The sequence below is a fragment of the Pristiophorus japonicus genome, chromosome 1 (assembly GCF_044704955.1).
Source record: "Pristiophorus japonicus isolate sPriJap1 chromosome 1, sPriJap1.hap1, whole genome shotgun sequence".
Classification (NCBI taxonomy): Eukaryota; Metazoa; Chordata; class Chondrichthyes; family Pristiophoridae; genus Pristiophorus; species Pristiophorus japonicus.
The window spans coordinates 532,933,353-532,995,411 of NC_091977.1; the positions used below are offsets into that span (position 1 = coordinate 532,933,353).

General features: G+C 46.6%; 1 protein-coding gene across 3 annotated transcripts; it reads left to right on the forward strand.

The window, feature by feature from the left end:
* Nucleotides 1–24,985: 24,985 nt before the first annotated feature.
* On the forward strand, nt 24,986–59,478 carry LOC139277990 (sterile alpha motif domain-containing protein 9-like). 3 transcript variants are annotated; one of them, XM_070896639.1, is made up of 4 exons: nt 24,986–25,246; nt 44,706–44,802; nt 46,252–46,311; nt 54,136–59,478. In XM_070896639.1, exons 3-4 carry the CDS (start codon nt 46,308–46,310, stop codon nt 58,818–58,820), a joined length of 4,689 nt encoding a protein of 1,562 aa, XP_070752740.1. In that variant the 5' UTR covers nt 24,986–25,246; nt 44,706–44,802; nt 46,252–46,307; the 3' UTR covers nt 58,821–59,478. The 3 variants fall into 3 exon arrangements, with proteins under 3 accessions (XP_070752740.1, XP_070752756.1, XP_070752748.1); XM_070896647.1 differs by lacking the exon at nt 24,986–25,246 and adding an exon at nt 29,233–29,304; XM_070896655.1 differs by lacking the exon at nt 44,706–44,802.
* The last annotated feature ends 2,581 nt before the right edge of the window (nt 59,479–62,059 follow it).

The following is a 62,059-nucleotide window of genomic DNA, read 5'->3' on the forward strand; positions in this document are numbered from 1 at the left end:
TCAGTCTGGTGAACCTTCGCTGCACTCCCTCAATAGCAAGAATGTCCTTCCTCAGGTTAGGAGACCAAAACTGTACACAATACTCCAGGTGTGGCCTCACCAAGGCCCTGTACAACTGTAGTAACACCTCCCTGCCCCTGTACTCAAATCCCCTCGCTATGAAGGCCAACATGCCATTTGCTTTCTTAACCGCCTGCTGTACCTGCATGCCTACCTTCAATGACTGATTCATCCAATTCCTGTTTGAAAGTAACTTTTGAATCTGCTCCCAGCGTCCTTTCAGGCAGCGCGTTCCAGATCACAACATAGAAACATAGAAACATAGAAAATAGGTGCAGGAGTAGGCCATTCGGCCCTTCTAGCCTGCACCGCCATTCAATGAGTTCATGGCTGAACATTCAACTTCAGTACCCCATTCCTGCTTTCTCGCCATACCCCTTGATCCCCCTAGCAGTAAGGACCTCATCTAACTCCTTTTTGAATATATTTAGTGAATTGGCCTCAACAACTTTCTGTGGTAGAGAATTCCACAGGTTCACCACTCTCTGGGTGAAGAAGTTCCTCCGCATCTCGGTCCTAAATGGCTTACCCCTTATCCTTAGACTGTGACCCCTGGTTCTGGACTTCCCCAACATTGGGAACATTCTTCCTGCATCTAACCTGTCTAACCCCGTCAGAATTTTATATGTTTCTATGAGGTCCCCTCTCATTCTTCTGAACTCCAGTGAATACAAGCCCAGTTGATCCAGTCTTTCTTGATAGGTCAGTCCCGCCATCCCGGGAATCAGTCTGGTGAACCTTCGCTGCACTCCCTCAATAGCAAGAATGTCCTTCCTCAGGTTAGGAGACCAAAACTGTACACAATACTCCAGGTGTGGCCTCACCAATGCCCTGTACAACTGTAGCAACACCTCCCTGCCCCTGTACTCAAATCCCCTTGCTATGAAGGCCAACATGCCATTTGCTTTCTTAACCGCCTGCTGCACCTGCATGCCAACCTTCAATGACTGATGTACCATGACACCCAGGTCTCTTTGCACCTCCCCTTTTCCTAATCTGTCACCATTCAGATAATAGTCTGTCTCTCTGTTTTTACCACCAAAGTGGATAACCTCACATTTATCCACATTATACTTCATCTGCCATGCATTTGCCCACTCACCTAACCTATCCAAGTCGCTCTGCAGCCTCACAGCATCCTCCTCGCAGCTCACACTGCCACCCAACTTAGTGTCATCCGCAAATTTGGAGATACTACATTTAATCCCCTCATCTAAATCATTAATGTACAGTGTAAACAGCTGGGGCCCCAGCACAGAACCTTGCGGTACCCCACTAGTCACTGCCTGCCATTCTGAAAAGTACCCATTTACTCCTACTCTTTGCTTCCTGTCTGACAACCAGTTCTCAATCCATGTCAGTACACTACCCCCAATCCCATGTGCTCTAACTTTGCACATCAATCTCTTGTGTGGGACCTTGTCGAACGCCTTCTGAAAGTCCAAATATACCACATCAACTGGTTCTCCCTTGTCCACTCTACTGGAAACATCCTCAAAAAATTCCAGAAGATTTGTCAAGCATGATTTCCCTTTCACAAATCCATGCTGACTTGGACCGATCATGTCACCTCTTTCCAAATGCACTGCTATGACATCCTTAATAATTGATTCCATCATTTTACCCACAACAACTCGCTGCGTAAATATTTTATTACTCATCTCACCTCTGGTTCTTTTGCTAGTCACCTTAAATCTGTGTGATCTGGTTACCAACCCTTCTGTCACTGCAAACAGTCTCTTTACTTACTCTACCCCTCATGATTTTGAACACCTCGATCAAAACTCCCCTTAACCTTATCTGCTCTAAGGACAATAAACCCAGCTTCCCCAATCTCTGCACATAACTGAAGTCTCTCATGCCTGGTACCATTCCAGTGAAGCTCTTCTGCACCCTCTCTAAAGCCTTTGACACCTTTCCTAAAGTGTGATGGTCAGAATTGAACACATCGTCATCATCACAGGCAGTCCCTCGGAATCGAGGAAGACTTGCTTCCACTCCTAAAGTGAGTTCTTTGGTGGCTGAACAGTCCGATACGAGAGCCACAGACCCTGTTACAGGTGGGACAGACATTCGTCGGGGGAAGGGGTGGGTGGGACTGGTTTGCCACACGCTCCTTCCGCTGCCTGCGCCTGACCTCTTCATGCTCGTGGCGTTGAGATTCGAAGAGCTCAACGCCCTCCCGGATGCATTTGCTCCGCCTAGGGCGGTCTTCGGCCAGGGTCTCCCAGATGTCAGTGGTGATGTCGCACTTTATCAGGGAGGCTTTGAGGGTGTCCTTGTAACGTTTCCGCTGCCTACCTTTGGCTCGTTTGCCGTGAAGGAGCTCCGCCTAGAGCAATTGCTCAGGGAGTCGCTTGTCCGGCATGCGACCTATGTGGCCAGCCCAGCGAAGCTGATCGAGTGTGGTCAGTGCTTCAATGCTGGGGATGTTAGCCTGGGCGAGGCCACTGATGTTGGTGCGCCTGTCCTCCCAGGGGATTTGCAGGATCTTGCGGAGACATCGTTGGTAATATATCTCCAGCGACTTGAGGTGTCTTCTGTACATCGTCCATGCCTCTGATCCATACAGGAGTGTGGGTATTACTGCAACCCTGAAGACCATGTGCTTGGTGGTGCCACAATCCAATACGGAAATTACATTCTCTGTCACAGGTGGGACAGACAGTGGTTGAAGGAAAGGGTGGGTGGGACTGGTTTGCCGCACGCTCCTTCCGCTGCCTGCGTTTGTTTTTTGCATGCTCTTGGCGAAGAGGTTCGCGGTGCTCAGTGCCCTCCTGGATGCTCTTCCTCCACTTAAGGCGGTCTTTGGCCAGGGACTCCCAGGTGTCGGTGGGGATGTTGCACTTTATCAGGGAGGCTTTGAGGGTATCCTTGAAACATTTCCTCTGCCCACCCGGAAGCAGTTCAGAGTAGGGTGCTTGCTTTGGGAGTCTCATGTCGGGCATGCGAACAATGTGGCCCGCCCAACGGAGCTGGTTGAGTGTGGTCAGTGCTGCTATGCTGGGGTTGTTGGCCTGATGGAGAACATTTACTTTGGTGCGTCTGTCCTCCCAGGGGATTTGCAGGATTTTTCAGAGACATCGTTGGTAGTATTTCTCCAGCTGAGGCCTAATCAGTATTTCATAAAGGTTCAGCATAACTTCCTTGCTTTTGTACTCTATGGCCTAGAAATACGGGTCGTTTGTGCCTCACGTTAGTGCCCCCGCGGCGCACAAACCACTTTTCACTCAGGCGCGACACCGTTAACGACTCCTACTAAATTCGGCGGGAGTTTAGCGGTGCCGATAACCCGTAGCGCCCTTCTCCGCTGCTGACATCATTACCGTCGCAGCGCCCTGTTAGTGTCCCAGACCCTAAATCGAGTAGCGCCCTGTGAAGCTGCACTGGGCGATGTCAGCCACAGCTTCACAGGACGGGAACCGGGTGGCAGGCCGCTCGCGGGGCGCAATTTAAAGGGGAGGTGAGGGCCTTGAAATAAAATTATGCCGATTTTTTTCCTGCACCCCCGTTGGCGCTTTGAATGCGGGGTCCGTGCCGTGATCGGTCAGCCCGGCACTCTGCCGGACCGTTGGCACGGCAACCCTGCTCCCCAGTGGTCCAGGTAGGACTCATTCATCCCTGCAGAGTTTGCAGCTTAAGTCCTTCCTTTTAATTATGTAAGAACGTAAGAAATAGGAGCAGGAGTAGACCATTTGACCCCTCGAGCCTGCTCCGCCATTCAATAAGATCATGTCTGATCCGATCATGGACTCAGCTCCACTTCCCTACCCACTCCCCATAACCCCTTATCCCCTTATCGTTTAAGAAACTCTCTAGTTCTGTCTTAAATTTATTCAATGACCCAGCCTCCACAGCTCTCTGAGGCAGCGAATTCCACAGATTTACAACCCTCTGAGAGAAGAAATTTCTCCTCATCTCAGTTTTAAATGGGCGGCCCCTTATTCTAAGATCATGCCCTCTAGTTCTAGTCTCCCCCATCAGTGGAAACATCCTCTCTGCATCCACCTTGTCAAGCCCCTTCATAATCTAATACGTTTCGATAAGATCACCTCTCATTCTTCTGAATTCCAATGAGTAGAGGCCCAACCTACTCAACCTTTCCTCATAAGTCAACCCCCTCATCCCCGGAATCAACCGAGTGAACCTTCTCTGAACTGCCTCCAAAGCAAGTATATCCTTCCGTAAATATGGAAACCAAAACTGCGCACTGCATTCAGGTGTGGCCTCACCAATACCCTGTATAACTGTAGCAAGACTTCCCTACTTTTATACTCCATCCCCTTTGCAATAAAGGCCAAGATACCATTGACCTTCTTGATCACTTGCCGTACCTGCATACTATCCTTTTGTGTTTCATGCACCAGGACCCCCAGGTCCCGCTGTACTGCAGCATTCTGCAATTTTTCTCCATTTAAATAATAACTTGCTCTTTGCTTTTTTTCTGCCAAAGTGCATGACCTCACACTTTCCAACATTATACTCCATCTGCCAAATTTTTGCCCACTCACTTAGCCTGTCTATGTCCTTTTGCAGATTTTTTTGTGTCCTCCTCACACATTGCTTTTCCTCCCGTCTTTGTCATCAGCAAACTTGGCTACGTTACACTCGGTCCTTATCAATCAGGGAAGAGCCCATCCTACGCGGCAGTGCTACACGGCCCGTTCCTGACGCATCCGTTATTTTACACTCCACTTTCTTTCGGGGGGCGGTAACCCCAATTTCTCACGCCTCGCGAGTGTCACTGCCCCCAAATGGGGCACAACTGAATTTTCCCCCCATGCCTCTATTGTGAAAGCCCGTGTGCATTTTTAGCAGCCTCCTCAAACTGCCCTGTTACCTTCAAAGATTTGTGTACATACACACCCAGGTCTCTCTGTTCCTGCACCCCTTTTAAAATCGTCCCATTTAGTTGTTATTACAGAAATAGGCAGCAGTGCCACCATGTAAAGGTGTCTGTGCTATAATTGTTCTCCACACAAACGACTAAAACAAGTATCTAGAAATAAAAAGCTGGGGTCAATAAAAGTGACTGTGAAGCAATTGAATTGTCGTAAAAACCCATCTGGTTCACGAATGTCCTTCAGGGAACGAAACAACAACAACAACTTGTATTTATATAGAGCCTTCAACGTAGTGAAATGTCCCACGCCGCTTCTGTTGCTAGGCCCCAAGCTCTGGAACTCCCTGCCTAAACCTCTCTGTCTCTCTTTGCTCCTTCAAGACGCTCCTTAAAACATACCATAGGAGTATGACGAGATAAAAATTTGACACTGAGCCGCATAAGTAGATATTAGCGCAGGTGACCAAAAGCTTGGTCAAAGAGGTATGTTTTAAGGAGCGTCTTGAAGGAGGAACGAGAGGCGGAGAGGTTTAGGGAGGGAGTTTCAGTGCTTGGGGCCCAGGCAACAGAGGCACGGCCACCAATGGTTGAGCGATTATAATCAGGGATGTTCAAGAGGGCAGAATTGGAAACCTGCCGTCCTTATCCGGTCTGAGCCCATATGTGACTCCACTCTCACATCAATGTCTTCTGAAGTAGCCTCACAAGCCACTCAGTTGTATCAAGTTGCCACAATGGTTCAAGAAGAAGGCAGTCTAGGGATCTAGGGCAACTAGGGATGTGTAATGCCCTTACACACTACTATAAATTCACACGAGGCATATTCTGCAGACACGATCACTCTATGACCCGAACCGTTATTCACAGGACTAAGAAGTGATGACCCTGCGTGGGACCTCCCATTATATACCTGGATGACCAGGTGAGGAGTGTCTCCCACAAGTTCACCCCCTGTGGTCACGGTGTGCATTTCTTAGGTGTATATAGTATGCAATGTTGCTACATGAAGGTTACAGTTACATGAAAGTTACATACATGACATCACTTCCCCCCCCCCCCCCGCCCCAACGTCTTATGGGGTCAAAGATTAAGTCTTTCAGGCGGTCGACGCTCTCTCGTGGAGCGCCGCAGTTGGGGCTCTGGTTGTTGAGCCTTGGTATGCGTGTCTGTCACCTATGGTGATTCCGGCCTGTCCGGGCTGGCCGCAGGGACTGTGCATGCTGCTGAATGTTCTTGTTGCTCGTTCACTGGCGGTGGTGTGAGCAACATCTCATTCTTCCTCAGTGTCCACGCTGAACCTTTTTTTTACTTGGTCCAGATGCTTGCGGCATATCTGTCCATTGTTAAGTCTGACCACTATGACCCTATTCCCCTCTTTGCCAATTACAATACCCTCAAGACACTTGGGCCCCAAAGCGTGATTAAGAACAAATACAGGGTCATCGATTTCTATACATCTCCCCTTTGAGTTACGGTCATGGCACTCATTTTGGGCCTGCACTTGCCCTCAACAATGTCTGACAGGACTGGATGAATGAAGGACAGCCGAGTTTTAAGTGTACGTTTCATGAGTAGTTCCGCGGGCGGGACTCCCATGAGCGAATGCGGTCGGGACCTATAGGCCAGCCGGAGGCGCCATAGGCGGCATTGAAGGGAGGGTCCTTGAATCCGGAGCATGCCTTGTTTTATGATTTGGACCGCACGTTCTGCCTGGCCATTGGAAGCCGGCTTGAACGGTGCCGTCCTGACATGTTTGATGCCATTACCTGACATGAACTCCCGGAATTCATAGCGAGTGAAACACGGGCCGTTGTCGCTAACCAGGATGTCCGGCAAGCCATGGGTCGCAAAGACCGCACGCAGACTCTCCACAGTGGTGGATGCCGTGCACGAATTCAATATGATGCACTCGATCCATTTCGAGTACGCATCAACAAAATGAGGAACATTTTTCCCATGAACAGGCCCGCGAAGTCGACGTGAATACGTGACCATGGCCTGGTGGGCCAGGGCCACGGGCTGGGTGGGGCCTCCCTGGGGGCATTGCCCAGCTGGGCACATGTCGTGCACTTGCGAACCCAGTGTTCCAGGTCTGAGTCAACTCTCGGCCACCATACATGTGACCGGGCAATGGCCTTCATTAACACGATGCCTAGGTACTCGCTGTGGAGTTCCCTGATGAAAGCTTCCCTGCCCCTCTGGGGCATGACTACCCGGCTGCTCCATAGTAGGCAGTTGGCTTGGATGGAGAGCTCATCCATCCGTCTGTGAAACGGTCTGACTTCCTCGGGGCATGCTCCGTGTGCGGGCGCCCAATCCCCAGTCAGGACACATTTCTTTATCAAGGATAGGAGAGGATCTCTGTTGGTCCAGATTTTGATCTGATGGGCTGTGATGGAGGAGCCTGCGCTATCAAAGGCATGACCATCTCCGCGCTTTGCTCCACTGCCCCCTCGGTGGTGGCCAGTGGAAGCCTGCTGAGCGCATCAGCGCAATTTTCGGTGCCTGGCCGGTGCCGTATGATGTAGTCATACGCAGCCAGCGTGAGAGCCCATCGCTGTGTCCGAACTGACGCATTGGCATTGACAGCTTTGCTGTCTGACAACAGGGATGTTAACGGCTTGTGGTCCGTTTCTAACTCGAACCTTCTGCCAAAAAGATACTGGTGCATCTTTTTCACCCCGTAGACACATGCGAGTGCTTCCTTTTCAACCATCCCATATCCCTGTTCTGCTTGGGAGAGCGACCTGGAGGCATAAGCCACAGTTTGGAGTTGGCCCTCATCAATACTCTGCTGCAACACACATCCAACCCCATCACATGTCAAAACCAATTTCTTACAGGGGTTGTACAGGGTCAACAGCTTAGTAGAACAAAGCAGGTTCCGCGCCCGATTGAAAGCCCGTTCCTGACAGTCCCCCCAAAACCAATTGCAACCCTTACGCAGGAGCACGTGTAGCGACTCCAACAATGTGCTTAAGTTCGGCAGAAATTTCCCGAAATAGTTCAAGAGTCCCAGAAAAGAATGCAACTCCGATGTGTTGCCGGGCCTGGGGGCACGACGAATCGCCTCCGTTTTGGATTCGGTGGGCCGGATCCCATCTGCGGCAACCCTCCTGCCCAAAAACTTGACCTCTTGGGCCAAAAACACACACTTGGACTTTTTTAGTCGCAGGCCTACCCGGTCCAGTCAGCGTAGCACCTCCTCCAGGTTGTGGAGGTATTCCTCGGTGTCTCGACCCGTGATAAGGATGTTGTCCTGAAATACGATTGTTCCGGGGGTAGATTTGAGCAGGCTTTCCATGTTCCTTTGAAAGATAGCAGCCGCTGATCGAATGCCAAACGAACACCTGTTGTAGACAAACAGCCCCTTGTGCGCGGTGATGGTGGTCAGTAGCTTGGATTCTTCGGCCAGTTCCTGGGTCATGTAGGCTGAAGTGAGGTCCAACTTGGTGAACAGCTTGCCGCCTGCCAGTGTGGCAAAAAGATCCTCCGCTCTCGGAAGCGGGTATTGGTCTTGTAGTGACACTCGGTTGATAGTGGCCTTGTCGTCGCCACAGATCCTGACCGAGCCATCCGTTTTTAGGACAGGGACAATGGGGCTTGCCCAGTCGCTGAATTCAACTGGCGAAATTATGCCCTCTCTTCGCAACCTGTCCAACTCACTCTCAATTTTCTCCCGCATCACATACGGCACAGCTCTGGCTATGTGGTGCACTGGTCTGACGCCCGGGGTGATGCGTATCACTACTTTGGTACCCTTGAAAGTCCCGACACCAGGTTGAAATAGTGACTCAAATTTCTGTAGGACCTGTGAGCATGAACTTCGCTCCACAGATGAAATGGCGTGCACATCCCCCCATTTCCAGTTCATCTCGGCTAGCCAGCTTCTCCCCAAAAGCGTGGGACCATTTCCAGGGACAATTCAGAGTGGCAGCCAGTTCTCTGATCCATTATGTGTGACCACCAACATTGCACTGCCTAGCACTGGGATGATCTCTTTGGTGTATGTCCATAATTGCATGTCAATGCGTTCTAATTTGGGTCTGCTAGCTCTGAGTGGCCATAGTTTCTTGAATTGTTGGACACGCATAAGTGACTGGCTGGCCCCTGTGTCCAGCTCCATGCGTACTGGGATGCTGTTTAATAGGACTTTCATCATCATAGGTGGCGTTTTGGTATATGAGCTGTGGATGTTTGCCACATGAACCCGCTGAACTTCAGCGTCCATTGCTTTGTCCAAGCATCAACCTGCCTTGCAGACCCCTCTTCTAGTTCATCTGCCTTGTAAATTAGCCTCGCTGCGGGCTTCCTGCACATTCTGGCTAAATGTCCACTGAAGTTACAATTTCTACAGATAAATTGTTGAAACCTACAGGTTTTTGCAGCATGTCTGCCCCCGCACCTCCAGCATGAGCTGAGATTGTTATGAACAAAAGGGCTGTTACCAGGCATTCCTCTCTGATTGTCTCTTTGATTACTCTTGAGCACTCTGTTAGTGGGTGTCAATGGCCCCATCCCGGGACGCATTGTCCACCGTGATGGCGTAAATGTCCGTTCAACCTGCCATTGTCTCTGTTGAGGACCCACTCTAGAGTCTGTTGCTGCCTTGGTGGTGTCGAATTGCCCTTGCCTGCCTGCGGGGTTCTGAGTCGCGTTTACAATGTTAACTCCCTGATCCATCACCACGTTGGAAGCAGAGTTGCGCGCGTATATTATCTTGGTTTCCTCCTCCCCCACCATGAAGATCTGAGCCATCAACGCCGCCGCTTCCAAGGTCAAGTCCTTGGTCTCAATTAGCTTTCTGAAAATCCTGGCATGACCAATGCCCTCAATAAAGAAATCCCTTAACATCTCCCCCCTGTAGGCGTCTGTGAACTTGCAGAGGCTGGCCAAGCGCCGAAGGTCCGCAACGAAGTCCAGTATGCTCTGTCCTTCCCGACTTTGGTCTGTATAGAATCGGTGTTGGGCCATGTTTATACTGCTCGCCGGATTGAGGTGCTCACCGATCAGTTTGCTGAGCTCTTCAAAGGTTTTGTCCGCCGGCTTCTCGGGTGCGAGCAGGTCTTTCGTCAGTGCAAACGTCTTAGGTCCACAGCTGGTCAGTAGATGCGCCCTTCGCTTGTCAGCCGCTGCATCTCCCAGCCAGTCCTTTGTGACAAAGCTCTGCTGAAGCCTCTCAACGAAATCGTCCCAGTCCTCACCAACACATCTGTACTATCGGTGGCCATTCTCGTGAGTCGTTGATTCCCATTTCTCGTCGCCAAATGTAATATCCTTGCACACTACTATAAATTCACACGAGGCACATTCTGCAGACAAGGTTACTCTGTGACCCGAACCTTTATTTACAGGACCAAGAAGTGATGACCCTGTGTGGGACCTCCCTTTATATACCTGGAGGACCAGGTGAGGAGTGTCTCCCACAAGTTCACCCCCTATGGTCAAGGTGTGCATTTCTTAGGTGTATACAGTATGCAGTGTTGTTACATGAATGTTACAGTTACATGAAGGTTAAATACATGACAGGATGGGCAATAAGTGCTGGTTTTGCCACATCCTGAAAATGAATTTAAGAACCGCCGTGGCTCTGAGTCATGAAAGTTGTGGGTTCAAATCCCACTCCAGAGACTTGAGTGAGTACAAAATTCTAGGCTGACACTCCCAGGGCAGTGCTCTCTCAAGTGGCTGTAAAAGATCCCATGGCACACTTTTGAAGAAGAGCAGGGAGTTATCCCCGGTATTCTGGCCAATATTTATCCTTCAATCAACTTCACTAAAAACAGATTATCTGGTCATTATTGCATTGCTGTTGGTGGGAACTTGCTGTGTGCCAATTGGCTGCCGTATTTCCCACATTGCAACAGTGATTACACTTCAAAAAGTACCTCAAGTGCTTTGGGATGTCCTGAGGTCATGAAAGGTGCTATAGAAATGAAAGTATTTCTTTATCGACATAGAGACACCCAGCTAATCTTATTAATAGCAGCAGGTAAAAATATGAGCGATGAAATGGTATGTTCCATGGGTTAATGATTGACATTGTGTTCAATTCCTGTGGGGACAACACTGGGAATGTAGTGAACACCCAAGCTGTTGTACGTAGAGCAAAAGCATTGGTGCATAGCACCCTCTAGAGAGACTAGAATAGCATTGTTTGGCCATCTAGTTTGTTCAATGTGTAATTAGTTAATACAGCACTATTAAAACAGAATCATGCCGACAATTCATCAGAACATGAGAAATTATTGGAGGAGCAAAGACTATTCAGTCATAAAGCCTGTTCCTACTTGCAGACATTCATTCACAGGCAGTCCTTCGGAATCGAGGAAGACTTGCTTCCACTCTTAAAATGAGTTCTTATGTGGCTGAACAGTCCAATATGAGAATCACAGTCCCTGTCACAGGTGGGACAGACAGTCGTTGAGGGAAAGGGTGGGTGGGACTGGTTTGCCGCACGCTCTTTCCGCTACCTGCGCTTGATTTCTGCATGCTCTCGGCGCTCTCCCGGATGCACTTCCTCCACTTAGGGCAGTCTTTGGCCAGGGACTCCCAGGTGTCAGTGGGGATGTCGCACTTTATCAGGAAGACTTTGAGGGTGTCCTTGTAACGTTTCCTCGGCCCACCTTTGGCTCGTTTGCCGTGAAGGAGTTCCGAGTAGAGCGCTTGCTTTGGGAGCCTCATATCTGGCATGCGAACTATGTGCCCTGCCCAGCGGAGCTGATCAAGTGTGGTCAGTGCTTCAATGCTGGGGATGTTGGCCTGGGCGAGGATACTAATGTTGGTGTGTCTGTCCTCCCAGGGGATTTGTAGGATCTTGCAGAGACATCGTTGGTGATATTTCTCCAACGACTTGAGGTGTCTGCTGTACATGGTCCATGTCTCTGAGCCATACAGGAGGGCGGGTATTACTACAGCCCTGTAGACCATGAGCTTGGTGGCAGAAGGCTGCACTGGCGCATTGGAATCTCGTCATCAATTTCTGCGCTTATTGATGGGAGGCTCCCAAGGTATGGGAAATGGTCCACATTGTCCAGGGCCGCGCCATGGATCTTGATGACTGGGGGGCAGTGCGGCGAGGACAGGCTGGTGGAGGATCTTTGCCTTACAGATGTTTAGCGTAAGGCCTATGCTTTCGTACGTCTCAGTAAATATGTCGACTATGTCCTGGAGTTCAGCCTCTGTATGACCATGGGGTGGATTTCACCCCTATCCACCTCCCCACCCATCCCCGAGCAGATTTGGGTGGCTGACTGACAGAATGGCGAGTTCACTTTGTGGGTTTGGATCTCATTGGCACTGGGCTGAGTAGCCTGCAGCTGGAGGTTGGGCTTCCCTGGGTCGTCGCAATATCGGGCGGCCCAACATCAACAACTTGTATTTATATAGCGCCTTTAACATAGTGAAATGTCCCAAGGTACTTCACAAGAGTATAATGAGACAAGCGGCAAGAGATTGTGGTGGAGGTGCGGTGAATGAGGGTACGGGGTCCAGAAGAGCCGAGGGCCCAGGGGCAGCACGGGCCAACCCACACTGCGATATGTGTGCGCACTAGGTCCGTGCAACAGAGTAGGTCTCCAGTCGTCCTGGTTAACCCTTGCCACTGGACCAAGGCCGAGCTCTGTCAAGCCCGTGTGGTGGCTGATGTGCGACGGTCACCACACGTTAAAAAAATCCACGCACAGGCATCTTCCACCCCCTCAATTGGAATTCAGGACTGGAACATCGGGTCCTTCATTGAAACATCTGTGAACTCTTGTGGAAACAAGTCATCCTCGTTCGAGGGACTGCCTATGATGATGCTATGAAATAAAAAATTTGACACCTAGCCGCATAAGTAGAAATTAGCGCATGTGACCAAAAGCTTGGTCAAAGAGGTATGTTTTAAGGAGCGTCTTGTCTTGAAGGAGGAAAGAGAGGTAGAGAGGCTGGGAGGTTTAGGCAGGGAGTTCCAGAGTCTGGGGCCTCGGCAACAGAAGGCATAGCCACCAATGGTTGAGCGATTATAATCAGGGATGCTCAAGAGGGTTGAATTAGAGGAGTGCAGACATCTCCGGGGGTTGTGGGGCTGGAGGAGATTCGAGATAGGGAGGGGCGAGGCCAGGGAGTTATTTTGAAGATAAGGATGAGAATTTTGAAATCGAGGTGTTGCTTAACCGGAAGCCAATGTAGGTCAGCGAGTACAGGGGGTGATGGGAGAGCGGGATTTGGTGCGAGTTTTGGATCACCTCTAGTTTACGTAGGATAGAATGTAGGAGGCCAGCCAGGCGTGCGTTGGAATAGTCAAGTCTAGAGGTAATAAAGGCATGGATGAGGGCTTCAGCAGCGGATGAGCTGAGGCAAGGTGCTTCACAGGAGCGATTATCAAACAAGGTTTGATGCCGAGACACATAAGGAGATATGAGGGCAGGTCAGAAAAAGCTTGGTCAAAGAGGTAGGTTTTAAGGAGCGTCTTAAAGGAGGAAAAAGAGATGGAGAGGTTTAGGGAGGGAATTCCAGAGCTTCGAACCAAGGCAGCTGAAGGCACGGCCACCAATGATGGGGCAAAGGAAGTCAGGGATCTGCGAGAGGCCAGAATTGGAGGAGCGCAGAGAGCTCGGAGGGGTGTGGGGCTGGAGAAGATAAGAGAGATAGGGAGGGGTGAGATTATGGAGGGATTTGGTCACAAGGATGAGAATTTTAAATTTGAGGTGTTGCCGGACCGGGAGCCAATGTAGATCAAGGAGCATAGGGGTGATGGGTGCACAGGACTTGGTGTGAGTTAGGATACGGGCAGCCAAGTTTTGGTTGAGTACAAGTTTATGGAGGGTGGAAGATGGGAGGCTGGCCAGGATGTGACAAATCTGGAGCTAACAAAAGCATAGGACACCAACTAACATTTTAAATAGGCGTATCCCCTGACACAGGGCTCCGCTCCAGTTATTTCCCACTGTCTTCACGGTCCAACTGTCCTGTTACCGCTGGTCAGGAGACCCGAAAATTCCCCCAATATTTCTATGGTTGAAATCACTGTCAGCAAAGTTACCCTTTCAATCCTTAACGTTGCTTTACCAATTTCTTCCCTCCATTATTTTACAGAGGCATTAATCTGGTCAAAATAACCTGTTTTAAATTGAACATGTTAGCGCCTCCAGTGGCAGAAAGTAGCAAATGAAATTCAATCCGGAGAAGTGTGAGGGAATGCATTTGGGGAGGGGCAACAAGGCAAGGGAATACACATTAAATGGTAGGACACTGAGAGTTGTGGAGGAATAAAGGGACCTTGGAGTGTATGTTCACAGATCCTTAAAGGTAGCAGGCCAGGTAGATAAGGTTGTTAAAAAGGCATACGGAATTCTTGCCTTTATTAGCCGAGGCATAGAATACAAGAGCAGGGAGGTTATGCTTAAACTGCATAAAACACTATTAGGCCAAAGCTTCAGTACTTCGTGCAGTTCTGGTCACACGTTACTCATCATCACAGGCAATCCCTCAAATCGAGGATGACTTGCTTCCACGTCAAAAAGTTCACAGGTGTTTCAATGAAGGACCTAATATTCCAGGTCCTGAACTACATGTTGAAGGGTGAAAGATGCCTGTGCGTGGATTTTTTAACGTGTGGTGACCGTTGCACACCAGCCACCACACGGGCTTGACAGAGCTAGGTCTTGGTCCAGTAGCAAGGATTAATCAAGATGATTGGAGACCAGCTCTGCTGCACGGACCTAGTGCGCACACATATCTGGGCCTCGAACTCACGTCCCTCTACAATCTCTCACCGCTCCTTCGCCCCGACCTCGCCGCTCCTGCTGTATCTGTCCACGTCCAATCACCGACCTGGACCTTGATGACGTCCCTTTTCACTGCCGTTGCTCTCCTGCTCCAGCACGTGCTGCTCCCTGGTGTGGTACACCGCCACGCTGCTCCTTCAGCTCTCCGGCCTGCTCCGATGATGCTCACAGGCCGGGGGCCGTGCAGACTGCGATCACTCAATTGGTCAGGTGGGCAGAACTGTGGCAAATGGAATTTAATACAGAGAAGTGTGAGGTAATGCACTTTGGGAGGGCTAATAAGGAAAGGGTATACACATTAAACGGTAGGCCACTTAGAAGTGTAGATGAACAAAGGGACCTTGGAGTGCTTGTCCACAGATTCCTGAAAGTAGCAGGCCAGGTGGATAAGGTGGTTAAGAGGGCATACAGAATGCTTACCTTTATTGGCATAGAATACAAGAGCAGGGAGGTTATGCTTAAATTGTATAACATTCTGGTTAGGCCACAGCTGGAATACTGCGTGCAATTCTGGTCACCGTATTATAGGAAGGATGTGATTGCACTAGAGAGGCTGCAAAGCAGATTCACCAGAATGCTGCCTGGAATGGAGAATCTTAGTTATGAGGAACTAACTAGCCACGTTACAGGAAAGATGTGATTGCACTAGAAAGGGTGCAGAGGAGATTTACGAGAATGTTGCCAGGTCTGGAAAACTTTAGCTATGAGGACAGATTGGATAGGCTGGGGTTGTTTTCCTTGGAACAGAGGAGGCAGAGAGGAGATTTAAGTGAGGTGTCTAAAGTTATGAGTGGCCTAGATAGAGTGGATAGGAAGGACCAATTTCCCTTCGCAAATAGGTCAATAACCAGGGGGCATAGATTTGAAGTAACTGGTAGAAGGATTAGAGGGGTGATGAGGAAAAATGTGGGTGATAGGGGTCTGGAACTCACTGACCGAAAGGGTGGTAGAGACAGAAGCCCCCTTCACATTTAAAAAGTACTTGGATGTGCACTTGAAGAGGCGTGACCTACAGGTCTACGGACCTAGTGCTGGAAAGTGGGATTAGGCTGGGTAGCTCTTTTTCGACCAGCACGGACGGCCTCCTTCTGTGTCGTAATTTTTCTATGATTTTATGATTAAAATAGTAGAGAGAGGCACTTTGTATTAAGCATTTGTATGACATCAATGCCGACAGAAATTTCCTCTATCTCGCAAGGGCGGATTCTGCAAACTTCCTCAATTCTTTCTCCTTCCCTCAAAAATTTACTCAAATGAATTTCCAAAATAACTATTTTATATCCTGCTTCAGGCATCCTAGATTAGCTGCTTTTTCTTGGCATACAATTCTCATGGCCCTAGAAGGTCAGCAACTACCATGTTCCACATAGTATTACATAGAATGTACAGCACAGAAATAGGCCACTTGGCCCAACTGGTCTAGGCCGATATAAAAACAGAAAATACTGAAAGTACTCACTCAGCAGGTCAGACGGTAGTAATTTCCTTCAACTAAATATTAGCCATTGTCTTTGGTTCCCACCACAAACTCCGTTTCCGAGCGACCAGTTCCATCAGTGATGAAGGGTCATCGACCTGAAACGTTAACTCTGTTTCTCTCTCCGCTCATGCTGCCTGACCTGCTGAGTCCTTCCAGCATTTTCTGTTTTTATTTCAGATTTCCAGCATCCGCAGTATTTTGCTTTGCATTAGTCTTGCTTGTGTTTATAGCTCCTCCCACCTTATTCCCTCCCCACCCCGCCCCCAGCGACATCATCTGAAAACATATCAGGTTCCACATGTATGCTGATGAAAACCAACTCTACCTCATCATCATCACAGGCAGTCCCTCGAAATCGAGGAAGACTTGCTTCCACTCTAAAAGTGAGTTCTCAGGTGGCTGAACAGACCAATACGGGAATTACAGTCTCTGTCACAGGTGGGACAGACAGTGGTTGAAGGAAAGGGTGGGTGGGGAGTCTGGTTTGCCGCACGCTCCTTCCGCTGCCTGCGCTTGTTTTCTGCATGCTCTCGGCGATGAGACTCGAGGTGCTGGAGGAAGATGCTCTTCCTCCACTTAGGGCGGTCTTTGGCCAGGGATTCCCAGGTGTCGGTGTGATTTTGCATTTTACCAGGGAGGCTTTGAGGCTGTCCTTGAGACGTTTCCTCTGCCCACCTGCGGCTTGCTTGCCATGTAGGAGTTCCGAGTAGAGCGCTTGCTTTGGAAGTCTTGTGTCAGGCATGCGAACAATGTGGCCTGCCCAGCAGAGCTGGTCGAGTGTGGTCAGTGTTTCGATGCTGGGGATGTTGGCCTGATCGAGGATGCTAATGTTGGTGCGTCTGTCCTCCCAGGGGATTTGCAGGATCTTGCGGAGACATCGTTGGTGGTATTTCTCCAGCGATTTGAGGTGTTTACTGTATATGGTCCAGTTGCAAGAAAAATTCAGGGAACAGCACCAACCCTTGTACATGGCCTTCCTTGACCTTACAAAGGCCTTTGACACTGTCAATCGCGAGGGACTATGGAGCGTCCTCCTTCATTTCGGCTGCCGCCAAAAGTTCGTCACTCTACCTCACCACCACCTCTCTCAACCCTTCCACTGTCTGATTTCTCACACTGCTTGTCCGACATCCAATCCTGGATGAGCAGTCATTTCCTTCAACTAAATATTTGGAACACTAAAGCCATTGGCTGGAATTTTCCCCTAAAAAAACAGGTGGGTAGGAGCAGTTAACTCAATTATAAAATTCTCATCCTTGTTTTCAAATCCATCCATGGCCTCGTCCCTCCCGATCTCTGTAACCTCCTCAAGCCTCACAATCCTCCGAAATCTCTGCACTCCTCCAATTCTGACCTCTTGCATATCTCTTATTTGAATCATCCCATCATTGACGGCCATGCTTTCAGTTGCGAGGGTTCTAGGCTCTGTAATTCCCTCCCTGAACCTCTCCACCTCTCGCCTTCTTTAAGATGCTCTTTAAAATCTATTTTTGACCAAGCTTTTGGTAACCTGTCCTAATATCTCCTTATGTGGCTCGGTGGCACATTTTGTTTTATAACACTCCTGTGAAGCGCTTTGGGAGAATTTACGATGTTAAGGGTGCTATATACAACTGTTCGCAACCTAGATGTCATATTTGCCCTGAAATGAGTTTCCAGCCACATATCCGCGACATAACTAAAACCACCTTTTTCAACCTCCGTAACATTGCCCGCCTCCGCCCCTGCCTCAGCTCTTCTGCTGCTGAAACCCTCATTCATGCCTTTGTTATCTGTAGACTTAACTACTCCAACTCACTCCTGGCCGGCCTCCCACATTCCACACTACGTAAACTTGAGGTCATCCAAAACTCAGCAGTCTGTGTCCTAACTCACGATCACCTATCACTCCCTGTGCTTTCTGACCTACATTGGCTCCCAGTTAAGTAATGCCCCGATTTCAAAATTCTCATTCTTTTTACAAATCCCTCCATGGCCTCGCCCCTCTCTATCGCTGTAATCTTTTTCAACCTCACAATCCCATAATGCTCCTCAGATTCTGCCCTCTTGAACATCCCTCACTATAACTGCTCAACCATTAGTGGCCGTGCCTTCAGCTGTTTGGGCCCTAAGCTTGGAACTCCCTCCCTAAACCTCTCCGCCTCTCTACCTCTCTTTCCTCCTTTAAGATGCTCGTTAAAACCTACCTCTTTAAACAAGCTTTTGATCATCTGCCTTAATTTCTTTTGTGGCTCGGTGTCAAATTTATCTGTTTGTCTGTAACACTGTTGTGAAGCGCCTGGGGACGTTTTACTACATATATAGGCGCTATATAAATAAAAGTTATTATTATTAAATAATTGCAATTTTGTTGTTGTTATTACTTGATCTAACCCGATCAGCATATCCTTCAGTTAGGCACTTTACAAACTTGAGTTCAACAATTTCAGATGATAACTACTGCTCCCATTTTTCCGGGCAGCAGATGGTTCCGCTGTTATCATTTCCAGCTCCTCTAGACCCACCTTTTGTTTCTATACTTGCCCCATTCCCACCCCCTTTTGCCGCCCCCCTCTCCGCTCCCTTTCCTACCTCCCTCCCCCTCCCCCAGTGGGTTGCCTCAGTGGCATCAATCAATCGTAATTTTTTTCAAAGAGCCTCCTTTTTAAATGGGCACAAACAGTAAGCACCAAATTGTACATGAAAAAACAAAGGAAACATGATCTTGTTGAATGGCGGAGCAGGCTCGAGGGGCTAGATGGCCTACTCCTGTTCCTAATTCTTATGTTCTTATGTTATTATGTGAAATTAAATATTGATATCTTAATTAATTCTCGAACACTGAATTCTCCTTGAGCCTGGGGGAACTGACTGCTTAACCTCTCAGGGTTGCCATGGTGTTTGATGGATCAGGTGACCTCAAATGAATCTCCAAAGTAACTCACCTTATATCCCGCATTAAAGAAAGACTTTCATTTATATAGCGCCTTTCACAACCTCAAAGCGCTTTACAGCCAATGAAGTACTTTTCAAGTGTAGTCACTGTTGAGCGATAAATTTTGGCAGAAACACCAAGGAGAACTCCCCTGCACTTCTTCGAAATAGTGCCATGAGATCTTTTACGTCCACCTGAGAGGGCAGATGGGACCTCGGTTTAACATCACATCCGAAAGACAGCACCTCCGACAGTGCAGCACTCCCTCAGTGCTGCACTGGAAAGTCAGCCTAGATGTTTGTGCTCAAGTCTCTGGAATGGGACTATGAACCTACAACCTTCTGACACTTGGTTGTCCCAGTGTCATCAACAAAGCCTATTTTCGGAGGGATACAACTAATAAAGAACTTAAATATAAAACCTATTTATAAAATTAAACAATAATGTTATTCCCAGTGTCCTCTATGCCCTCCAGTCCCTGTGGTGCCCACCGGTAGTGGAAGGCCTCAAGCGTACCAACGGGCACCATGTGCTCCCTCTCCAGGGGCACCAGGGCGCAGAAAAGGCAGATAGCCATGCCGAACACCCCCATGGGCCTTGTAAGGAAGGATATTAGCTTGGATGATGTGGAATTGGTATGGGTGGAGCTACGGAATACCAAAGGGTAGAAAATGCTAGTGGGAGTTGTGTACAGACCGCCAAACAGTAATAATGAGTATGGGGACAGACAGCATCAAACAAGAAATTAGGGATGCATGTAATAAAGGTACAGCTGTTATTTTGGGTGACTTTACTCTACATATTGACTGAGCTAACCAAACTGGTAGCAATGCGGTGGAGGAGGATTTCCTGGAGTGTATTAGGGATGGCTTTCTAGACCAATATTTCGAGGAACCAACTAGATGGCTGGCCATCCTAGACTGGGTGATGTGTAATGAGAAAGGACTAATTAACAATCTTGTTGTGCAAGGCCCCTTGGGGAAGAGTGACCATAATATGGTAGAATTCTTTATTAAGATGGAGAGTGACACAGTTACTTCAGAGACTAGGGTCCTGAACTTGGGGAAAGGTAACTTCGATGGTATGAGACGTGAATTGGCTAGAATAGACTTGCGAGTGATACTTAAAGGGTTGATGGTGGATAGGCAATGGCAAACATTTAAAGATCACATGGATGAACTTCAACAATTGTACATCCCTGTCTGGAGTAAAAATAAAACGGGGAAGGTGGCTCAACCGTGGCTAACAAGGGAAATTAAGGATAGTGTTAAAACCAAGGAAGAGGCATATAAATTGGCTCGAAAAAGTAATAAACCTGAGAACTGGGAGAAATTTAGAATTCAACAGAGGAGGACTAAGGGTTTAATTAAGGGGGGAAAATAGAGTACGAGAGGAAGCTTGCAGTGAACATAAAAACTGACTGCAAAAGCTTCTATAAATATGTGAAGAGAAAAAGATTAGTGAGGACAAATGTAGGTCCCTTGCAGTCGGATTCAGGTGAATTTATAATGGGAAACAAAGAAATGGTAGACCAATTGAACAAATACTTCGGTTCTGTCTTCACGAAGGAAGACACGAATAACCTTCCGAATGTACTCAGGGACAGTGGGTCTAGTGAGAAGGAGGAACTGAAGGATATCCTTATTAGGCGGGAAATTGTGTTAGGGAAATTGATGGGATTGAAGGCCGCTAAATTCCCAGGGCCTGAAGGCCGATAAATCCCCGGGGCCTGATAGCCTGCATCCCAGAGTACTTAAGGAAGTGGCCTTAGAAATAGTGGATGCATTGGTGATCATTTTCCAACAGTCTATCGACTCTGGATCAGTTCCTATGGACTGGAGGGTAGCTAATGTAACACCACTTTTTAAAAAAGGAGGGAGAGAGAAAACGGGTAATTATAGACCGGTTAGCCTGGCATCAGTGTTGGGGAAAATGTTGGAATCAATCATTAAGGATAAAATAGCAGCGCATTTGGAAGCAGTGACAGGATCGGTCCAAGTCAGCATGGATTTATGAAAGGGAAATCATTCTTGACGAATCTTCTAGAATTTTTTGAGGATGTAACTAGCAGAGTGGACAAGGGAGAAGCAGTGGATGTGGTGTATTTGGACTTTCAAAAGGCTTTTGACAAGGTCCCACACAAGAGATTGGTATGCAAAATCAAAGCGCATGGTATTGGGGATAATATACTGACATGGATAGAGAACTGGTTGGCAGACAGGAAGCAGAAGGTCAGGATAAACAGGTCCTTTTCAGAATGGCAGGCAGTGACTAGTGGAGTGCCGCAGGGCTCAGTGCTGGGACCCCAGCACTTTACAATAATCATTAACGATTTGGATGAAGGAATTGAGTGTAATATCTGCAAATTTGCAGCTGACAGTAAACTGGGTGGCGGTGTGAGCTGTGAGGAGGACGCTAAGAGGCTGCAGGGTGACTTGGACAGGTTAGGTGAGTGGGCAAATGCATGGCAGATGCAGTATAATGTGGATAAATGTGAGGTTATCCATTTTGGGAGCAAAAACACGAAGGAGAATATTATCTGAATGGCGGTAGATTAGGAAAAGGGGAGGTACAACGAGACCTGAGTGTCATGGTTCATCAATCATTGAAGGTTGGCATTCAGGTACAGCAGGCGGTGAAGAAGACAAATGGTATGTTGGCTTCCATAGCTCGGGGATTTGAGTATAGGAACAGTGAGGTCTTACTGCAATTGTATAGGGCCTTAGTGAGGCCTCAGCTGGAATATTGTGTTCAGTTTTGGTCTCCTAATCTGAGGGAGGACATTCTTGCTATTGAGGGAGTGCAGCGAAAGTTCACCAGATTAATTCCAGGGATGGCTGGACTGTCATATGAGGAGAGACTGGATTAACTGGGCCTTTATTCACTGGAGTTTAGAAGGATGAGAGGGGATCACATAGAAACGTATAAGATTCTGACGGGACTGGACAGCTTAGATGCGGGAAGAATGTTTGCAATGTTGGGGAAGTCCAGAACCGGGGACATAGTCTTAGGATAAGGGGTAGGCCATTTAGGACTGAGATGAGGAGAAACTTCTTCACTCAGAGAGTTGTTAACCTGTGGAATTCCCTGCCGCAGGGAGTTGTTGATGCCAGTTCATTGTATATATTCAAGAGGGAGGTAGATATGGCCCTTACGGCTAAGGGATCAAGGGGTATGGAGAGAAAGCAGGAAAGGGGTACTGAGGGAATGATCAGCCGTGATCTTATTGAATGGTGGTGCAGGCTCGAAAGGCCGAATGGCCTACTCCTGCACCTATTTTCTATGTTTTCTATAATATTCTGCAACTACCATGCATTCTGGTACCAAATTCAATTTTCTATTACATAGAAACATAGAAAATAGGTGCAGGAATAGGCGATTCGGCCCTTTGAGCCTGCACCGCCATTCAATGATTTCATGGCTGAACATGCAACTTCAGTACCCCATTCCTGCTTTCTCGCCATACCCCTTGATCTTCCTAGTAGTAAGGACTACATCTAACTCCTTTTTGAATTATATTTAGTGAATTGGCCTCAACAACTTTCTGTGGTAGAGAATTCCACAGGTTCGCCACTCTCTGGGTGAAGAAGTTTCTCCTCATCTCGGTCCTAAATGGCTTACCCCTTATCCTTAGACTGTGGCCCCTGTTTCTGGACTTCCCCAACATTGAGAACATTCTTCCTGCATCTAACCTGTCTAAACCCGTCTGAATTTTAAACGTTTCTATGAGATCCCCTCTCATTCTTCCGAACTCCAGTGAATACAAGCCCAGTTGAAGTCTTCCTTGATATGTCAGTCCCGCCATCCCGGGAATCAGTCTGGTGAACCTTCGCTGCACTCCCTCAATAGCAAGAATGTCCTTCCTCAAGTTAGGAGACCAAAACTTTGCACAATACTCCAGGTGTGGCCTCACCAAGGCCTTGTTCAGTTATCGTAACTCCTCCCTGCCCCTGTACTCAAATCCCCTCGCTATGAAGGCCAACATGCCATTTGCTTTCTTAACCGCCTGCTGTACCTGCATGCCAACCTTCAATGACTGATGTACCATGACACCCAAGTCTCGTTGCACCTCCCCTTTTCCTAATCTGTCACCATTCAGATAATAGTCTGTCTCTCTGTTTTTACCACCAAAGTGGATAACCTCACATTTATCCACATTATACTTCATCTGCCATGCATTTGCCCACTCACCTAACCTATCCAAGTCATTCTGCAGCCTCATAGCATCCTCCTCGCAGCTCACACTGCCACCCAACTTAGTGTCATCCGCAAATTTGGAGATACTACATTGAATCCCTTCGTCTAAATCATTAATGTGCAATGTAAACAGCTGGGGCCCCAGCACAGAACCTTGCGGTACCCCACTAGTCACTGCCTGACATTCTGAAAAGTACCCATTTACTCCTACTCTTTGCGTCCTGTCAGCACACTACCCCCAATCCCATGTGCTTTAACTTTGCACATTAATCTCTTGTGTGGGACCTTGTCGAAAGCCTTCTGAAAGTCCAAATACACCACATCAACTGGTTCTCCCTTGTCCACTCTACTGGAAACATCGTCAAAAAATTCCAGAAGATTTGTCAAGCATGATTTCCCTTTCACAAATCCATGCTGACTTGGACCTATCATGTCACCTCTTTCCAAATGCACTGCTATGACATCCTTAATAATTGATTCCATCATTTTACCCACTACCGATGTCAGGCTGACCGGTCTATAATTCCCTGTTTTCTCTCTCCCTCCTTTTTTAAAAAGTGGGGTTACATTGGCTACCCTCCACTCCATAGGAACTGATCCAGAGTCAATGGAATGTTGGAAAATGACTGTCAATGCATCCGCTATTTCCAAGGCCACCTCCTTAAGTACTCTGGGATGCAGACCATCAGGCCCTGGGAATTTATCGGCCTTCAATCCCATCAATTTCCCCAACACAATTTCCCGACTAATAAGGATTTCCCTCAGTTCTTCCTTCTTACTAGACCCCCTGACGGTTGTTTGTGTCCTCCTTAGTGAATACCGAACCAAAGTACTTGCTCAATTGGTCTGCCATTTCTTTGTTCCCTGTTATGACTCTCCCTGATTCTGACTGCAGGGGACCTACGTTTGTCTTTACTGATCTTTTTCTCTTTACATATCTATAGAAGCTTTTGCAGTCCGTCTTAATGTTCCCTGCAAACTTCCTCTCGTACTCTATTTTCCCTGCCTTATTCTTTAGTTGACAATTAGGATGACCCAGGTGTCAAAAAAGACGTGCATTTCTATAGCGTCTTTCATGGATGTCCCAAAGAGCTTTACAACCAATGAAGTACTTTTGGAGTGTAGTCACTGTTGTAATTTGGGAAACGCGGCAGCCAATTTGCGCACAGCAAGCTCCTACACACAGCAATGTGATAATGACCAGAGAAACTGTTTGTGATGTTGATTGAGGGATAAATATTGGCCAGGATACTATTATATTCTGCATCTACAACACTCTTGGCCCCAAATTCAATTCTCTATTCTTCTAATTGCCAAGTAGGTGTCATCAATCAGAAAACAATTGAATAGTGCTCACTGAACAATAAAATGCAAATTACAAATAAAAACAAAAGGAAAATTATCAAAAGCAAAAGCTCCCACTTCAATTCTCTCAGTCTGGAGTCTGGGAACTGCTGTCAGCGTTGCCATGGAGCTTGGCGGGGTCACGTGATAACATGCAACCGGCTGGGGGTCACGTGTGTGCATGCGTCTGCCCCCATGCAAATCACGTGTGCGCATGCTCGCCCCCGGTCCGCGTGGTGTGCGGCACGTGTCCCCACCCCAAGGCGACTGTGGGTCACGTTTGCGCATGCTCTGCTACTCGGGCCGGGCGGTGTGCGGCACGTGTCCCTCCCCCGCCCCCACCACACCCCAAGGCGAGTGCGGGTCACCTTTGCGCAAGCTCCTCGTCTAGCCTTGCCCTGGGAGAGGGAGTGGACCGAGACATCAGCCAGCTCTCGCGAGAGCTGGGCGCTGGAAGGCGGCGCGGCCATCTTGGTGTCGGCTGGCGGTGCGAGGAGCTCCCTCCCTCCCTGCCACACACACACACACACAGCGGCTGCCCGCCCCGACAACCCTCTCACACTTGAGCCTCCTCGTTCCAGTCGGAGAAATCAAAGCGAGACGCGGCGGGCAAGATGGTGGCGGCGGCGAAGAAGACGGTGAGGCCCGGGCCTGGGTGTGCGCGGGGAGGGAGCCGGGCCCCAGGGAGTGGATTTTACTCTCGGTTGCGCAGCGTTGATCCCGCCCCCCCGAGTGCTTGAGGGAGGAGGGGGAACCTGCTTTTACCCCGGGACCAGGCCTCCCCCGCACTCGCCCGGTGTCTCTCTCTCACTGGCACAGTGCTGCTGCTGCTGCCCGGGCCCTTGGGACACGGGGGTGGGGGGGGACATTCAGCCCATCGTGTCCGCACCGGCCGACCCAGAGCTACCCAGCCACTTTCCAGTTCTAGGTCCGTGGCCCTGCAGGTTACGTCACTTCAGGTGCACATCCAAATACTTGTTAAATACGATGAGGGTTTCTGCCTCTACCACCCTTTCAGGCAGCGAGTTCCAGACCCCCACCACCCTCTGGGTGAAGACATTTCCCCTTTAAACCTCCCCCCAATTACTTTTAATCTGTGCCCCCTGGTTGTTGACCTCTCTGCCAAGGGAAACAGCTCCGTCCTATCCACTCTATCCAGGCCCCTCATAATTTTATGCACCTCAATCAGGTCTCCACTCAGTCTCCTCTGTTCCAAAGAAAACAAACTCAGCATCACCAATCATAGAAACATAGAAAATAGGTGCAGGAGCAGGCCATTCGGCCCTTCTAGCCTGCACCGCCATTCAATGAGTTCATGGCTGAACATGAAACTTCAGTACCCCATTCCTGCTTTCTCACCATACCCTTGATTCCCCTAGTAGTAAGGACTTCATCTAACTCCTTTTTGAATATATTTAGTGAATTGGCCTCAACAACTTTCTGTGGTAGAGAATTCCACAGGTTCACCACTCTCTGGGTGAAGAAATTCCTCCTCATCTCGGTCCTAAATGGCTTCCCCCTTATCCTTAGACTGTGTCCCCTGGTTCTGGACTTCCCCAACATTGGGAACATTCTTCCTGCATCTAACCTGTCTAACCCCGTCAGAATTTTAAACGTTTCTATGAGGTCCCCTCTCATTCTTCTGAACTCCAGTGAATACAAGCCCAGTTGATCCAGTCTTTCTTGATAGGTCAGTCCCGCCATCCCGGGAATCAGTCTGGTGAACCTTCGCTGCACTCCCTCAATAGCAAGAATGTCCTTCCTCAGGTTAGGAGACCAAAACTGTACACAATACTCCAGGTGTGGCCTCACCAAGGCCCTGTACAATTGTAGCAACACCTCCCTGCCCTTGTACTCAAATCCCCTCGCTATGAAGGCCAACATGCCATTTGCTTTCTTAACCGCCTGCTGTACCTGCATGCCAACCTTCAATGACTGATGTACCATGACACCCAGGTCTCTTTGCACCTGCCCTTTTCCTAATCTGTCACCATTCAGATAATAGTCTGTCTCTCTGTTTTTACCACCAAAGTGGATAACCTCACATTTATCCACATTATACTTCATCTGCCATGCATTTGCCCACTCACCTAACCTATCCAAGTCGCTCTGCAGCCTCATAGAATCCTCCTTGCAGCTCACACTGCCACCCAACTTAGTGTCATCCGCAAATTTGGAGATACTATATTTAATCCCCTCGTCTAAATCATTAATGTACAGTGTAAACAGCTGGGGCCCCAGCACAGAACCTTGCGGTACCCCACTAGTCACTGCCTGCCATTCTGAAAAGTCCCCATTTACTCCTACTCTTTGCTTCCTGTCTGACAACCAGTTCTCAATCCATGTCAGCACACTACCCCCAATCCCATGTGCTTTAACTTTGCACATTAATCACTTGTGTGGGACCTTGTCGAAAGCCTTCTGAAAGTCCAAATATACCACATCAACTAGTTCTCCCTTGTCCACTCTACTGGAAACATCCTCAAAAAATTCCAGAAGATTTGTCAAGCATGATTTCCCTTTCACAAATCCATGCTGACTTGGACCTATCATATTACCTCTTTCCAAATGCACTGCGATGACATCCTTAATAATTGATTCCATCATTTTACCCACTACCGATGTCAGGCTGACCGGTCTGTAATTCCCTGTTTTCTCTCTCCCTCCTTTTTTAAAAAGTGGGGTTACATTGGCTACCCTCCACTCGATAGGAACTGATCCAGAGTCAATGGAATGTTGGAAAATGACTGTCAATGCATCCACTATTTCCAAGGCCACCTCCTTAAGTACTCTGGGATGCAGTCCATCAGGCCCTGGGGATTTATCGGTCTTCAATCCCATCAATTTCCCCAACACAATTTCCCGACTAATAAGGATTTCCCTCAGTTCCTCCTCCTTACTAGACCCTCCGACCCCTTTTATATCCGGAAGGTTGTTTGTGTCCTCCTCAGTGAATACCGAACCAAAGTACTTGTTCAATTGGTCCGCCATTTCTTTGTTCCCCGTTATGACTTCCCCTGATTCTGACTGCAGGGGACCTACGTTTGTCTTCACTAACCTTTTTCTCTTTACATATCTATAGAAACTTTTTGCAATTTCTTACTTGCAGTTTCCACTTTGGTGTCAGGAGTGAGTCCGATCTATTTCATGGTCCACCATATCAGTTGGTGTTTCCACGGCTTCCAATTAGTTCTGTTTCAAGGAGTTATCATTGGAAACTGCACCAGGGGAGGGTAATGGTGCTCAATTCTCAGCTCTGACAGTACTAAAATAGAAAATAGTGTTGGACAGAGTATTGTTACTTCACCTTTCTATACAATAATGTTGACCATTTGGTCAGTGAGCAAAGCCTCCATTACGTGCAACATTTCCACTGGCACCTGGCAATCCCTGACCCAAGGCCGCCCAAAGTGGACGAAAAGCATCCAAGAACACCAAGTCTTTTCGCCGAGAGCATGCAGAAGCCAAACGCAAACAGCGGAAGGAGCGCATGACAACTCAAGCACCCGACCCACCCATCCATCCCTTCAACCACCATCTGCCCCACCTGTGACAGAGACTGTAGGTCCCGCATTGGTCTCTTCAGTAACTTGAGAAATTATTAGTATGGAAGCAATTCATCCTCTACTCCGAGGGACTGCCTAAGAAAAGATGATATTAATGACTTGGATGAATGGACCAAGTGTACTGTAGCCAAATTTGCTGATACAAAGATAGGTGGGAAAGCAAATTGAGGAGGAGACACAATCTGCAAAGGGATATCGATAGGTTAATTAGTGGGTAAAAATTTGGCAGATGGAGTATAATGTGGGAAAATGTTAGGATATCCTTGGTTGGAAGAATATAAAAGCAAACAATTTTAAATGGAGACTACAAAATGCTATGGTACAGAGGGATGAAACGCAGCTAGCATGCAGATACAGCAAGTAATTAGGAAGGCAAATGGAATGTTGGCTTTTATTGCAAGGGCAATAACTGTACAGGTGAGACCACACTTGGAACACTGTGTACAGTTTTGGTCTCTATTTAAGGAAGAATATTGTAAGGAATGTAAATTATAGCAGGCAAAAGAGCAGACAGGTGGTCAGAACACAATGCTGAAGGTGGTGAACTAATCAGTATTAGATCTGAGGAATTGCCTATGTATATAACACTTGTTTATGTAGGTATAGCACACTTATAACTCATTAAAACTGTATCCTTAACCTTAGTAACACATAACAAGTCAGCAGTTACAATTTAGATAAGGAAGCCAGTATTTTGAGAAGTTACTTTAGGCGACATACAGACTGTGGCAAAGTACAAATGATGGAACAACACAATGATGGGAGATGCATGTACCATTCCGCCAGTCTGATAAGAGTTGACAAACCAATGTAACTCCGCTGATACGATAGACCTATCGATGATTTTGTAGGATGGTAGCTCCTCTCCCAAACCTGTATAAATTATACTTGAAACCTCTTGTATTTTGAAGGTTCCACGACTGAACCTTCCCTTGCATTGCTCGAAATAAAGCCGGTTAAACCTGAGGTTTCGTTTGTTTACTTCTGTTTTCGTTAGAGGGTGAAGGGCAAGGTGTCGATTACTTATGGTATTATGCCCCGAGGGAGAGAAGCTTTCCTTTTATCCCAACAATTGGTGCGAACAGGGTGTAGACCCTCCGACCTGGATGATGTGACAGCTAGCAATGGCAGTGAGTATGATTTTGTACCACCTGCAGCTGTAGCATTGATGGAGAAGGAGGTAATCTGTATAAAGAATTAGAAGGGGTAATCTGTAGAACAAAGTTATGGCGAACCATGAAAGGATGAAAACCAAGGTTGGGGATAGGTGTATTGCCTGAAAAAGAAGGTATACAACCTAAAAGGTGGGGGTGGGTGGGGGAGATTCTCATATTGGGAAAGGTTTAAAAATTACACAAAGTCACATCGTGACGTCAGGCCGCCTTATAAACCTGTAAAGGAGATAACCCTTTCCATTGACAGCTGTTTTATACTGGACATTATTAATTTGGGTTTCTTAATAAAAGAAATGAAAAAGCAAGGATGGCAGCCAGAAGACTCACCAGATGGACAGAGAAAATGGTGGGATAGTCAGAATAAAAATAAAACTGAACCAGTCTATGTAATAATACTCGCCTGCTACAGAGGACAGATAAAAGAAATAGATGCTCAAACAAAACAAATTCAAGAGTTAGAAGCTAAGATAAATAAGCTGGAAGAGATAAAAAGGGACCAGATGGATAGTGCAGTGCGCAGCCATAGCACCATCACTTATGGCAATAGAGCTGATGTTGTGATTAAGTGTAGTCCACAAACCCAACCTAACAGTAAACCAGACTGGGATAACGACTGCGGAGTAGAGTGGCCCCCGGCATATGATGGCTATCTATCAGCGGCACCAATATGCACTACTACAATTCCCACCAATGGATGTAGAGCAGCCCACGTTACCATGCAGGAGGTACCCCTCAGCCCACAGGAGAGACAAATTCTTTTGAATGAGTTACCAACCCCTAAAGCAAATAGTAGGAATACAGAATTCTGGCAAAAGAACTGCTAGATGCCAATAACCTAACCATAGCAGACATTCACAATCTGGTAAAAGCCAAAACGGGTCCGATAAGTTGGCACAAAGCGATACCAGAGGTACAAAATGAGGAATGGCAGAATAAGGGAAGAGCAGATCCAGCAAAAATGCAAAGATTGGAATTCCTCAAGCACGGGATGTTTAAAGACAAGCTAGGAGAAGCCCATCAAAAGTTTGGATTTAAAGTGGGGCAAGGTTACGATGAAACTTGAGCGGGCAAAACACGTAGAGGAGTTAAAGTCAGAACAAAGGGAGAAAATAGCAGAGAGGAAGGGGTAGGAGATATACCCCTTGTGCAGCTCCCTTGATTTGTTTTAGCTGCAATAAGGGAGGGGGGCACAAGAAGACGAGGCTCCCAACCGGCAAAGAAGAAGGGAGCACCCTTTTGCAGTATGTGGATGATATCCTTATTGCCTCCAGAACAGAACAACAACATGTGCTAGCTTTAACTACAATGTTAGGAGCTCTACAGAGTGCAGGACTAAAAATAAATCCTAGGATGCTGCAGGTGGGAAGGAGCAAAGTAATATATCTGGGATGCATAATATCACAAGGTAAGAGACACATGCCTGAGAGCAGAAAAGAAGCAATTTGATCAATGCCCAGGCCAGGAAAGAGGTTAGGCCAGTACTAGGGCTATTCAACTACTGCAGAAAAAACAAGCTCTCAAGTGCTCCAGCTCTGGGATTACCTGAGCAGCATAGGCCCTTTCACATCTATACCCACCACAGTCAAGATCATTACATGGGGACAGGCATAGGCCAGTGGCATAGAAATGTCGGGACACGTACCCAGCATACCTTAGTAGAATTGCTTAACACAGGAAGGCTAAAAACGGTATCCGACATGCGAATGGCTAGGTGGGAAGCAATGCTCTTGCGTGTGTTCCCCCCCCCCCACCACCAAACGGGACGGTAATAAAAGACAACTAACAACCTTGCAGGATGGATCATTACTCGGGGAAAGGAGCATCAGTATAGCCCAACGGGAGAAGACCAGGGCAGTAGTCAGGCTTGAGGAGGCAGACGTTGATCTATACGTAGATGGGTCTCGGCGCTATATCAACAGGATACCATGGACGGAATGGGCAGTGGTAGATAGCAGTGGACAGGTTAGAAGGGAAGGACGGTTAGAAGGGGCTGATCAGCTCGAGTGGCTGGATTGGTGGCCCTCACTGAGGCTGGCTAAGGGAAAAAGAGTAAACATATATACATACAGTCAGTATGCTTTTGGAGTAGTGCATGATTATATGATAGCCTGGAACATGACTTCAGGATGAAGGACAAAAAAACACTGATCAACATCAACAGGGAAATGCATGGGCAGACGAGGCAGCCAAGCTGGTGGTGGAGAAGGATACACTGGCCGGGGAAGCCCGGGTCAGAGCATCGTGCCTGAGGAATTAAACATGTCTTAAGGTACCAGCAGAGAGGGGACCGACGGGATATGGAGGAAAGATGGGAATGGGGTGGCCCCGGAATGCATTCAGGGGAGCCTATTAAATTTATACCACGGATATGTCCATACAGGTAGAACCAACTGATAAGCTCGATGTCCAGGTGATGGTGATGGAAGGGAATGGGTAGAGATATAGAGGACCACTGTAGAAGGTGCGTGACATGCGCAAAATACAACCCAGGGGGGAAAGTAAAGGTCAGAATGGGACATCAGCCCTGACCGAAAGGACCCTGGGAAAACTTACAGGTAGATTTACTGGACTGTTACCTAGCAACAAGGGGAAGACATACTGCCTAGCGATAGACCAGTTTACAAAGTGGGTAGAAGCTTTCGCCACTAGAAATTGTTCAGCAAAAACCGTGGCCAGGATCCTAGCAGAAGAAATCAAGGTATCCACTTCACAGGGAAGATAATGAAACAGGCCTGCGCTTTACCAGGGATCAGGCAAAAATCAAAGAGACTGGAAAGGGATGGGTAGACAGGTTACCCCGAATACAGATGAAGCTCAGGGCAACCCCTGATCAGATGACAGGAATGACACTCTTTAAACTAATGAGACTGCCAGAAGGCTTGGTTACAGGAAGCGAGGACAAAGGACCTTTATAAAGACAGGATACGAAGGTCCAAATGGAGCTCTAAGCAGTTACATGATTTAAAATCACAGGCTAGAGATCAGCAAGTAATCAAGGATTGCGAGAACGACACTAAGGAACAGAAGGTCCAAATACCCCAAAGGGAATCAGGTGATGACGAGGACGGTAAGGCACATGTACGCCTGCGTAGTTATAAGGGGTATCGGCAAGTGGAAACACGGCCCAGTTAAAAAAGCATGGTCACTAACTAACTGGTGACGACTGGGAAATAGTGTTTTTTTGCAGGACTAGTGCTTGTGGAAACAACCTGGGGTAACGCAGCCTCATATCAAGGACAACAGGCTAAGGGACGGCAAGGTCTGTATTACAGGGACTCGGGCGACATTAGTTTAATAAAGAATCAAAAACACTGATGGTGACGGACGGAGCAACAGTAGACTTAAATAACGGGCTAGTAAAAGATCCTCTTGGAATGAGTGATCACAGTATGGTTGAATTTGTAATACAGATTGAGGGTGAGGAAGTAGTGTCTCAAACGAGCGTACTATGCTTAAACAAAGGGGACGACAGTGGGATGAGGGCAGAGTTGGCTAAAGTAGACTGGGAACACAGACTAAACGGTGGCACAATTGAGGACCACTGGAGGACTTTTAAGGAGCTCTTTCATAGTGCTCAACAAAAATATATTCCAGTGAAAAAGAAGGGTGGTAAGAGAAGGGATAACCAACCGTGGATAACCAAGGAAATAAAGGAGAGTATCAAATTAAAAACCAATGCATATGAGGTGGCCAAGGTTAGTGGGAAACTAGAAGATTGGGAAAATTTTAAACGACAGCAAAGAATGACTAAGAAAGCAATAAAGAAAGGAAAGATAGATTACGAAAGTAAACTTGCGCAAAACAAAAACAGATAGTAAAAGCTTTTACCGATATATAAAACGGAAAAGAGTGACTAAAGTAAATGGGAAATGTGGAAATGGCTGAGACATTAAACAATTATTTTGCTTCAGTCTTCACAGTGGAAGACACAAAAACCATGCCAAAAATTGCTGGTCACGGGAATGTGGGAAGGGAGGACCTTGAGACAATCACTATCACTAGGGGGGTAATGCTGGACAGGCTAATGGATCTCAAGGTAGACAAGTCCCCTGGTCCTGATGAAATGCATCCCATGGTATTAAAAGAAATGGCAGAAGTTATAGCAGATGCATTCGTTATAATCTACCAAAATTCTCTGGACTCTGGGGAAGTACCATCAGATTGGAAAGCAGCTAATGTAACGCCTCTTTAAAAAAAGGGGGCAGACAAAAGGCAGGTAACTATAGGCCGGTTAGTTTAACACCTGTAGTAGGGAAAATGCTTGAAGCTATCATCAAGGAAGAAATAGTGGGACATCTAGATAGGAATAGTGCAATCAAGCAGACGCAACATGGATTCATGAAGGGAAAATCATGTTTAACTAATTTACTGGAATTCTTTGAGGATATAACGAGCATGGTGGATAGAGGTGTACCGATGGATGTGGTGTATTTAGATTTCCAAAAGGCATTCGATAAGGTGCCACACAAAAGGTTACTGCAGAAGATAAAGGTACGCGGAGTCAGAGGAAATGTATTATCATGGATCGAGAATTGGATGGCTAACAGAAAGCAGAGAGTCGGGATAAATGGGTCCTTTTCGGGTTGGAATTCGGTGGTTAATGGTGTGCCACAGGGATCGGTGCTGGGACCACAACTGTTTACAATATACATAGCTGACCTGGAAGGACAGAGTGTAGTGTAACAAAATTTGCAGATGACACAAAGATTAGTGGGAAAGCGGGTTGTGTAGAGGACACAGAGAGGCTGCAAAGAGATTTAGATAGGTTAAGCGAATGGGCTAAGGTTTGGCAGATGGAATACAATGTCGGAAAATGTGAGGTCATCCACCTTGGGGGAAAAAAACAGTAAAAGGGAATATTATTTGAATGGGGAGAAATTACAACATGCTGCGGTGCAGAGGGACCTGGGGGTCCTTGTGCATGCATGAAACTCTTTTAGAGTCTACCTGCAAAACATAAAACATGTATCCGTGCCACCCGACCTGGATGACACACCAGACATTTACAAGGCCCTTTTTTTTTTTTTTTTTTTGGGCACTAAAATCAAATTTTTTCCTTTTTCCAGTGCCCCCTATAAAAGGAGAGGGGGACACTAAAAGCACCGGCAATTAAAACAAATTAAACTTTAAAACGTAAAATCAAATTAAAATTTGGTTGCCGGGCGTGATGGTGCACTCCAGTCCCTCCGGTGCCCACCTCTCGCGGAAGGCCGCGTCCCAAAAAGTTAGTTTGCAGGTGCAGCAGGTAATCAGGAAGGCGAATGGAATGTTGGCCTTCATTGCGAGAGGGATGGAGTACAAAAGCAGGGAGGTCCTGCTGCAACTGTACAGGGTATTGGTGAGGCCGCACCTGGAGTTACTGCGTTCAGTTTTGGTCACTTTACTTAAGGAAGGATATACTAGCTTTGGAGGGGGTACAGAGATGATTCACTAGGCTGATTCCGGAGATGAGGGGGTTACCTTATGATGATAGATTGAGTAGACTGGGGTGATCTTATAGAAACATTTAAAATAATGAAAGGGATAGACAAGATAGAGGCAGAGAAGTTGTTTCCACTGGTCGGGGAGACTAGAACTAGGGGGTACAGCCTCAAAATACTGGGGAGCTAATTTAAAACCGAGTTGAGAAGGAATTTCTTCTCCCAGAGGGTTGTGAATCTGTGGAATTCTCTGCCCAAGGAAGCAGTTGAGGCTAGCTCATTGAATGTATTCAAATCACAGATAGATAGATTTTTAACCAATAAGGGAATTAAGGGTAATGGGGAGCGGGCGGGTAAGTGGAGCTGAGTCCACGCCCAGATCAGCCATGATCTTGTTGAATGGCGGAGCAGGCTCGAGGGGCTAGATGGCCTACTCCTGTTCCTAATTCTTATGTTCTTATAAAACAACGTAACAAGGAAATGAAACAACATTGGGGATGGGCCAGTAATACGGGACCAATAATTAGTGGGAATAAGACCGCGGTGTGTTTTATAATCGGGAAGGACAAGGATACTGCCTCTGGGGGATAGGGGTGCCGATTTCACTTACGAATGATGGTAGAGGGGTATCTCCCGAGAGAGACTCACCAACACGGCCCCACCCACTACTTTAGCAACAGTGAGAACTACCAGGGCCCCGACCACCACACCCTCAGCGCCACAAACATGTCCAACTATGAACGCTGGGGCAAAAGGGGGATTGATAAGGCAGACCAAGGATAAGATACACTTTGGGGTACGTCAGCGAATAATTACTGTATTCCCAAATTTAACAGACTTAACCATCCCCAACTTCTGCGGGTTAAACACGATATAAAAACCTGACCCTGCGAACACTTACAAAGGCCCTGAATCAAAAACCATGAAGTTTAATGTGGAAAGAGGGTCAGGTAAAAAGCAGGACCAGGGAAAAAGAGGGATACTAGAAATGGTACGCGGCAGGAGTAGCAACAGTAAACATTATAGACCTGCACACGATAGATGATTGAGTTGACGCCCTTACACGAACTTTACAGGGATTGTTGGAGAGAAATCCAGGAATGTAACAAGAGATCCAGCATAGATGATTGTTATAAAAATAATCAAGTTTTATGTCGAGATCCACTACGAATGGTCAAAGATGACTGTGGATATGACCAAGTGGACGGGTGCACCTTGAGTATCACGCCCCTAACACAGGACTACAAAATTATCGCTATTCCACGAGGAAGTGGAGATTGATGTGTGAGCACCACGGCAACGGAAATGAAGAAAGGAACACCTCATGCACCATTATGGATACTGACTTCTGCTTTACTCCGCTTGATGAGACAGATATAAACGGATTTATTATAACCCCTGAGCTAAAGGAGGAAACCATCAATGGGACAATAATGGACGTTACCTGAGGAGGTTATGCGAAGGCCATCGGGCCGCAAGGAAAACCGATACTCGAACTGTGAAAGAGGAACAAGCTCAACTGAATTGGACACCATTTGACAACATAGAGGATACCCCAGGCAGGGCAGAAATTCGGCAAAATAAAGAAGACCCCAAGTGGAGGCGGGGCATAATTCAAACACCGAGGAAATGTTGGCTAGAAGGGACTTTCTTAGTATAACCTTGATGGGAAAGCCAACAGGTAGGTCCTGCAGCTTGGGAAGTAGCGCTACCCAAGCGAAAGGACAATCCTGGAAGCTCACCCATGAGGAATTAATTGGGAAATGGCCTATCTTGGTGAGGCCACACCTGGGGTATTATGTACAGTTTTGGTCTCCTAACTTGAGGAAGGATATTCTTGGTATTGAGGGAGTGCAGCGAAGGTTCACCAGACTGATTCCCGGGATGGCGGGACTGACATACCAAGAAAGACTGGATTAACTGGGCTTGTTGGAGTTCAGAAGAATGGGAGGGGATCTCATAGAAACGTTTAAAATTCTGATGGGTTTCGACAGGTTAGATGCAGGAAGAATGTTCCCAATGTTGGGGAATCCAGAACCAGGGGTCACAGTCTAAGGATAAGGAGTAAGCCATTTAGGACCGAGATGAGGAGAAACTTCTTCACCCAGAGAGTGGAATTCTCTTTATTAGTCGGGAAATTGTGTTGGGGAAATTGATGGGATTGAAGGCCGATAAATCCCCAGGGCCTGATGGACTGCATCCCAGAATACTTAAGGAGGTGGCCTTGGAAATAGCGGATGCATTGACAGTCATTTTCCAACATTCCATTGACTCTGGATCAGTTCCTATGGAGTGGAGGGTAGCCAATGTAACCCCACTTTTTAAAAAAGGAGGGAGAGAGAAAACAGGGAATTATAGACCGGTCAGCCTGACCTCAGTAGTGGGTAAAATGATGGAATCAATTATTAAGGATGTCATAGCAGTGCATCTGGAAAATGGTGACATGATAGGTCCAAGTCATCATGGATTTGTGAAAGGGAAATCATGCTTGACAAATCTTCTGGAATTTTTTGAGGATGTTTCCAGTAAAGTGGACAAAGGAGAACCAGTTGATGTGGTATATTTGGACTTTCAGAAGGCTTTCGACAAGGTCCCACACAAGAGATTAATGTGCAAAGTTAAAGCACATGGGATTGGGGGTAGTGTGCTGACGTGGATTGAGAACTGGTTGTCAGACAGGAAGCAAAGAGTAGGAGTAAACGGGTACTTTTCAGAATGGCAGGCAGTGACTAGTGGGGTGCCGCAAGGTTCTGTGCTGGGGCCCCAGCTGTTTACATTGTACATTAATGATTTAGACGAGGGGATTAAATGCAGTATCTCCAAATTTGCGGATGACACTAAGTTGGGTGGCAGTGTGAGCTGCGAGGAGGATGCTATGAGGCTGCAGAGTGACTTGGATAGGTTAGGTGAGTGGGCAAATGCATGGCAGATGAAGTATAATGTGGATAAATGTGAGGTTATCCACTTTGGTGGTAAAAACAGAGAGACAGACTATTATCTGAATGGTGACAGATTAGGAAAAGGGAAGGCGCAACGAGACCTGGGTGTCATGGTACATCAGTCATTGAAGGTTAGCATGCAGGTACAGCAGGCGGTTAAGAAAGCAAATGGCATGTTGGCCTTCATAGCGAGGGGATTTGAATACAGGGGCAGGGAGGTGTTGCTACAGTTGTACAGGGCCTTGGTGAGGCCACACCTGGAGTATTGTGTCTCCTAACTTGAGGAAGGACATTCTTGCTATTGAGGGAGTGCAGCGAAGATTCACCAGACTGATTCCCGGGATGGCGGGACTGACCTATCAAGAAAGACTGGATCAACTGGGCTTGTATTCACTGGAGTTCAGAAGAATGAGAGGGGACCTCATAGAAACGTTTAAAATTCTGACGGGAAGTCCAGAACCAGGGGTCACAGTCTGAGGATAAGGGGTAAGCCATTTAGGACCGAGATGAGGAGAAACTTCTTCACCCAGAGAGTGGTGAACCTGTGGAATTCTCTACCACAGAAAGTAGTTGAGGCCAATTCACTAAATATATTCAAAAGGGAGTTAGATGAAGTCCTTACTACTCGGGGGATCAAGGGTTATGGCGAGAAAGCAGGAAGGGGGTACTGAAGTTTCTTGTTCAGCCATGAACTCATTGAATGGCGGTGCAGGCTAGAAGGGCTGAATGGCCTGCTCCTGCACCTATTTTCTATGTTTCTATGTTTCTACCACAGAAAGTTGTTGAGGCCAATTCACTAAATATATTCAAAAAGGAGTTAGATGAAGTCCTTACTACTAGTGGGATCAAGGGGTATGGTGAGAAAGCAGGAATGGGGTACTGAAGTTGCATGTTCAGCCATGAACACATTGAATGGCGGTGCAGGCTCGAAGGGCCGAATGGCCTACTCCTGCACCTATTTTCTATGTTTCTATGATGATTTTGTAGGAAGGTAGCTCCTCCCCAAAGCCTGTACAAATTATACTCAAAATCTATTGTATTTTGAAGGTTCCACGACTGAACCTTCCCATGCATTGCTCAAAATAAAGCCGGTTAAACCGGAGATTTCATTTGTTCACTTCCGTTTTCGTTATATAGAGGGCGAAGGGCGAAATGTTGATTATTTATATTGGGTAATCCACCCTGAGGAAGTGCAGCCTTCCTTTTACCCCAACAGAAGGGCGAGGTGTCGATTACCTATATCAAGTAGTCCGCCCCGAGAGAGAGAAGTCTTTCTTTTACCCCAACAGATATACTTGCATTGGAGGCAGTTCAGAGAAGATTCACGAGGTTGATTCTTGAGATGAGGGGGTTATCTTATGAGGAAAGGTTGGGCCTATACACATTGGAATTCAGAAGAATTAGAAGTGATCTTAGTGAACATATAAGATTCTGGGGCTTGACAGGGTAGATGCAGAGAGGATGTTTCCTTTCGTGGGGGAATCTAGAACTAGGGGGCATTGTTTCAGAATAAGGGCTCGCCCATTTAAAATGGAGATGAGGAGGAATTTCTTCTCTCGGAGGGTCGTAAATCTATGGAATTCTCTGCTCCAGGTGTTCATGGATCCTGCCTTACTCTGGGTCATTGATGCATGCAACGAAGTACCATGGTGCATGTATTAGTGACCCTCACCCAGTCTGGATCCATGAATAACTTAGTCTGATTGTCCACCTAAGCACTCCAACACACCCAGACTCCAGTTAAACATTCAAGATTTGTGGTGAGAATATTTAATAAACATAAGCTTATGTCCATCTAAACACTCCAACACTCCTTTAAAATGTAAAAGATTGGCGGAGGGAATATTTAATAGCCATTATGTGATGTCCACCGAAGCACTCCCAACACTCCCTTGAACCATAATAAAATTTATGGTGGTAACATTTAATATAAATTACATATTTTCCACTTAGGCACTCTATAAAAACCTAAAATATCTGTAGTGGGATTATGTTTTTTTTAAATTTACAGTTCCACCTTTGAGCCTGGAGTGTCTTACATAAGAATATAAGGAGCAGGAGTAGGCCATACGGCCCCTAGGCCTGCTCCGCCATTTAATAAGATCATGGCTGATCTGATCATGGACTCGGGTCCACTTTGCTGCCCATTCCCCATATCCCCTTATTCCCTTATCGGTTAAGAAACTGTCTATCTCTGTCTTAAATCTATGCAATGTCCCAGCTTCCACAGCTCTCTGGGGCAGAGAATTCCACAGATCCACAACCCTCTGAGAGAAGAAATTGTTCCTCATCTCACTTTTAAATGGGCGGCTCCTTACTCTTAAGACTATGTCCCCTTGTTCTAGTCTCCCCCATCAGTGGAAACATTCTCTCTGCATCCACCTTGTCAAGCCTCCTCATAATCTTATACGTTTCGATAAGATCACCTCTCATTCTTCTGAATTCCAATGAGTAGAGGCCCAACCTACTCAACCTTTCCTCATAAGTCAACCCCCGCATCTCCAGAATCAACCTAGTGAACCTTCTCTGAACTGTCTCCAAAGCAAGTATATCCTTTCGTAAATACGGAAACCAAAGCTACACGCAGTATTCGAGGTGTGGCCTCACCAATACCCTGTATAACTGTAGCAAGACTTCCCTGCTTTTATACTCCATCCCCTTTGCAATAAAGGCCAAGATTCCATTGGCCTTCCTGATCACTTGTTGCACCTGCATACTAACCTTTGGTATTTCATGCACAAGTACCCCCAGATCCTGCTGAACTGCAGCACTTTGTAATCTTTCTCCATTTAAAAAATAACTTGCTCTTGATTTTTTTCTGCCAAAGTGCATGACCTCACACTTTGCAACATTATACTCCATCTGCCAAATTTTTGCCCACTCACTTAGCCTGTCTATGTCCTTTTGCAGATATTTTTGTGTCCTCACACATTGCTTTTCCTCCCATTTTTGTATCATCAGCAAACTTGGCTACGTTACACTCAGTCCCTTCTTCCAAGTCGTTAATACAGATTGTAAATAGTTGGGGTCCCAGCACTGATTCCTGCAGCACCCCATTAATTTCTGATTGCCAACCCGAGAATGAACCATTTATCCCTACCCTCTGTTTTCTGTTCGTTAGCCAATCATCTACCCATGCCCCCAACACCGTGAACTTTTATCTTATGCAGTAATCTTTTATGTGGTACCTTGTCAAATCCCCCTACAAAACAGATACACCGCTTTGGGTACTGTTGAGGGGGATGACTCATCAGGGGAGAGCAGCAGCAGCCAAGTTCATGGCACCGTGGGTGGCTCTGCTGCACAAGAGGGCAGGAAAAAGAGTGGGAGAGCTATAGTGGTAGGGGATTCTTTTGTAAGGGGAATAGATAGATGTTTCTGCGGCCGCAATCGAGACTCCAGGATGGTATGTTGCCTCGCTGGTGCAAGGGTCAATGATGTCTCAGAGCGGGTGCAGGACATTTTGAAGGTAGAGGGTGAACAGCCAGTTGTCGTGGTGCATATAGGTACCAACGATACAGGTAAAAAACGGGATGAGGTCTTACAAGCTGAATATAGGGAGCTAGGAGTTAAATTAAAAAGTAGGACCCCAAAGATAGTAATCTCAGGATTGCTACCAGTGCCACATGCTAGTCAGAGTAGGAATCGCAGGATAGCTCCGATGAATACGTGGCTTGAGCAGTGGTGCAGAAGGGAGGGATTCAAGTTCCTGGCACATTGGAACCGGTTCTGGGGGAGGTGGGACCAGTACAAACCAGATGGTCTGCACCTGGGCAGGACCGGAACTAATGTCCGAGGGGGAGTGTCTGCTCGTGCTGTTGGGGAGGGGTTAAACTAATATGGCAGGGGGATGGGAACCTTTGCAGGGAAACAGAAGGAAGTAGAATGGGGGCAGAAGTAAAAGATAGAAAGAAGAAAAGTAAAAGTGGAGGGCCGAGAAACCCAGGGCAAAAATCAAAAAGGGCCACTTTGCAGCAAAATTCTAAAAGGGCAAAATGTTAAAAAGACAAGCCTGAAGGCTCTGTGCCTCAACGTGAGGAGTATTCGTAATAAGGTGGACGAAATAACTGTGCAGGCAACAATTAATGAATATGATATAATTGGCATCACGGAGACATGGCTCCAGGGTGACCAAGGCTGGGAACTCAACATCCTTTCAACATTCAGGAAGGTTTGACAGAAAGGAAAAGGAGGTGGGGTAGCGCTGCTGGTTAAAGAGGAAATTAACGCAATATTAAGTAAGGACATTAGCTTGGATGATGTGGAATCTGTATGGATGGAGCTGCGGAATACCAAAGGGCAGAAAACGCTAGTGGGAGTTGTGTACAGACCACCAAACAGTAGTAATGAGGTTGGGGACAGCATCAAACAAGAAATTAGGGATGCGTGCAATAAAGGTACAGTAGTTATCATGGGCGACTTTAATCAACATATAGATTGGGCTAACCAAACTGGTAGCAATACGATGGAGGAGGATTTCCTGGAGAGTATTAGGGATGGTTTTCTGGACCAATATGTCGAGGAACCAACTAGAGAGCTGGCCATCCTAGACTGGGTGATGTGTAATGAGAAAGTACTAATTAGCAATCTTGTGCGAGGCCCCTTGGGGAAGAGTGACCATAATATGGTAGAATTCTTTATTAAGATGGAGAGTGACACAGTTAATTCAGAGACTAGGGTCCTGAACTTAAGAAAAGGTAACTTAGATGGTACGAGACGCGAATTGGCTAGAATAGACTGGCGAATGATACTTAAAGAGTTGACGGTGGATAGGCAATGGCAAACATTTAAAGATCACATGGATGAGCTTCAACAATTGTACATCCCTGTCTGGAGTAAAAATAATACGGGGAAGGTGGCTCAACCGTGGCTATCAAGGGAAATTAAGGATAGTGTTAAATCCAAAAAAGAGGCATATAAATTGGCCAGAAAAAGCAACAAACTTGAGGACTGGGAGAAATTTAGAATTCAGCAGAGGAGGACAAAGCATTTAATTAGGAGGGGGGAAATAGAATATGAGAGGAAGCTTGCTGGGAACATAAAAACTGACTGCAAAAGCTTCTATTGATATGTGAAGAGAAAAAGATTAGTGAAGACAACCGTAGGTCCCTTGCAGTCAGATTCAGGTGAATTTATAATGGGGAACAAAGAAATGGCAGACCAGTTGAACAAATACTTTGGTTGTCTTCACAAAGGAAGACTCAAATAACCTTCCGGAAGTACCAGGGGACCGAGGGTCTAGTGAGAAGGAGGAACTGAAAAATATCTTTATTAGGCGGGAAATTGTGTTCGGGAAATTGATGGGATTGAAGGCCGATAAATCCCTGGGGCCTGATAGTCTGCATCCCAGAGTACTTAAAGAAGTGGCCCGAGAAATAGTGGATGCATTGGTGATCATTTTCCAACAGTCTATCGACTCTGGATCAGTTCCTATGAACTAGAGAGTAGCTAATGTAACACCACTTTTTCAAAAAGGAGGGAGAGAGAAAACAGGTAATTATAGACCGGTTAGCCTGACATCAGTAGTGGGGAAAATGTTGGAATCAATTATTAAAGATGAAATAACAGCGCATTTGGAAAGCAGTGACAGGATCGGTCCAAGTCTACATGGATTTATGAAAGGAAAATCATGCTTGACAAATCTTCTGGAATTTTTTGAGGCTGTAATTAGTAGAGTGGACAAGGGAGAACCAGTGGATGTGGTGTATTTGGACTTTCATAAGGCTTTTGACAAGGTCCCACACAAGAGAATGATGTTCAAAATTAAAGCACATGATATTGGGGGTAATGTATTGACGTGGCTAGAGAACTGGTTGGCAAACAGGAAGCAAACAGTAGGAATAAACGGGTCCTTTTCAGAATGGCAGACAGTGAACAGTGGGGTGCCGCAGGGTTCAGTGCTGGGACCCCAGCTATTTACAATATACATTAATGATGTAGACGAAGGAATTGAATGTAATATCTCCAAATTTGCAGATGACACTAAGCTGGGTGGCAGTGTGAGCTGTGAGGAAGATGCTAAGAGGCTATAGGGTGACTTGGACAGGTTAGGTGAGTGGGCAAATGCATGGCAGATGCAGTATAATGTAGATAAATGTGAGGTTATCCACTTTGGTGGCAAAAACACGAAGGCAGAATATTATATGAATGGTGACAGATTAGGAAAAGGCAAGGTGCAACGAGACCTGGGTGTCATGATTCATCAGTCATTGAAAGTTGGCATGCAGGTACAGCAGGTGGTGCAGAAGGCAAATGGTATGTTGGCCTTCATAGCTAGGGAATTTGAGTATCGGAGCAGGGAAGTCTTACTGCAGTTGTACAGGGCCTTGGTGAGGCCTCACCTGGAATATTGTGTTCAGTTTTGGTCTCTTAATCTGAGGAAGGATGTTCTTGCTATTGAGGGAGTGCAGTGAAGGTTCACCAGACTGATTCCCGGGATGGCTGGACTGACATATGAGGAGAGACTGGATCGCCTGGGCCTTTATTCACTGGAGTTTAGAAGGATGAGAGGGGATCTCATAGAAACATATAAAACTCTGACGGGACTGGACAGGTTAGAAGCAGGAAGAATGTTTCTGACGTTGGGGAAGTCCAGAACCAGGGGACACAGTCTAAGGATAAGGGGTATGCCATTTAGGACTGAGATGAGGAGAAACTTCTTCACTCAGAGAGTTGTTAACCTGTGAAATTCCCTACCGCAGAGAGTTGTTGATGCCAGTTTGTTGGATGTATTCAAGAGGAAGTTAAATATGGCCGTTACGGCTAAAGGGATCAAGCAGAGGGATGGAGAGAAAGCAGGAAAGGGGTACTGAGGTGAATGATCAGCCATGATCTTATTGAATGGTGGTGCAGGCTCGAAGGGCTAAATGGCCTACTCCTGCACCTATTTTCTATGTTTCTATGTTTCTATGCCTTCTGGAAGTCCAAATACACCACATCCACTGGTTCCCCTTTATCCACCCTCTTCAATACATCTTGCACTGTCCTTTGTGTGCAGACCTTCGGCCTGAGATAACAGCGGCTCCAGTTGACGTCGAGGAGCGTGGTGAGAAGGCTGTACTGGATCCCAGAAGAAGAGGAGGAGGATTTGTATGGTGATTATGTATTTTTGGAACTATTTAATATTTTCCTTAGACTTTTTGGGCCGTGAGGACAATGGAAAAAGGTAAGGATTTAAAAAAAATTTTGTGCCATCATTCGTTTTTCATCGCAGGATCATCAGTATGTGTGAGTTTTTTATTTATTTTATATTTATACCTGTTTATAGTTTAAATTTTGTCTTAAACTGTAAGGTAAGTTAAATTGTAGACCAAATGAAAGTCCCTTTGGCCGGGGATAGCAGCGGGCCAGCGAGGATTCTCTAACTGCAGCTAAGGGTTTTTCTTCCGGTGTTTCTAGGGTCTGTGTGCTGGTTTAAAAAATATTGTAGGTGGGGAAAGTTTGACTTACTGTGAAAATGGTGTTGAACCTTGTTTTAAAGGTACACCAGCGCCAGAATATATGGCGCCAAACATTCTGGCGCTGGTAATAGACCCCGGCACCCTGACACTGGGGAAGGTTTGGAGTAAGCTTTGGCGCAAAAAGATTCACTGGGCGCTGATAAAACGGTGCCCAGTGATGGGCAAAGTTGGGCCCATAATCTCTTTCAAGATTAATCTTCATTGCACCAATATGAATCTGGTAATCATGTGACCTCTAAGTGAAACGCCCAACTTCTGGTCAGTTTTGCACTCTGGACCATATGGACCATATCCACCACTATTTGGGTTGTGATTGTACAGCGTTATTTCATATCAAATTACAATGGTCAAGAAAAGCCTTGGATTCCATGTGGACAATATTTTGTGTGTCAGTGTGCTAACCCAACGAGATATGGCTACACGTGAGCATTGCAATAGATTCCAGGGAGCATAAAGCTGACTAGAATGTTGTGATAAGGTCATTTAGAAAAGAATGGCTAATATCATTCAAGCTGGTGTGTCTAAATGGAAACATAGAAACATAGAAAATAGGTGCAGGAGCTGACCATTCGGCCCTTCCAGCCTGCACCACCATCCAATATGATCATGGCCGATCATTCAACCTCCGTACCCCACCCCAACCTTCTCTCCATATCCCCTGATCCCTTTAGCCGTAAGCACCACATCTAACTCCCTTTTGAATATATCCAACGAACTGGACTCAACAACTTTCTATGGCAGAGAATTCCACAGGTTCACAACTCTCTGGGTGAAAAAGTTTTTCCTCATCTCGGTCCTAGAAAGCAGAGCATTTAACTATCACCAATACCTTTGTCCTGTGAACGCTGTTCTTTGCAGGTTATGTGAAAGTCAAAGTTGACTTGGAGAGATGCAAAGCTGACATAATTTTTTTTTTAAAAGAGGGCATCTAATTCTGCTGAGTTGGTGGTGCTGTATAATTCTCAGTAGACCCAGTCTCCATCAGGAAGGCTGGTAATTTAAACAGGTTTTTTAAAATACAGAAGAGTTACTATTCCCTGTTACATGAATGTGTTGAATAATTTGTGGTGTTTCTTTTCATAGAAACGGATCTGAAGCATGTGCTTGTCACTCGTACAACAAAAGTCTCCAGAATTGTAATGGGTAGGTGTCAAAATAGCTAATCATTGATTATAATAAAAAACAGAAAATACTGGGAACACTCTGTGGAGAGAGAAACCGAGTTAAAGACCTGAAACAACCCGAGTGTTTCCAGCATTTTGTTTTTATTTCAGATTTCCAGCATCCAGAGTATTTTGCTTTTGTAACCATTGTTTATAATGGATGCATTAAATATATTAATCCTATAATAAGTACTGCCTTAAATATCTATTAATATCGATAGTTTTTAAAATTCGTTCCGGGATGTGGGCGACGCTGGCAAGTCCGGCATTTATTGCCCATCCCTAATTGCCCCTTGAGAAGGTTCCAGGATTTTGACCCAGTGACGATGAAGGAACGGCAGATATATTTCCAAGTCAGGATGGTGTGTGACTTGGAAGGGAACGTGGAGGGGGTGGTATTCCCATGCGCCTGCTGCCCTTGTCCTTCTAGGCGGTAGAGGTCACAAGTTCAGGAGGTGCTGCCGAAGAAGCCTTGGCGAGTTGCTGAGTGCATCTTGTAGATGGTGCACACTGCAGCCACGGTGCGCCGGTGGTGGAGGGAGTGAATGTTTGAAGGGGTGTCAATCAAACGGGCTGCTTTGTCCTGGATGGTGTCGAGCTTCTTGAGTGTTGTTGGAGCTGCACTAATCCAGGCAAGTGGAGAATATTCCATCACACTCCTGACTTGTGCCTTGTAGATGGTGGAAAGGCTTTGGGGAGTCAGGAGGTGAGACACACCACAGAATACCCAGTCTCTGACCTACTCTTGTTGCCAAGGTATTTATGTGGCTGGTCCAGTTAAGTTTCTGGTCAATGGTGAACCCCCCCCACAGAATGTTGATCAGGCTCGAGGGGCCGTATGGCCTACTCCCGTTCCTATTTCTTATGTTCTTATGGATACAACATTGGCTAAGGAATAGAAATTGGAAGTTGTGCTGAATGTTTTCCGGACTGGAGGGAGGTATACAGTGGTGCTCCCCAGGGTTCAGTACTAGTGCAACTGCTTCTTTTGATATACATTAATGACTTGGACTTGCTTTAGGGCACCATTTTGAAATTTGTAAAATTCTCATGTTAAAGCAATTGAGGTTCTCTGGTTACTGGAAATCACCTAAATACACTCGCCTTCTGACTCAGAGGTGAGAGATGACATGAAACTTGGCAGTGAGTAAACAGTGAGGAAGATAGTAATAGACTTCAAGAGGACATAGGCTGGTGGAATGGGTGGACATGTGGCAGATAAAATTCAATGCAGGAAAGTGTGAGGTGATGCATTTTGGTAGGAAAAATGAGGAGAAACAATACAAGCTGAACGCATATTAGCAATCTCGTTGTGCGAGGCCCCTTGGGGAAGAGTGACCATAATATGGTGGAATTCTGCATGAGAATGGAGAATGAAACAGTTAATTCAGAGACCATGGTCCAGAACTTAAAGAAGGGTAACTTTGAAGGTATGAGGCGTGAATTGGCTAGGATAGATTGGCGAATGATACTGAAGGGGTTGACTGTGGATGGGCAATGGCAGACATTTAGAGACCGCATGGATGAACTATAACAATTGTACATTCCTGTCTGGCATAAAAATAAAAAAGGGAAGGTGGCTCAACCGTGGCTATCAAGGGAAATCCCCCGGGATAGTATTAAAGCCAAGGAAGTGGCATACAAATTGGCCAGAAATAGCAGCGAACCCGGGGACTGGGAGAAATTTAGAACTCAGCAGAGGAGGACAAAGGGTTTGATTAGGGCAGGGAAAATGGAGTACGGCAAGAAGCTTGCAGGGAACATTAAGACGGATTGCAAAAGTTTCTATAGATATGTAAAGAGAAAAAGGTTAGTAAAGACAAACGTAGGTCCCCTGCAGTCAGAATCAGGGAAAGTCATAACGGGGAACAAAGAAATGGCAGACCAATTGAACAAGTACTTTGGTTCGGTATTCACTAAGGAGGACACAAACAACCTTCCGGATATAAAAGGGGTCAGAGGGTCTAGTAAGGAGGAGGAACTGAGGGAAATCTTTATTAGTCGGGAAATTGTGTTGGGGAAATTGATGGGATTGAAGGCCGATAAATCCCCAGGGCCTGATGGACTGCATCCCAGAGTACTTAAGGAGGTGGCCTTGGAAATAGCGGATGCATTGACAGTCATTTTCCAACATTCCATTGACTCTGGATCAGTTCCTATGGAGTGGAGGGTAGCCAATGTAACCCCACTTTTTAAAAAAGGAGGGAGAGAGAAAACGGAATTATAGACCGGTCAGCCTGACCTCAGTAGTGGGTAAAATGATGGAATCAATTATTAAGGATGTCATAGCAGCGCATTTGGAAAGAGGTGACATGATAGGTCCAAGTCAGCATGGATTTGTGAAAGGGAAATCATGCTTGACAAATCTTCTGGAATTTTTTGAGGATGTTTCCAGTAGAGTGGACAAGGGAGAACCAGTTGATGTGGTGTATTTGGAATTTCAGAAGGCTTTCGACAAGATCCCACACAAGAGATTAATGTGCAAAGTTAAAGCACATGGGATTGGGGGTAGTGTGCTGACGTGGATTGAGAACTGGTTGTCAGACAGGAAGCAAAGAGTAGGAGTAAATGGGTACTTTTCAGAATGGCAGGCAGTGACTAGTGGGGTACCGCAAGGTTCTGTGCTGGGGCCCCAGCTGTTTACATTGTACATTAATGATTTAGATGAGGGGATTAAATGTAGTATCTCCAAATTTGCGGATGACACTAAGTTGGGTGGCAGTGTGAGCTGCGAGGAGGATGCTATGAGACTGCAGAGTGACTTGGATAGGTTAGGTGAGTGGGCAAATGCATGGCAGATGAAGTATAATGTGGATAAATGTGAGGTTATCCACTTTGGTGTAAAAACAGAGAGACAGACTATTATCTGAATGGTGACAGATTAGGAAAAGGGGAGGTGCAACGAGACCTGGGTGTCATGGTACATCAGTCATTGAAGGTTGGCATGCAGGTACAGCAGGTGGTTAAGAAAGCAAATGGCATGTTGGCCTTCATAGCGAGGGGATTTGAGTAAAGGGGCAGGGAGGTGTTGCTACAGTTGTACAGGGCCTTGGTGAGGCCACACCTGGAGTATTGTGTAAAGTTTTGGACTCCTAACTTGAGGAAGGACATTCTTGCTATTGAGGGAGTGCAGCGAAGATTCACCAGACTGATTCCCGGGATGGTGGGACTGATCTATCAAGAAAGACTGGATCAATTGGGCTTGTATTCACTGGAGTTCAGAAGAATGAGAGGGGACCTCATAGAAACGTTTAAAATTCTTATGGGTTTAGACAGGTTAGATGCAAGAAGAATGTTCCCAATGTTGGGGAAGTCCAGAACCAGGGGTCACAGTCTAAGGATAAGGGGTAAGCCATTTAGGACCGAGATGAGGAGAAACTTCTTCACCCAGAGAGTGGTGAACCTGTGGAATTCTCTACCACAGAACGTTGTTGAGGCCAATTCACTAAATATATTCAAAAAGGAGTTAGATGTAGTCCTTACTACTAGGGGGATCAAGGGGTATGGCGAGAAAGCAGGAATGGGGTACTGAAGTTGCATGTTCAGCCATGAACTCATTGAATGGCGGTGCAGGCTAGAAGGGCCGAATGGCCTACTCCTGCACCTATTTTCTATGTATGTTTCTACGATTTTAACGGGGGTGTAAGAACAGAGAGACTTGGGGATGTTTGAGCACAAAACTTCGATGGTGGCAGTTATTAAAGCATAGTGGATCCTGGGCTTTATAAAGAGACATACAGTACAAAAGCAAGGAAGCTAAGCTAAAGGAAGTTATAAAACTGGACTACAGTTCTGGACACCACACTTTAGGAAGGTCGTGAAGACTTTGGAGAGGATACAGAAGCGATTTATTAGAATGGTTCTGGGGATGAGGGATTACAGTTACGTGTATAGACGTGTAGGAGAAGCTATACAGGAAGAATTTAGGGAGCCAGGAAGAAAATTAAAGGGTAGGACCTTAAAGGTAGTAATCTCTGGGTTACTACCGGTGCCACGTGCTAATGAGTATAAGAATAGAAGGATAGAGAGGATGAACACGTGTCTGGAAAATTGGTGTAGAAGGGAGGCTTTAAATTCTTGAGGCATTGGGACCGCTTCTGGGGGAGATGGGACCTGTACAAACCGGATGGGTTGCACCTCAACAGCACCGGGACCAATATCCTCATGCGGAGTGTTGCTAGTGCTGTTGGGGAGAGTTTAAACTAGCTTGGCAGTGGGATGGGAACCTGAGAACAAATTCAAAAGGGAAGGAAGTAAAGCAGAAGTTGGATAGCAAGAATCTAGAAAGCGAATCTGTAAGACAGAGGAAACAAGGCTTAGTATGTAGTAAGCAAGGAGGTCTTCCTGTGCTCAATGGTATATACTTTATAGCGAATAAGGCGGATGAGCTAAGAGCACAGGTAGACACTTGGGAGTATGACATTATAGCCATTACAGAAACATGGCTGAAAGAGGGGCAGGTTTGGCAGATCAATATTCCTGGTTGCAGGATTTTTAGACAAGATTGAGAGGGGGTGTAAAAGCGGGGGGGAGTTGCGGTACTGATTAAAGAAACTATTACAGCGGTGAGGAGGGATGATATGTTAGAGGGATCATATGGGTCTAATTGAAAAATAAAAAAGGGGTGATCACACTGCTGAGAGTGTATTATAGACCCTCAAATAGTGGGAGAGAGATAGAGGAGCAAATATGTAGGCAAATTGCTGTGAAGTCTAAAAACCATAGGGTAGTAATAGTAGAGGATTTTAACTATCCACATATTGATTGGGACAAATTTGGTGTGAAGGGTATAGAGGGTGCGGAATTCTTGAAATGCATTCAAGAGAACTTTTTTAGTTGGTATGTATCAAGTCCAGCACGAGAGGGGGCGGTCTTGGATTTAGTTTTGGGGAATGAAGCTGGGCAGGTTGAAGGGGTATCAATGGGGGAGCACTTGGGTGCCAGTGAACATAATTCATTCAGATTCAAGGTGGTTATCGATAAGGACAAGAATAAGCCTGGAATTGGGGAAAGCCAATTTTGCTAAGTTAAGGAGTGATTTGGCCATAGTGGACTGGAAACAGCTACTTGTGGGTAAATCGGAAACAGTGGGAGGCATTCAAGGAGGAGATCCGAAAGGTTCAGGCCAAACCTGTGCCCTTAAAGAAAAAGGCTGGAAAAAATAATTCGAGAATCCCTTGGATGTCAGGGGAGGATTAAGAAAAAAAGGGATGCTTATGTCAGATATCAACGGCTAAATACCTCAGAATCTTTAGAGGAATATAGAAAGTTAAGAGGCAAAATTAAAAAGAATATTAGGAATGCTAAGAGAGAGCATGAGAAATTCTTGGCCAGCAAAATTAAGGAAAACCCTAAGATGTTCTATAAATATATTAAGAGTAAGAGGGTAACTAAGGAAAGAGTAGGGCCTATTGGAAATCATGAGGGTAATCTTTGTGGAGGCGGAAGATGTTGGTAGGGTTCTTAACGAATACTTTGCATCTGTTTTCACAAAGGAAAGAGGTAATGCAGATACTGCTAGAGAGGAGGAGTGTGATATTCTGGATGAAATAAATATAGTTATAGAGGAAGTATTAAGGGGTTTAGCAGCTTTGAAACTAGATAAATCCCCAGGCCTGGATGAAATGCATCCCAGGTTGTTGAGCGAAGTAAAAGAGGAAATAGCAGAGGCCTTGACCATCATTTTCCAGTCCTCTTTTGATATGGGCATGGTGCCAGAGGATTGGAGGACTGCTAATGTAGTACCCTTGTTTAAGAAGGGAAAAAGGGATAGGCTGAGTAATTACTGGCCTGTCAGCCGAACGTCAGTGGTGGGAAAATTATTGGAAAAAATCCTGAAAGACCGGATAAATCTGCATTTGGATCGGCAAGGATTAATTAGGGACAGTCGGCACGGATTTGTTAAGGGAAGATCGTGTTTGACTAACCCGATTGAATTTTTTGAGGAGGTAACCAAGAGGTCGATGAGGGTAGTGCGCACGATTTGGTATATATGGACTTTAGCAAGGCTTTTGATAAAGTCCCGCATGGTAGACTGGCCATGAAGATTAAAGCCCATGGGATGCAGGGCAAAGTGGCAAGTTGGAGGTAGGAAACAAAGGGTAATGATTGATGTATGTTTTCGTGACTGGAAGGATATTTCCAGTGGGGTTCCGCAAGGTTCAGTATTGGGTCTGTTATGTATGGAGAAAGAGTCAGACTGAACACTGTGAGCTCAAAGTAAAGGGTGACCTTAGTCTTTTATTGCAGGTCTCCAGAGTGCCTCTCCAACCTGTGAAGCCACCTTAAATACCTGTGCTCCCTAGGGATTATGGGATCTCTTGGGACTCCAGTGGATGAGCCCTCTGGTGGCTGTACAGAATAAATACAAGTTTACATATATAACAGGGTCCCTTGCTTTTTGTGGTATATATCAACGATTTAGATTTGAATACAGGGAGTATGATTAAGAAGTTTGCAGATGACACTAAAATTGGCTGTGTGGTTGATAATGAAGAGGAAAGTCATGGGCTGCAGGAGGATATCAATCTGCTGGTCAGGTGGGCAGAGCAGTGGCAAATGGAATTTAATTCAGAGAAGTGTGAGGCGATGCACTTTGGGAGGGCTAATAAGGAAATTCCGCCACCTCCAGCGGGATCCCATCACCAATCACATCTTCCCCTGCCCTCCATTTTCATTCCGAAGGGACCACTCCCTCCGCGACACCTTGGACCATTCCTCTCACCCCCAGCACCTTCCCACGTGGCACCTTCCTGTGCAAGACAGGAGATGCAACACCTGCCCTTTTACCCTCTCCCGTTCCTCTGTCCAAACACTCTGTCCAGGGTGAAACAGCGATTTACTTACACATCTTTCAATTTAATATACTGTATTCGCTGCTCACAATGTGGTCTTCCCTACATTGGGGAGACCAAACGCAAATTGGGTGACCGCTTTGCGTAACATGGAAACATAGAAACATAGAAAATAGGTGCAGGAGTAAGCCATTCGGCCCTTCTAGCCTGCACCGCCATTCAATGAGTTCATGGCTGAACATGCAACTTCAGTACCCCATTCCTGCTTTCTCGCCATACCCCTTGATCCCCCTAGTAGTAAGGACTACATCTAATTCCTTTTTGAATATATTGAATGTAACACCTCCGTTCAGTCCGTAAGCGTAACCCCGAGCTTCCAGTCAGTCACCCTCCATTTTAATTCTCTGCCCCACTCCCACTGTGACCTCTCTGTCCTTGATCTCCTGCACTGTTCCAATGAAGCTCAATGTAAACTTGAGGAACAGCACCTTCCCTTTCAATTAGGCACTTTACAGTCTTCCGGACTTGACATCGAGTTCAACAGTTTCTGATCATAACGTCTGCCTCCATTTTTCCACATGGTAGCTGTTGATAATTCTGATATTACTATTTATACCCTTCTCGACTCACCTTTTATTTCTTTATTTGGCCCATTACCATCTCCTTTTGCCTCGCACTATCATCCCTTTGGTATTTTAGTCTCTCCTGCCTTCCACCCTATCACAGACCTTCCCTTTTGTTCTTTCCTGTCCTCTGCTTTCCCCGCCTCTGCACTTGCTTAAAACCTGTTACATCTCTAACTTTTTCCAGTTCTGATTAAAGATCATCGACCTGAAACGTTAGCTCTGTTTCTCTCTCCATAGATGCTGCCTGACCCGCTGAGTATTTCCAGCATTTTCTGTTTTTAGATTTCCAGCATCGGCAGCATTTTGCTTCTGTAATACATAGGATACTGAAAGCATGTATTTAATATTTTCACTCAAACTGCTTTTGATTTCAATTGTTTTCAGACGAGTTAAAAAAGCTTCGATTGGAAGAATGGGACGAAAACCACGTGCGGACCTGGTTAAAATTGATTCGGGTCAAAGATGCGCATGTACAAAAGTTATATGATGAAGAAGTAACTGGTGCGGTGCTACAAGCGATAGACGCCGATGGCCTTAACGATCTGAATGTAAAAAAAGGTCAAATACAATTGATTTTGAAAAAACGGAATGAACTATTGAATAGTCAGAGTTTAGAGTGTAGCACAAGTGAAGTGAGAGAGAGTGAAAAGGCTTCTTTAACACGGGATAGTCAGAAAACTGCTCCTACTCAAACACCACAGACAGAGGCTCTGCCAAGCAAAGAGAGATTAAAAAGTCAGGATCATGTTGCTGCATTAGCATCAGATCCTTTTGACACTTCTGCTGATTCACAACTCGCGAGCGCAACTGAAAAAGGTGTGAAGGAAAATAAGCCTCACAATCAATGCAACCCTCGTCCATTTGGCAAGGACGATATCAACTTTAAATATGTAAAAAACCAAGTTCTTCCACCGGAAACTGGGGTTAAAAACTTAATGTCCCCCTGTCATGAATATAAATCTCTTGCCACAGCTGTGACACTGGACAGACAACGGCTACAAGCAAAGTTTGCTCGCGAAGTTATCAAATTTGCCTCTGGATGCATGAATGTTCGGACTAACGGTACAATACATTTTGGGGTTGAGGATAGTAATAGTTCTGGGTACACACATGGTGAAATAATAGGTGTACCTGTAAAAGATCCAGACATCTATGTTGATGCATTGGATTATATAGACAAATGCTTCAGACCCCATGGTGAGATTGCAAGGCTTTGCATTGAGCAACCCAAATTTGTGGAAGTGATTACCAAAGATGGAAGTGAGAAAAGATTTGTTATTGAGATTGATGTAAACCCATCAGTGGAGATTGTGAAAAACAAAACGTTTAGAGTTCGTCTTCCAAATTTTAGTGAAAACAGAAATAAAATAGAAAATGAAAAAGCAACCATCTACAGAAGGAACGGAGCCAAAACTGAGCCCATCTGTGAAGAAAGCCAGGATGACTTTATTTCAGGTATGCAAGAGAGAGACAAAAGGAGAGAAGCAGCTGAAAACTCAGAGAAGCCAAGGAACAGAATCTGTGAGGATCTTGGAAGAAAACTATCAGTTCTTCTAACCGGTGGCAAGAAGTACATGGATAACAGCCAGTGGTATGTAGTTGTCACAAACAAATGCCAACCGGAAGATTTACAGAAGTTAAACTTCTTATTGCACGTGAATATTTTTTGTGTGTTTGACTTTGATCCTGATTCTAAAATCGATGGTTTCTTTCAGCACTATCTGAAACATCACACAGCCAATGTTCACTTCTTGCAGGATTACAAATATGAAGACAAAGAGAGCACGAGTGACTTCAGGAGACGTTTGTGTTTGTTTGATCAGACTAGCTGGATATTCTGTAACGGGTGTAACGATTATGCTGGTGATGAAAGACCATGTGATGTGAATACATGGGTGAAGAGCAGAAAAAAGCACTTGAAGAGGACAGTGTCCCTGATCTGCAATGACATTCTGCCAGCTGGTTCTTTTGTTGTTCTTTTCCTCCTTTTGTCACAAGTAGAACAGCCTCTGGTGGACACATTCCATGAATTCTATGCAGAAATGAATGGCAGAAATGACATCATTTGTATTGCAGAGTGTGAAGAAAACTACCAGAAATGGGCCAATCTTGCACAGCCCTCGTGCAGTCTTGAAACTACTGACAAGATGAGCATTGTTGGGATGAAACTGAACCATGTAAATGACACAATCCAAACTATGCTGCCAACATTAATAGACAGTGCCAGGCATTTACCGGTGTCAACAAGGGGTCTGTGTTTACTCAAAGCTGCAGATGAAGAAAGAATGTCCACCCTTGAAATACTGAGTATAGATCAGTGTGAAGATTATAAAGTTGATGTTCGGGATCCTGATTGTGAGAGACAAATCATCAAAATCGAGAGAGACTTTTATCGGGGTGGTAAAGTCAGCTGGCTGAATTTCATGTTGGCAGAAAAAGGATATTGTGGAGAGGTTATACAGCGGGATGCATACAAAGATGTTGTTAAAATTGTAGATGGAATGCTAAGGGGCCCACCAGTGAAGCAGTTAGTTGCCACAGTACGCATACTTCATCAGCCTGGCAGTGGAGGAAGTACCCTAGCACGACAGGCTTTGTGGAATTTTCGAAAGGACCTGCGATGTGCAGCTATCAAGCCATCATGTGCTGTTGGGAAAGTCTGTGAACATGCCATCCAGCTGCTTGAATATGAAGAAAATGATATTAATCAGTGCTTGCCCGTGTTACTACTTGTTGATGACTCTGATGAAGATTGCTTTGATGAAATTAAGCATGAATTAATAGCTGCAGTTGGCTCGAAGAAAGTCAGCACTGTGAGGCCTCGCTTTATATTTCTGAGCTGTATGAGATCCCATAATCCTGAAAAACAGTGCAAAAATATCCCACTGGAAGCGGTAGCTGTTACCCACAAATTAACAGAGGAAGAAAAAAGATTGTTTTCTAACAAGCGTAAAATACTCATAGAACATTTTGAGCCAGAGTTTATATTGACATTTGTTCTAATGAGTGAAGAGTTTCAGGAAGAGTACATCCAGGACTTCGTGAAACATTTACTCGAAGGCATTGATCATTCTTCTCTTGTCACTCGACTGATAAAGTATGTTGCCTTACTGAATCACTATGTAGAGAATTCAAACATTTCACTGTCTCATTGTGAAGCATTTTTGGGTCTTGGTACTCAGATAGATCACTTGCGCCAGCAGAGCTTTGAAATCTCCTTGACTGATCAGGCCCGCCTTTTGTTCATACACTTCAGCGACTGCACAACTGAGATTAAGTCGATCCGAATTGTACACCCACTTGTTGCGAAGGAAATACTGCGTCAGTTATCAGATCAGTCTGTGAATCAAATTGCGATGGACCTTCTTCAGGAAAAGGCATTTTTTAAACACAGATTTGGTCATGATGAGTTCATTAAATTCATTAGAGACTTGTTCATACGACGTCACAGAAAAAGTAAAGGTGACAGTACAGATACCTTTTTTTCTCCTCTCATTGAAGATATATGCAATGAGGAGAAAGGTCTAGAAAAGGCTGTGGATGTTCTGAAAGCAGCTTATGAATGCCTTGGGAAAGACCCATATTTTGCTCAGCAGCTTGCTCGACTACATTATTCACATGAAAAATTTGAGGAAGCAGAATACTGGGCCAAAGATGCAAAACGTCAATTGCCATCTAATTCGTACATTTTGGACACAGAAGGGCAAGTGTACAGAAAAATGCTTTACATGAAGTTTGACTTAACACATTTGGAAAATGAAGTGGTTACCCCATACAAGCTCACAGAAGCAATAGGAATAGCTCTAAAGGCGATTGAGTGCTTCAGGGCTGCTCAAAAGGCAGCACAATCAGAGGCGGATTCTATGAATAACTCTGGTTTTGTTGGCGAAGTAGAGGTTGGATGCTATCTATTGCAACTTCTTTCACTACTAGACATCTTTGCAAAGGATAAAGATGGCAGCTACAGAGAATTAGTATGCTATCTTCTGGGCAAAAACATTCCTGAAGAAATTACAGAGCCTTGGAAAAGCTTCCACGGCAAATTAAAAGGACTGCAGAAAGGAATATATGAGGCACTTGAAAGGATATCTGAAGATATAAGCTATTTTCAAACTGACAAAAGTGAAGATGATGAAAATAAAACCAGTAATGTTGAGGACCATCTGCATAATCTTAGGAAATGGTTGATGAGAAAAGCATCAATATATGCACGTTACTTTGTCTGTTGGTTTACAGAACAGGAAGAACAAGACCTAAAACAGGGTTCAAATTGTTCTTTATCCTTACTGATAAGACGCCTTGAGATTTACAGATCTGGTGGTGGAAACATTACAATGCTTCTTTCAGTGTTGTCTGACCAGAACACTGATCGTGCTGCAAAAAAACTTGAGAAGATAATCTCCATGTATCCAGAAGATCCTCAAAAAGACAAACTAGATCTGATTGATCTTGTCAATTACATATTGAGTCACATTGCACTCGCATGTGTGGCACCAAGGTCTTCAAATCTGGTAATATATCAGAAACTGAGGAAACTAAGTCTACAATTTCAGAAAGAAAAACATTGCAATTCAAATGCCTGGTTTTTACTTACACTGTTGTATTGGCCAGATGATGCCTATGACAAGGAACCCAGTGAACAAAAAGTGGCCATCCTAAATACAGCACTTGCAACACTAAGAAGATTGTATGACGTCAAAATCAAGAACTTGCCTCCCAGAAAAAAGCGGATCTATACTCAATTTTTCTTGGGAAATGGACACGGGCTGGACAAGTTCATTCACAGAAATGTGCTTGAAAAGCTTATTGATAGCCGCTTAAATGAAAGAAGAATGACATGGCTCACGGGGGATGTGTGGAAGAACCCCAATGTCACCAGAAAGTTGAAGCGTGTCAAAGGATGGACTGAAAAAGGAAACATATTTGTACATGATCACTGCAATCACAGCAAGATCAGAATCTTGCCCCTACATTCTGCATCCATGCCTTGTGGCAATGAGAATGTAACCTTTTACCTAGGGTTTACATATGGTGGACTTTTTGCTAACGATATCCAAGTGGAACGTTGAACTGAACTGTTAATATTCCGCCCCCAAGATATGCCTTTCCCTGCCAGGATTGATGACCTAGTTTGGCAGGACCTGCTGGGTTTATTTTAGTGGACTTCTTGTCATGCAATAATTCATACTAGCAGAGGCCCGCAAAATATCTTTATTGCAACAGTACTTGGTTAGACAGTTATCATCATCTCCATCTGTAGAATCAATGCTTATGTCTCTCTCTCCCTCCTTCTCTGACTCTCCCTCCCTCCCCCTTCACCCCTCCTTCCCCCTTCACCCCTCCTTCCGCCTTCACCCCTCCCTCCCCCTTCACCCCTCCCTCCCCCTTCACCCCTCCTTCCCCCTTCACCCCTCCTTCCGCCTTCACCCCTCCCTCCCCCTTCACCCCTCCCTCCCCCTTCACCCCTCCCTCCCCCTTCACCCCTCCCTCCCCCTTCACCCCTCCCTCCCCCTCTCTCCCTCCTCTCTCCCCTTCTCCCTCCGTCCCTTCTCCCTCCGTCCCTCCTCTCTCCCCCCTTCTCTCCCTTCTCCCTCCGTCCCTTCTCCCTCCACCCTCCGTCCCTCCTCCCTCCCCTTCTCCCTCCGTCCCTCCTCCCTCCCCTTCTCCCTCCGTCCCTCTCTCCCTTCTCGCCCCTCCCCCGTCTCTCACTTCCCCCCCCCACTCTCTCACCCCAACTCTCCCCCCACTTCTCTCCCCCCCCACCCCACTCTCTCTCCCCCCCACCCCCACCTTCTCTCCCCCCACCCACTCTCTCCCCCCCCCACCCACTCCCTCCCCCCCCCTCCTCCCCCCCACTCTCTCTCCCCCCCCACCCACTCTCTCTCCCCCCCCCACCCCCTCTCTCCCCCCCCACCCCACTCTCTCTCCCCCCCCACCCCACTCTCCCTCCCCCCCACCCACTCTCTCTCTCCCCCACCCCACTCTCTCTCTCCCCCCCACCCCACTCTCTCTCCCCCCCACCCCACTCTCTCTCCCCCCCTCCCCCACCCCACTCTCTCTCCCCCCCCACCCCACTCTCTCTCCCCCCCTCACCCCACTCTCTCTCCCCCCCCACCCCACTCTCTCTCCCCCCCCACCCCACTCTCTCTCCCCCCCCACCCCACTCTCTCTCCCCCCCCACCCCACTCTCTCTCCCCCCCACCCCACTCTCTCTCCCCCCACCCCACTCTCTCTCCCCCCCACCCCACTCTCTCTCCCCCCCACCCCACTCTCTCTCCCCCCCACCCCACTCTCTCTCCCCCCCACCCCACTCTCTCTCTCCCCCACCCCACTCTCTCTCCCCCCCCACCCCACTCTCTCTCCCCCCCCCACCCCACTCTCTCTCCCCCCCCCCACCCCACTCTCTCTCCCCCCCCCACCCCACTCTCTCTCCCCCCCCCACCCCACTCTCTCTCCCCCCCCACCCCACTCTCTCTCCCCCCCACCCCACTCTCTCTCTCACCCCACCCCACTCTCTCTCCCCCCCCACCCCACTCTCTCTCCCCCCCACCCCACTCTCTCTCCCCCCCCCACCCCACTCTCTCTCCCCCCCCACCCCACTCTCTCTCCCCCCCCACCCCACTCTCTCTCCCCCCCCACCCCACTCTCTCTCCCCCCCCACCCCACTCTCTCTCCCCCCCCCACCCCACTCTCTCTCCCCCCCCACCCCACTCTCTCTCCCCCCCCCACCCCACTCTCTCTCCCCCCCCACCCCACTCTCTCCCCCCCCACCCCACTCTCTCTCCCCCCCCCACCCCACTCTCTCTCTCCCCCCACCCCACTCTCTCTCCCCCCCACCCCACTCTCTCTCTCACCCCACCCCACTCTCTCTCCCCCCCCACCCCACTCTCTCTCCCCCCCACCCCACTCTCTCTCCCCCCCCCACCCCACTCTCTCTCCCCCCCCACCCCACTCTCTCTCCCCCCCCACCCCACTCTCTCTCCCCCCCCACCCCACTCTCTCTCCCCCCCCACCCCACTCTCTCTCTCCCCCCCCACCCCACTCTCTCTCTCCCCCCACCCCACTATCTCGCCCCCCTCCATTTCCCCCCCCCCTTTGAGCACCTCGTGTCTCGTCGCCGAGAGCGTATAGAAACCAAACGCAGGCAGCGGAAGGAGCATGCGGCAAACCAGACTCCCCACTCACCCTTTCCCTCAACCACTGTCTGTCCCACCTGCAACAGAGACTGTAATTCCCGTATTGGACTGTTCAGTCACCTGAGAACTCACTTTTGGAGTGGAAGCAAGGCTTCCTCGATTTCGAGGGACTGCCTATGATGATGACCTCTCTCAACCCTTCCACTGCCTGATTTCTCACACTGCTTGTCCGACATCCAATCCTGGATGAGCAGTCATTTCCTTCAACTAAATATTTGGAACACTAAAGCCATTGGCTGGAATTTTCCCTCGAGAAACAGGTGGGTTTGGAGCGTGGGAGCAGTTAACTCCTCGATTATAAAATTCTCATCCTTGTTTTCAAATCTCTCCATGGCCTCGTCCCTCCCTATCTCTGTAACCTTCTCAAGCCACACAACCCTCCGAGATCTCTGCACTCCTCCAATCTGACCTCTTGCGCATCTCTTATTTGAATCACCCCATCATTGATGGCCATGCTTTCAGTTGCCATGGTCCTAGGCTCTGTAATTCCCTCCCTGAACCTCCGCCCTCGCCTTCTTTAAGATGCTCTTTAAAATCTACCTGTTTGACCAAGCTTTTGGTAACCTGTCCTAATAGCTCCTTATGTGGCTTGGTGGCACATTTTGTTTTATAGCACTCCTATGAAGCGCTTTGGGAGAATTTACGATGTTAAGGGTGCTATATACAACTGTTCGCAACCTAGGTGTTATATTTGACCCCGAAATGAGTTTCCAGCCACATATCCGCGATATAACTAAAACCGCCTTTTTCCACCTCCAAAACATTGCCCGCCTCCGCTCCTGCCTCAGCTCTTCTGCTGCAGAAACCCTCATTCATGCCTTTGTTACCTCTAGATTTAACTACTCCAACTCACTCCTGGCCGGCCTCCCACATTCCACACTACGTAAACTTGAGGTCATCCAAAACTCAGCAGCCTGTGTCCTAACTCGCACCAAGTCACGATCAGCCATCATCCCCTGTGCTTTCTGACCTACATTGGCTCCCAGTTAAACAACACTTTGATTTCAAAATTCTCATCCTTGTTTACAAATCACTCCATGGCCTCGCCCCTCTCTATCGCTGTAATCTTTTTCGGCCTCACAATCCCACAAGATGTCTGTGCTCCTCAAATT